The sequence below is a fragment of the Schistocerca americana genome, unplaced genomic scaffold, assembly GCF_021461395.2.
Source record: "Schistocerca americana isolate TAMUIC-IGC-003095 unplaced genomic scaffold, iqSchAmer2.1 HiC_scaffold_23, whole genome shotgun sequence".
NCBI lineage: Eukaryota > Metazoa > Arthropoda > Insecta > Orthoptera > Acrididae > Schistocerca > Schistocerca americana.
In genome coordinates, this window is record NW_025725939.1 from 4,643,016 (window position 1) to 4,715,104 (window position 72,089).

Genomic DNA, 72,089 nt, shown 5'->3' on the forward strand with positions numbered 1-72,089 from the left:
TTGAACCTCTCCTGTGAGTCTAGTATTAGATTCCGATGCTTCACTTCAGGTTTACTGTATATCTTGCACCTTCGTATTGACGATGAAACAGAAATTGCATCCGAATTTAATACAAAATGCACAATGCCGACTTAAGTACAAGAGGACTGACACTCTCACTTTCTATGATTTGAACCTCTCCTGTGTGTCCAGTTTTAGATTCCGATGCTTCACTTCAATATTACTGTATACCTTGCACCTTCTTATTGACGAGGAAACACAGAAATTGCATCCGAATTTAATACAAAAGGCACAATGCCGACTTAAGTACAAAAGGACTGACACTCTCACTTTATATGATTTGAACCTCTCCTGTGAGTCCAGTATTAGATTCCGATGCTTCACTTTAGGTTTTCTGTGTACCTTGCACATTCGTATTGACGATGAAACACAGAAATAGCATCCGAATTTAATACAAAAGGCACAATGCCGACATAAGTAGAAGAGGTCTGACACTCACACTTCCTACGATTTGAATCTCTCCTGTGAGTCCAGTTTTAGATTCTGATGCTTCACTTCAGGTTTACTGTATCCCTTGGACCTTCTTATTGGCGATAAAACACAGAGTTGGCATCTGAATTTAATACAAAAGGCACAATGCCGACTTAAGTACAAGAGGACTGACACTCTCAATTTCTATGATTGGAACCTCTCCTGTGAGTCCAGTTTTAGATTCCGATGCTTCACTTCAGGTATACTGTATCCCTTGGACCTTCTTATTGACGATGAAACACAGAAATTGCATCCGAATTTAATACAAAAGGCACAATGCCGACTTAAGTACAAGAGGACTGACACTCTCACTTTCTACGATTTGAACCTCTCCTCTGAATGCAGTTTTAGGTTCCGATGCTTTACTTCAGGTTTACTGTATACCTTGCACCTTTTTATTGACAATGAAACACAGAAATTGCATCCAAATTGAAAGCAAAAAGCACAATGCCGACTTAAGCTCAAGAGGACTGACACTCTCACTTTCTATGATTTGAACCTCTCCTGTGAGTCCAGTATTAGATTGCGATGCTTCACTTCAGGTTTACTGTATACCTTGCACTTTCTTATTGACGATTAAACACAGAAATTCCATCCGAATTTAATACAAAGGGCACAATGCCGACTTAAGTACAAGAGGACTGACACTCACACTTTCAACGATTTGAACCTCTCCTGTGAGTCCAGTTCTACATTCCGATGCTTCACTTCAGGTTTACTGTATACCTTGCACTCTCTTATTGACGATGAAATACAGAAATAGCATCCGAATTTAATACAGAAGGCACAATGCCGACGTAAGTACAAGCGGACTGACACTCTCACTTTCTATGATATGAACCTCTCCTGTGAGTCCAGTTTTAGATTCCGATTCTTCACTTTAGGATTACTGTATACCTTGAACCTTCTTCTTGACAATGAAACACAGAAACTGCATCCGAATTTAATACAAAAGGCACAATGCCGACTTAAGTACAAGAGCACTGACACTCTCACTTTCTGCGATTTGAACCTCTCCTGTGAGTCCAGTTTTTGATTCCGATGCTTCACTTCTAGATTACTTTATACCTTGCACCTTCTTATTGACGATGAAACACAGATATTGCATCCGAATTTAATACAAAAGGTACAATGCCGACTTAAGTACAAGAGGACTGAAACTCTCACTTTCTATGATTTGAACCTCTCCTGTGAGTCCAGTTTTAGATTCCGATGCTTCACTACAAGATTACAGTATACCTTGCACCTTCTTATTGACGATGAAACACAGAAATTGCATCCGAATTTAATTCCAAAGGCACAATGCCCACTTAAGTACAAGAGGACTGACACTCTCACTTTCTACGATTTGTACCTGTCCTGTGAGTCCAGTATTAGATTTCTATGCTTCACTTCAGGTTTACTGTATCCCTTGGACCTTCTTATTGACGATGAAACACAGAGTTTGCATCCGAATTTAATACAAAAGGCACAATGCCGACTTCAGTACAAGAGGACTGACACTCTAACTTTCTATGATTTGAACCTCTCCAGTGAGTCCAGTTTTAGATTCCGATGCTTCACTTCAGGTTTACTGTATACCTTGCACCTTCTTATTGACGATGAAACACAGAAATTGCATTAGAATTTAATACAAAAGGCACAATGCCGACTTAAGTACAAGAGGACTGACACTCCCATTTCTATGATTTGAGCCTCTCCTGTGAGCCCAGTTTTAGATTCCGATGCTTCACTTCAGGTTTACTGTATACCTTGCATCTTCTTATTGACGAAGAAACATAGAAACTGCAACGGAATTTAATACAAAAGGCACAATGCCGACTTAAGTACAAGAGGACTGACACTCTGACTTTCAACGATTTGAACCTCTCCTGTGAGTCCAGTTCTAGATTCCGATGCTTCACTTCAGGTTTGCTGTATACCTTGCACCTTCTTATTGACGATGAAACACAGAAATTGCATCCGAATCTAATACCAAGGGCACAATGCCGACTTAAGTACAAGAGGACTGACACTCTCCCTTACTATGATTTGAACCTCTCCTGTGAGTCCAGTTTTAGATTCCGATGCTTCACTTCAAGAATACTGTATACCTTGCACCTTCATATTGACGATGAAACACAGAAATTGCATCCGAATTTAATGCAAAAGGAACAACGCCGATAAGTACAAAAGGAATGACGCTCTCACTTTCTACGATTTGAACCTCTCCTGTGAGTCCAGTTTTGATTCCGATGCTTCACTTCAAGATTACTGTATACCTTGCACCTACTTATTGACAATGAAACACAGAAATCGCATCCGAATTTAATACAAAAGGCACAATGCCGACTTAAGTACAGGAGGACTGACACTCTCACTTTCTACGATTTGTACCTCTCCTGTGAGTCCAGTATTAGATTTCTATGCTTCACTTCAGGTTTACTGTATCCCTTGGACCTTCTTATTGACGATGAAACACAGAGTTTGCATCCGAATTTAATACAAAAGGCACAATGCCGTCTTCTGTACAAGAGGACTGACAATCTAACTTTCTATGATTTGAACCTCTCCAGTGAGTCCAGTTTTAGATTCCGATGCTTCACTTCAGGTATACTGTATCCCTTGGACCTTCTTATTGACGATGGAACACAGAAATTGCATCTGAATTTAATACAAAAGGCACAATGCCGACTTAAGTACAAGAGGGCTGACACTCTCACTTTCTGCGATTTGTACCTCTCCTGTGAGTCCTGTTTTAGCTTCCGATGCTTCACTTCAGGTTTACTGTATACCTTGCACCTTCTTATTGACGATGAAACACAGAAATTGCATTAGAATATAATACAAAAGGCACAATGCCGACTTAAGTACAAGAGGACTGACACTCCCATTTCTATGATTTGAGCCTCTCCTGTGAGCCCAGTTTTAGATTCCGATGCTTCACTTCAGGTTTACTGTATACCTTGCATCTTCTTATTGACGAAGAAACACAGACACTGCAACGGAATTTAGTACAAAAGGCACAATGCCGACTTAAGTACAAGAGGACTGACACTCTCACTTTCAACGATTTGAACCTCTCCTGTGAGTCCAGTTCTAGATTCCGATGCTTCACTTTAGGTTTGCTGTATTCCTTGCACCTTCTTATTGACGATGAAACACAGAAATTGCATCCGAATCTAATACCAAGGGCACAATGCCGACTTAAGTACAAGAGGACTGACACTCTCCCTTACTATGACTTGAACCTCTCCTGTGAGTCTAGTATTAGATTCCGATGCTTCACTTCAGGTTTACTGTATATCTTGCGCCTTCGTATTGACGATGAAACAGAAATTGCATCCGAATTTAATACAAACTGCACAATGCCGACTTAAGTACAAGAGGACTGACACTCTCACTTTCTGTGATTTGAACCTCTCCTGTGTGTCCAGTTTTAGATTCCGATGCTTCACTTCAATATTACTGTATACCTTGCACCTTCTTATTGACGAGGAAACACAGAAATTCCATCCAAATTTAATACAAAAGGCACAATGCCGACTTAAGTACAAAAGGACTGACACTCTCACTTTATATGATTTGAACCTCTCCTGTGAGTCCAGTATTAGATTCCGATGCTTCACTTCAGGTTTTCTGTGTACCTTGCACATTCGTATTGACGATGAAACATAGAAATTGCATCCGTATTTAATACAAAAGGCACAATGCCGACATAAGTACAAGAGGACTGACACTCACACTTTCTATGATTTGAATCTCTCCTGTGACTCCAGTTTTAGATTCCGACGCTTCACTTCAGGTTTACTGTATCCCTTGGACCTTCTTATTGGCGATAAAACACAGAGTTGGCATCTGAATTTAATACAAAAGGCACAATGCCGACTTAAGTACAAGAGGACTGACACTCTCATTTTCGATGATTGGAACCTCTCCTGTGAGTCCAGTTTTAGATTCCGATGCTTCACTTCAGGTATACTGTATCCCTTGGACCTTCTTATTGACGATGAAACACAGAAATTGCATCCGAATTTAATACAAAAGGCACAATGCCGACTTAAGTACGAGAGGACTGACACTCTCACCTTCTACGATTTGAACCTCTCCTCTGAATCCAGTTTTAGGTTCCGATGCTTTACTTCAGGTTTACTGTATACCTTGCACCTTTTTATTGACAATGAAACACAGAAATTGCATCCAAATTGAAAGCAAAAGGCACAATGTCGACTTAAGCACAAGAGGACTGACACTCTCACTTTCTATGATTTGAACCTCTCCTGTGAGTCCAGTATTAGATTGCGATGCTTCACTTCAGGTTTACTGTATACCTTGCACTTTCTTATTGACGATTAAACACAGAAATTGCATCCGAATTTAATACAAAAGGCACAATGCCGACTTAAGTCCAAGAGGACTGACACTCACACTTTCAACGATTTGAACCTCTCCTGTGAGTCCAGTTCTACATTCCGATCCTTCACTTCAGGTTTACTGTATACCTTGCACCCTCTTATTGACGATGAAACACAGAAATAGCATCCGAATTTAATACAGAAGGCACAATGCCGACATAAGTAGAAGAGGACTGACACTCTCACTTTCTATGATATGAGCCTCTCCTGTGAGTCCAGTTTTAGATTCTGATTCTTCACTTTAGGATTACTGTATACCTAGAACCTTCTTCTTGACGATGAAACACAGAAACTGCATCCGAATTTAATACAAAAGGCACAATGCCGACTTAAGTACAAGAGCACTGACACTCTCACTTTCTGCGATTTGAACCTCTCCTGTGAGTCCAGTTTTTTATTCCAATGCTTCACTTCTAGATTACTTTATACCTTGCACCTTCTTATTGACGATGAAACACAGATATTGCATCCGAATTTAATACAAAAGGTACAATGCCGACTTAAGTACAAGAGGACTGAAACTCTCACTTTCTATGATTTGAACCTCTCCTGTGAGTCCAGTTTTAGATTCCGATGCTCCACTACAAGATTACAGTATACCTTGCACCTTCTTATTGACGATGAAACACAGAAATTGCATCCGAATTTAATTCCAAAGGCACAATGCCCACTTAAGTACAAGAGGACTGACACTCTCACATTCTACGATTTGTACCTCTCCTGTGAGTCCAGTATTAGATTTCTATGCTTCACTTCAGGTTTACTGTATCCCTTGGACCTTCTTATTGACGATGAAACACAGAGTTTGCATCCGAATTTAATACAAAAGGCACAATGCCGACTTCAGTACAAGAGGACTGACACTCTAACTTTCTATGATTTGAACCTCTCCAGTGAGTCCAGTTTTAGATTCCGATGCTTCACTTCAGGTATACTGTATCCCTTGGACCTTCTTATTGACGATGAAACACAGAAATTGCATCCGAATTTAATACAAAAGGAACAATGCCGACTTAAGTACAAGAGGACTGACACTCTCACTTTCTACGATTTGAACCTCTCCTGTGAGTCCTGGTTTAGTTTCCGATGCTTCACTTCAGGTTTACTGTATACCTTGCACCTTCTTATTGACGATGAAACACAGAAATTGCATTAGAATTTAATACAAAAGGCACAATGCCGACTTAAGTACAAGAGGACTGACACTCCCATTTCTATGATTTGAGCCTCTCCTGTGAGCCCAGTTTTAGATTCCGATGCTTCACTTCAGGTTTACTGTATACCTTGCATCTTCTTATTGACGAAGAAACATAGAAACTGCAACGGAACTTAATACAAAAGGCACAATGCCGACTTAAGTACAAGAGGACTGACACTCTCACTTTCAACGATTTGAACCTCTCCTGTGAGTCCAGTTCTAGATTCCGATGCTTCACTTCAGGTTTGCTGTACACCTTGCACCTTCTTATTGACGATGAAACACAGAAATTGCATCCGAATCTAATACCAAGGGCACAATGCCGACTTAAGTACAAGAGGACTGACACTCTCCCTTACTATGATTTGAACCTCTCCTGTGAGTCCAGTTTTAGATTCCGATGCTTTACTTCAGGATTACTGTATACCTTGCACCTTCTTCTTGACGATGAAACACAGAAATTGCATCCGAATTTAATAAAAAAGGCACAATGCCGACTTAAGTACAGGAGGACTGACACTCTCACTTTCTACGATTTGTACCTCTCCTGTGAGTCCAGTATTAGATTTCTATGCTTCACTTCAGGTTTACTGTATCCCTTGGACCTTCTTATTGACGATGAAACACAGAGTTTGCATCCGAATTTTATACAAAAGGCACAATGCCGACTTCTGTACAAGAGGACTGACAATCTAACTTTCTATGATTTGAACCTCTCCAGTGAGTCCAGTTTTAGATTCCGACGCTTCACTTCAGGTATACTGTATCCCTTGGACCTTCTTATTGACGATGGAACACAGAAATTGCATCTGAATTTAATACAAAAGGCACAATGCCGACTTAAGTACAAGAGGGCTGACACTCTCACTTTCTACGATTTGTACCTCTCCTGTGAGTCCTGTTTTAGCTTCCGATGCTTCACTTCAGGTTTACTGTATACCTTGCACCTTCTTATTGACGATGAAACACAGAAATTGCATTAGAATTTAATACAAAAGGCACAATGCCGACTTAAGTACAAGAGGACTGACACTCCCATTTCTATGATTTGAGCCTCTCCTGTGAGCCCAGTTTTAGATTCCGATGCTTCACTTCAGGTTTACTGTATACCTTGCATCTTCTTATTGACGAAGAAACACAGAAACTGCAACGGAATTTAGTACAAAAGGCACAATGCCGACTTAAGTACAAGAGGACTGACACTCTCACTTTCAACGATTTGAACCTCTCCTGTGAGTCCAGTTCTAGATTCCGATGCTTCACTTGAGGTTTGCTGTATTCCTTGCACCTTCTTATTGACGATGAAACACAGAAATTGCATCCGAATCTAATACCAAGGGCACAATGCCGACTTAAGTACAAGAGGACTGACACTCTCCCTTACTATGACTTGAACCTCTCCTGTGAGTCTAGTATTAGATTCCGATGCTTCACTTCAGGTTTACTGTATATCTTGCGCCTTCGTATTGACGATGAAACAGAAATTGCATCCGAATTTAATACAAAATGCACAATGCCGACTTAAGTACAAGAGGACTGACACTCTCACTTTCTGTGATTTGAACCTCTCCTGTGTGTCCAGTTTTAGATTCCGATGCTTCACTTCAATATTACTGTATACCTTGCACCTTCTTATTGACGAGGAAACACAGAAATTGCATCCAAATTTAATACAAAAGGCACAATGCTGACTTAAGTACAAAAGGACTGACACTCTCACTTTATATGATTTGAACCTCTCCTGTGAGTCCAGTATTAGATTCCGATGCTTCACCTCAGGTTTTCTGTGTACCTTGCACATTCGTATTGACGATGAAACACAGAAATTGCATCCGTATTTAATACAAAAGGCACAATGCCGACATAAGTACAAGAGGACTGACACTCTCACTTTCTATGATTTGAATCTCTCCTGTGAGTCCAGTTTTAGATTCCGACGCTTCACTTCAGGTTTACTGTATCCCTTGGACCTTCTTATTGGCGATAAAACACAGAGTTGGCATCTGAATTTAATACAAAAGGCACAATGCCGACTTAAGTACAAGAGGACTGACACTCTCACTTTCGATGATTGGAACCTCTCCTGTGAGTCCAGTTTTAGATTCCGATGCTTCACTTCAGGTATACTGTATCCCTTGGACCTTCTTATTGACGATGAAACACAGAAATTGCATCCGAATTTAATACAAAAGGCACAATGCCGACTTAAGTACGAGAGGACTGACACTCTCACTTTCTACGATTTGAACCTCTCCTCTGAATCCAGTTTTAGGTTCCGATGCTTTTCTTCAGGTTTACTGTATACCTTGCACCTTTTTATTGACAATGAAACACAGAAATTGCATACAAATTGAAAGCAAAAGGCAAATTGTCGACTTAAGCACAAGAGGACTGACACTCTCACTTTCTATGATTTGAACCTCTCCTGTGAGTCCAGTATTAGATTGCGATGCTTCACTTCAGGTTTACTGTATACCTTGCACTTTCTTATTGACGATTAAACACAGAAATTGCATCCGAATTTAATACAAAAGGCACAATGCCGACTTAAGTCCAAGAGGACTGACACTCACACTTTCAACGATTTGAACCTCTCCTGTGAGTCCAGTTCTACATTCCGATCCTTCACTTCAGGTTTACTGTATACCTTGCACCCTCTTATTGACGATGAAACACAGAAATAGCATCCGAATTTAATACAGAATGCACAATGCCGACTTAAGTAGAAGAGGACTGACACTCTCACTTTCTATGATATGAGCCTCTCCTGTGAGTCCAGTTTTAGATTCTGATTCTTCACTTTAGGATTACTGTATACCTTGAACATTCTTCTTGACGATGAAACACAGAAACTGCATCCGAATTTAATACAAAAGGCACAATGCCGACTTAAGTACAAGAGCACTGACACTCTCACTTTCTGCGATTTGAACCTCTCCTGTGAGTCCAGTTTTTGATTCCAATGCTTCACTTCTAGATTACTTTATACCTTGCACCATCTTATTGACGATGAAACACAGATATTGCATCCGAATTTAATACAAAAGGTACAATGCCGACTTAAGTACAAGAGGACTGAAACTCTCACTCTCTATGATTTGAACCTCTCCTGTGAGTCCAGTTTTAGATTCCGATGCTTCACTACAAGATTACAGTATACATTGCACCTTCTTATTGACGATGAAACACAGAAATTGCATCCGAATTTAATTCCAAAGGCACAATGCCCACTTAAGTACAAGAGGACTGACACTCTCACATTCTACGATTTGTACCTCTCCTGTGAGTCCAGTATTAGATTTCTATGCTTCACTTCAGGTTTACTGTATCCCTTGGACCTTCTTATTGACGATGAAACACAGAGTTTGCATCCGAATTTAATACAAAAGGCACAATGCCGACTTCAGTACAAGAGGACTGACACTCTAACTTTCTATGATTTGAACCTCTCCAGTGAGTCCAGTTTTAGATTCCGATGCTTCACTTCAGGTATACTGTATCCCTTGGACCTTCTTATTGACGATGAAACACAGAAATTGCATCCGAATTTAATACAAAAGGAACAATGCCGACTTAAGTACAAGAGGACTGACACTCTCACTTTCTACGATTTGAACCTCTCCTGTGAGTCCTGTTTTAGTTTCCGAGGCTTCACTTCAGGTTTACTGTATACCTTGCACCTTCTTATTGACGATGAAACACAGAAATTGCATTAGAATTTAATACAAAAGGCACAATGCCGACTTAAGTACAAGAGGACTGACACTCCCATTTCTATGATTTGAGCCTCTCCTGTGAGCCCAGTTTTAAATTCCGATGCTTCACTTCAGGTTTACTGTATACCTTGCATCTTCTTATTGACGAAGAAACATAGAAACTGCAACGGAATTTAATACAAAAGGCACAATGCCGACTTAAGTACAAGAGGACTTACACTCTCACTTTCAACGATTTGAACCTCTCCTGTGAGTCCAGTTCTAGATTCCGATGCTTCACTTCAGGTTTGCTGTATACCTTGCACCTTCTTATTGACGATGAAACACAGAAATTGCATCCGAATCTAATACCAAGGGCACAATGCCGACTTAAGTACAAGAGGACTGACACTCTCCCTTACTATGATTTGAACCTCTCCTGTGAGTCCAGTTTTAGATTCCGATGCTTTACTTCAGGATTACTGTATACCTTGCACCTTCGTCTTGACGATGAAACACAGAAATTGCATCCGAATTTAATAAAAAAGGCACAATGCCGACTTAAGTACATGAGCACTGACACTCTCACTTTCTACGATTTGGACCGCTCCTGTGAGTCCAGTTTTAGATTCCGATGCTTCACTTCAAGAATACTGTATACCTTGCACCTTCATATTGACGATGAAACACAGAAATTGCATCCGAATTTAATGCAAAAGGAACAATGCCGATAAGTACAAAAGGAATGACACTCTCACCTTCTACGATTTGAACCTCTCCTGTGAGTCCAGTTTTGATTCCGATGCTTCACTTCAAGATTACTGTATACCTTGCACCTACTTATTGACAATGAAACACAGAAATCGCATCCGAATTTAATACAAAAGGCACAATGCCGACTTAAGTACAGGAGGACTGACACTCTCACTTTCTACGTTTTGAACCTCTCCTGTGAGTCCAGTTTTAGATTCCGATGCTTGACTTCAGGTTTACTGTATACCTTGCACCTTCTTATTGACGATGAATCACAGAAATTACATCCGAATTTAATACAAAAGACACAATGCCGACATAAGTACAAGAGGACTGACACTCTCACTTTCTACGGTTTGAACCTCTGCTGTGAGTCTAGTTTTAGATTCCGATGCTTCTCTTCAGGTTTACTGTGTACCTTGCACCTTCTTATTGACGATGAAACACAGAAATTGCACCGAATTTAATACAAAAGGCACAATGCCGACTTCTGTACAAGAGGACTGTCACTCTAACTTTCTGTGTTGTGAACCTCTCCTGTGGGTCCAGTTTTAGATTCCGATGCTTGACTTCACGTTTACTGTATACCTTGCACCTTCTTATTGACGATGAAACACATAAATAGCATCCGAAATTAATACAAAAGGCACAATGCCGACTTAAGTACAAATGGACTGACACTCTCCCTTTCTATGTTTTGAACCTCTCCTGAGAGTACAGTTTTAGATTCCGATGCTTCACTTCAGGTTTACTGTATCCCTTGGACTTCTTCTTGACGATGAAACACAGAGATTGCATCCGAATTTAGTACAAAAAGCACGTTGCTGACTTAAGTACAAGAGGACTGACACTCTCACTTTCTACGATTTGAACCTCTCCTGTGAATCCAGTTTTAGATTCCGATGCTTCACTTCAGGTTTACTGTATACCTTGCACCTTCTTATTGACGATGAAACACAGAAATTACATCCGAATTTAATACAAAAGGCACAATGCCGACTTAAGTACAAAAGGACTGACACTCTCACTTTATATGATTTGAACCTCTCCTGTGAGTCCAGTATTAGATTCCGATGCTTCACTTCAGGTTTTCTGTGTACCTTGCACATTCGTATTGACGATGAAACACAGAAATTGCATCCGTATTTAATACAAAAGGCACAATGCCGACATAAGTACAAGAGGACTGACACTCACACTTTCTATGATTTGAATCTCTCCTGTGAGTCCAGTTTTAGATTCCGACGCTTCACTTCAGGTTTACTGTATCCCTTGGACCTTCTTATTGGCGATAAAACACAGAGTTGGCATCTGAATTTAATACAAAAGGCACAATGCCGACTTAAGTACAAGAGGACTGACACTCTCACTTTCGATGATTGGAACCTCTCCTAAGAGTCCAGTTTTAGATTCCGATGCTTCACTTCAGGTATACTGTATCCCTTGGACCTTCTTATTGACGATGAAACACAGAAATTGCATCCGAATTTAATACAAAAGGCACAATGCCGACTTAAGTACGAGAGGACTGACACTCTCACTTTCTACGATTTGAACCTCTCCTCTGAATCCAGTTTTAGGTTCCGATGCTTTACTTCAGGTTTACTGTATACCTTGCACCTTTTTATTGACAATGAAACACAGAAATTGCATCCAAATTGAAAGCAAAAGGCTCAATGTCGACTTAAGCACAAGAGGACTGACACTCTCACTTTCTATGATTTGAACCTCTCCTGTGAGTCCAGTATTAGATTGCGATGCTTCACTTCAGGTTTTCTGTATACCTTGCACTTTCTTATTGACGATTAAACACAGAAATTGCATCCGAATTTAATACAAAAGGCACAATGCCGACTTAAGTCCAAGAGGACTGACACTCACACTTTCAACGATTTGAACCTCTCCTGTGAGTCCAGTTCTACATTCCGATCCTTTACTTCAGGTTTACTGTATACCTTGCACCCTCTTATTGACGATGAAACACAGAAATAGCATCCGAATTTAATACAGAAGGCACAATGCCGACTTAAGTAGAAGAGGACTGACACTCTCACTTTCTATGATATGAGTCTCTCCTGTGAGTCCAGTTTTAGATTCTGATTCTTCACTTTAGGATTACTGTATACCTTGAACCTTCTTCTTGACGATGTAACACAGAAACTGCATCCGAATTTAATACAAAAGGCACAATGCCGACTTAAGTACAAGAGCACTGACACTCTCACTTTCTGCGATTTGAACCTCTCCTGTGAGTCCAGTTTTTGATTCCAATGCTTCACTTCTAGATTACTTTATACCTTGCACCTTCTTATTGACGATGAAACACAGATATTGCATCCGAATTTAATACAAAAGGTACAATGCCGACTTAAGTACAAGAGGACTGAAACTCTCACTTTCTATGATTTGAACCTCTCCTGTGAGTCCAGTTTTAGATTCCGATGCTTCACTACAAGATTACAGTATACCTTGCACCTTCTTATTGACGATGAAACACAGAAATTGCATCCGAATTTAATTCCAAAGGCACAATGCCCACTTAAGTACAAGAGGACTGACACTCTCACATTCTACGATTTGTACCTCTCCTGTGAGTCCAGTATTAGATTTCTATGCTTCACTTCAGGTTTACTGTATCCCTTGGACCTTCTTATTGACGATGAAACACAGAGTTTGCATCCGAATTTAATACAAAAGGCACAATGCCGACTTCAGTACAAGAGGACTGACACTCTAACTTTCTATGATTTGAACCTCCCCAGTGAGTCCAGTTTTAGATTCCGATGCTTCACTTCAGGTATACTGTATCCCTTGGACCTTCTTATTGACGATGAAACACAGAAATTGCATCCGAATTTAATACAAAAGGAACAATGCCGACTTAAGTACAAGAGGACTGACACTCTCACTTTCTACGATTTGAACCTCTCCTGTGAGTCCTGTTTTAGTTTCCGAGGCTTCACTTCAGGTTTACTGTATACCTTGCACCTTCTTATTGACGATGAAACACAGAAATTGCATTAGAATTTAATACAAAAGGCACAATGCCGACTTAAGTACAAGAGGACTGACACTCCCATTTCTATGATTTGAGCCTCTCCTGTGAGCCCACTTTTAGATTCCGATGCTTCACTTCAGGTTTACTGTATACCTTGCATCTTCTTATTGACGAAGAAACATAGAAACTGCAACGGAATTTAATACAAAAGGCACAATGCCGACTTAAGTACAAGAGGACTTACACTCTCACTTTCAACGATTTGAACCTCTCCTGTGAGTCCAGTTCTAGATTCCGATGCTTCACTTCAGGTTTGCTGTATACCTTGCACCTTCTTATTGACGATGAAACACAGAAATTGCATCCGAATCTAATACCAAGGGCACAATGCCGACTTAAGTACAAGAGGACTGACACTCTCCCTTACTATGATTTGAACCTCTCCTGTGAGTCCAGTTTTAGATTCCGATGCTTTACTTCAGGATTACTGTATACCTTGCACCTTCTTCTTGACGATGAAACACAGAAATTGCATCCGAATTTAATACAAAAGGCACAATGCCGACTTAAGTACAAGAGCACTGACACTCTCACTTTCTGCGATTTGAACCTCTCCTGTGAGTCCAGTTTTTGATTCCAATGCTTCACTTCTAGATTACTTTATACCTTGCACCATCTTATTGACGATGAAACACAGATATTGCATCCGAATTTAATACAAAAGGTACAATGCCGACTTAAGTACAAGAGGACTGAAACTCTCACTCTCTATGATTTGAACCTCTCCTGTGAGTCCAGTTTTAGATTCCGATGCTTCACTACAAGATTACAGTATACATTGCACCTTCTTATTGACGATGAAACACAGAAATTGCATCCGAATTTAATTCCAAAGGCACAATGCCCACTTAAGTACAAGAGGACTGACGCTCTCACATTCTACGATTTGTACCTCTCCTGTGAGTCCAGTATTAGATTTCTATGCTTCACTTCAGGTTTACTGTATCCCTTGGACCTTCTTATTGACGATGAAACACAGAGTTTGCATCCGAATTTAATACAAAAGGCACAATGCCGACTTCAGTACAAGAGGACTGACACTCTAACTTTCTATGATTTGAACCTCTCCAGTGAGTCCAGTTTTAGATTCCGATGCTTCACTTCAGGTATACTGTATCCCTTGGACCTTCTTATTGACGATGAAACACAGAAATTGCATCCGAATTTAATACAAAAGGAACAATGCCGACTTAAGTACAAGAGGACTGACACTCTCACTTTCTACGATTTGAACCTCTCCTGTGAGTCCTGTTTTAGTTTCCGAGGCTTCACTTCAGGTTTACTGTATACCTTGCACCTTCTTATTGACGATGAAACACAGAAATTGCATTAGAATTTAATACAAAAGGCACAATGCCGACTTAAGTACAAGAGGACTGACACTCCCATTTCTATGATTTGAGCCTCTCCTGTGAGCCCAGTTTTAAATTCCGATGCTTCACTTCAGGTTTACTGTATACCTTGCATCTTCTTATTGACGAAGAAACATAGAAACTGCAACGGAATTTAATACAAAAGGCACAATGCCGACTTAAGTACAAGAGGACTTACACTCTCACTTTCAACGATTTGAACCTCTCCTGTGAGTCCAGTTCTAGATTCCGATGCTTCACTTCAGGTTTGCCGTATACCTTGCACCTTCTTATTGACGATGAAACACAGAAATTGCATCCGAATCTAATACCAAGGGCACAATGCCGACTTAAGTACAAGAGGACTGACACTCTCCCTTACTATGATTTGAACCTCTCCTGTGAGTCCAGTTTTAGATTCCGATGCTTTACTTCAGGATTACTGTATACCTTGCACCTTCGTCTTGACGATGAAACACAGAAATTGCATCCGAATTTAATAAAAAAGGCACAATGCCGACTTAAGTACATGAGCACTGACACTCTCACTTTCTACGATTTGGACCGCTCCTGTGAGTCCAGTTTTAGATTCCGATGCTTCACTTCAAGAATACTGTATACCTTGCACCTTCATATTGACGATGAAACACAGAAATTGCATCCGAATTTAATGCAAAAGGAACAATGCCGATAAGTACAAAAGGAATGACACTCTCACCTTCTACGATTTGAACCTCTCCTGTGAGTCCAGTTTTGATTCCGATGCTTCACTTCAAGATTACTGTATACCTTGCACCTACTTATTGACAATGAAACACAGAAATCGCATCCGAATTTAATACAAAAGGCACAATGCCGACTTAAGTACAGGAGGACTGACACTCTCACTTTCTACGTTTTGAATATCTCCTGTGAGTCCAGTTTTAGATTCCGATGCTTGACTTCAGGTTTACTGTATACCTTGCACCTTCTTATTGACGATGAATCACAGAAATTACATCCGAATTTAATACAAAAGACACAATGCCGACATAAGTACAAGAGGACTGACACTCTCACTTTCTACGGTTTGAACCTCTGCTGTGAGTCTAGTTTTAGATTCCGATGCTTCTCTTCAGGTTTACTGTGTACCTTGCACCTTCTTATTGACGATGAAACACAGAAATTGCACCGAATTTAATACAAAAGGCACAATGCCGACTTCAGTACAAGAGGACTGTCACTCTAACTTTCTGTGTTGTGAACCTCTCCTGTGGGTCCAGTTTTAGATTCCGATGCTTGACTTCACGTTTACTGTATACCTTGCACCTTCTTATTGACGATGAAACACATAAATAGCATCCGAAATTAATACAAAAGGCACAATGCCGACTTAAGTACAAGGGGACTGACACTCTCCCTTTCTATGTTTTGAACCTCTCCTGAGAGTACAGTTTTAGATTCCGATGCTTCACTTCAGGTTTACTGTATCCCTTGGACTTCTTCTTGACGATGAAACACAGAGATTGCATCCGAATTTAGTACAAAAAGCACGTTGCTGACTTAAGTACAAGAGGACTGACACTCTCACTTTCTACGATTTGAACCTCTCCTGTGAGTCCAGTTTTAGATTCCGATGCTTCACTTCAGGTTTACTGTATACCTTGCACCTTCTTATTGACGATGAAACACAGAAATTACATCCGAATTTAATACAAAAGGCACAATGCCGACTTAAGTACAAAAGGACTGACACTCTCACTTTATATGATTTGAACCTCTCCTGTGAGTCCAGTATTAGATTCCGATGCTTCACTTCAGGTTTTCTGTGTACCTTGCACATTCGTATTGACGATGAAACACAGAAATTGCATCCGTATTTAATACAAAAGGCACAATGCCGACATAAGTACAAGAAGACTGACACTCACACTTTCTATGATTTGAATCTCTCCTGTGAGTCCAGTTTTAGATTCCGACGCTTCACTTCAGGTTTACTGTATCCCTTGGACCTTCTTATTGGCGATAAAACACAGAGTTGGCATCTGAATTTAATACAAAAGGCACAATGCCGACTTAAGTACAAGAGGACTGACACTCTCACTTTCGATGATTGGAACCTCTCCTAAGAGTCCAGTTTTAGATTCCGATGCTTCACTTCAGGTATACTGTATCCCTTGGACCTTCTTATTGACGATGAAACACAGAAATTGCATCCGAATTTAATACAAAAGGCAAAATGCCGACTTAAGTACGAGAGGACTGACACTCTCACTTTCTACGATTTGAACCTCTCCTCTGAATCCAGTTTTAGGTTCCGATGCTTTACTTCAGGTTTACTGTATACCTTGCACCTTTTTATTGACAATGAAACACAGAAATTGCATCCAAATTGAAAGCAAAAGGCTCAATGTCGACTTAAGCACAAGAGGACTGACACTCTCACTTTCTATGATTTGAACCTCTCCTGTGAGTCCAGTATTAGATTGCGATGCTTCACTTCAGGTTTACTGTATACCTTGCACTTTCTTATTGACGATTAAACACAGAAATTGCATCCGAATTTAATACAAAAGGCACAATGCCGACTTAAGTCCAAGAGGACTGACACTCACACTTTCAACGATTTGAACCTCTCCTGTGAGTCCAGTTCTACATTCCGATCCTTTACTTCAGGTTTACTGTATACCTTGCACCCTCTTATTGACGATGAAACACAGAAATAGCATCCGAATTTAATACAGAAGGCACAATGCCGACTTAAGTAGAAGAGGACTGACACTCTCACTTTCTATGATATGAGTCTCTCCTGTGAGTCCAGTTTTAGATTCTGATTCTTCACTTTAGGATTACTGTATACCTTGAACCTTCTTCTTGACGATGTAACACAGAAACTGCATCCGAATTTAATACAAAAGGCACAATGCCGACTTAAGTACAAGAGCACTGACACTCTCACTTTCTGCGATTTGAACCTCTCCTGTGAGTCCAGTTTTTGATTCCAATGCTTCACTTCTAGATTACTTTATACCTTGCACCTTCTTATTGACGATGAAACACAGATATTGCATCCGAATTTAATACAAAAGGTACAATGCCGACTTAAGTACAAGAGGACTGAAACTCTCACTTTCTATGATTTGAACCTCTCCTGTGAGTCCAGTTTTAGATTCCGATGCTTCACTACAAGATTACAGTATACCTTGCACCTTCTTATTGACGATGAAACACAGAAATTGCATCCGAATTTAATTCCAAAGGCACAATGCCCACTTAAGTACAAGAGGACTGACACTCTCACATTCTACGATTTGTACCTCTCCTGTGAGTCCAGTATTAGATTTCTATGCTTCACTTCAGGTTTACTGTATCCCTTGGACCTTCTTATTGACGATGAAACACAGAGTTTGCATCCGAATTTAATACAAAAGGCACAATGCCGACTTCAGTACAAGAGGACTGACACTCTAACTTTCTATGATTTGAACCTCCCCAGTGAGTCCAGTTTTAGATTCCGATGCTTCACTTCAGGTATACTGTATCCCTTGGACCTTCTTATTGACGATGAAACACAGAAATTGCATCCGAATTTAATACAAAAGGAACAATGCCGACTTAAGTACAAGAGGACTGACACTCTCACTTTCTACGATTTGAACCTCTCCTGTGAGTCCTGTTTTAGTTTCCGAGGCTTCACTTCAGGTTTACTGTATACCTTGCACCTTCTTATTGACGATGAAACACAGAAATTGAATCCGAATTTAATAGAAAAGGCACAATGCCGACTTAAGTGCAAGAGGACTGACACTCACACTTTTAACGATTTGAACCTCTCCTGTGAGTCCAGTTCTACATTCCGATGCCTCACTTCAGGTTTACTGTATACCTTGCACCCTCTTATTGACGATGAAACACAGAAATAGCATCCGAATTTAATACAGAAGGCACAATGCCCACTTAAGTACAAGAGGACTGACACTCTCACTTTCTACGATTTGTACCTCTCCTGTGAGTCCAGTATTAGATTCCTATGCTTCACTTCAGGTTTACTGTATCCCTTGGACCTTCTTATTGACGATGAAACACAGAGTTTGCATCCGAATTTCGTACAAAAGGCACAATGCCGACTTAAGTACAAGAGGACTGACACTCTCGCTTTCTACGATTTGAACCTCTCCTGTGAGTCCTGTTTTAGTTTCCGATGCTTCACTTCAGGTTTACTTTATACCTTGCACCTTCTTATTGGCGATGAAACAAAGAAATTGCATTAGAATTTAATACAAAAGGCACAATGCCGACTTAAGTACAAGAGGACTGACACTCCCATTTCTATGATTTAAGAATCTCCTGTGAGCCCAGTTTTAGATTCCGATGCTTCACTTCAGGTTTACTGTATACCTTGCATCTTCTTATTGACGAAGAAACACAGAAACTGCAACAGAATTTAATACAAAAGGCACAATGCCGACTTAAGTACAAGAGGACTGACACTCTCACTTTCTACGTTTTGAACCTCTCCTGTGAGTCCAGTTTTAGATTCCGGTGCTTCACTTCAGGTTTACTGTATACCTTGCACCTTCGTATTGACGATGAATCACAGAAATTACATCCGAATTTAATACAAAAGACACAATACCGACTTAAGTACAAGAGGACTGACCCTCTCACTTTCTACGGTTTGAACCTCTGCTGTGAGTCCAGTTTTAGATTCCGATGCTTCTCTTCAGGTTTACTGTATACCTTGCACCTTCTTATTGACGATGAAACACAGAAATTGCATCCGAATTTAATACAAAAGGCACAATGCCGACTTAAGTACAAGAGGACTGACACACTCACTTTCTATGATTTGAACCTCTCCTGTGGGTCCAGTTTTAGATTCCGATGCTTGACTTCACGTTTACTGTATACCTTGCTCCTTCTTATTGACGATGAAACACATAAATAGCATCCGAAATTAATACAAAAGGCACAATGCCGACTTAAGTACAAGAGGACTGACACTCTCACCCTCTACGATTTGAACCTCTCCTGTGAGTCCAGTTTTAGATTCCGATGCTTCACTTCAGGTTTACTGTATCCCTTGGACCTTCTTATTGTCGATGAAACATAGAGTTTGCATCCGAATTTAATACAAGAGGCACTAATCCGCTTTATGTACAAGCGGACAGACACTCTAACTTTCTAGGATTTGAACCTCTCCTGTGAGTCCAGTTTTAGATTCCGATGGTTCACTTCAGGTATACTGTATCCCTTGGACCTTCTTATTGACGATGAAACACATAAATAGCATCCGAAAATAATACAAAAGGCACAATGCCGACTTAAGTACAAGAGGACTGACACTCCCACTTTCTACGATTTGAACCTCTCCTGTGAGTCTAGTTTTAGATTCCGATGCTTCACTTCAGGTTTACTGTATACCTTGCACCTTCTTATTGACGATGAAACACAGAAATTACATCCGAATTTAATACAAAAGGCATAATGCCGACTTACGTACACTAGGATTGACACTCTCACTTTCTACGTTTTGAACCTCTCCTGTGAGTCCTGTTTTAGATTCCGATGCTTCACTTCAGGTTTACTGTATACCTTGCACATTCTTATTGACGAAGAAACCCAGAAATTGCCTCCGAATGTAATACAAAAGGCACAATTCCGACTTAAGTACAAGAGGACTGACACTCTCATTTTCTACGATTTGAACCTCTCCTGTGAGTCCAGTTTTAGATTACGATGCTTCACTTTAGGTTTACTGTATACCTTGCACCTTCTTATTGACGATGAAACGCAGAAATTGCATCCGAATTTAATACAAAAGGCAATTTGCCGACTTAAGTACAAGAGGACTGACACTCCCACTTTCTATGATTTGAACCTCTCCTGTGGGTCCAGTTTTAGATTCCGATGCTTCACTTCAGGTTTACTGTATCCCTTGGAACTTCTTATTGACTATGAAACACAGAGGTTGCATCCGAATTTTGTACAAAAGGCACAATGCTGACTTAAGTACAAGGGGACTGACACTCTCACTTTCTATGATTTGAACCTCTCCTGTGAGTCCAGTTTTAGATTCCGATGCTTCACTTCCGGTATACTGTATCCCTTGAACCTTCTGATTGACGATGAAACACATAGTTTGCATCCGAATTTAATACAAAAGGCACAATGCCGACTTAAGTACAAGAGGACTGACACTCTAACTTGCTATGATTTGAACCTCTCCTGTGAGACCAGTTTTAGATTCCGATGCTTCACTTCAGGTTTACTGTATCCCTTGGACCTTCTTATTGACGATGAAACACGGAAATTGCATCCGAATTTAATAAAAAAGGCACAATGCCGACCTAAGTACAAGAGGACTGACACTCTCACTTTCTATGATTTGAACCTCTCATGTGAGTCCAGTACAAGATTACGATGCTACACATCAGGCTTACTGTATACCTTGTACCTTCTTATTGACGAAGAAACACAGATATTGCATCCGAATTAAATACAAAAAGCACTATGCCGACTTAAGTACAAGTTGACCGACACTCCCACTTTCTACGATTTGAACCTCTCCTGTGAGTCCAGTTATAGATTCCGATGGTTCACTTCAAGATAACTGTATACCTTGCACCCACTTATTGACGATGAAACACAGATATTGCATCCGAATTTAATAAAAAAGGCACAATGCCGACCTAAGTACAAGAGGACTGACACTCTCACTTTCTATGATTTGAACCTCTCCTGTGAGTACATTTTTAGATTCCGATGCTTCACTTCAGGTTTACTATATCCCTTGGACCGTCTTATTGATGATGAAACACATAGTTTGCATCCGAATTTAGTACGAAAGGCACAATGCTGACTTAAGTACAACTGGACTGACACTCTCACTTTCTATGATTTGAACCTCTCCTGTGAGTCCAGTTTTAGATTCCGATGCTTCACTTCAGGTTAACTGTATCCCTTGGACCTTCTGATTGACGATGAAACACATAGTTTGCATCCGAATTTAATACAAAAGGCACAATGCTGACTTAAGTACAAGTGGACTGACACTCTCACTATCTACGATTTTAACCTCTCCTGTGAGTCCAGTTTTAGGTTCCGATCCTTCACTTCAGGTTTACTGTATACCTTGCACCTTCTTACTGACGATGAAACACAGAAATTGCATCCGAATTTAATACAAAAGGCACAATGCTGACCTAAGTACAAGAGGACTTACACTCTCACTTTCTATGATTTGAACCTCTCCTGTGGGTCCAGTTTTAGATTCCAAAGCTTCACTTCAGGTTTACTGTATCCCTTGGTACTTCTTATTGACTATGAAACAAAGAGGTTGCATCCGAATTTAGTACAAAAGGCACAATGCTGACTTAAGTACAAGGGGACTGACACTCTCACTTTCTATTATTTGAACCTCTAATGTATGTCCAGTTTTAGATTCCGCTGCTTCACTTCCGGTTTACTATATCCCTTGAACCTTCTGATTGACGATGAAACACATAGTTTGCATCCGAATTTAATACAAAAGGCACAATGCCGACTTAAGTACAAGAGGACTGACACTCTAACTTTCTATGATTTGAACCTCTCCTGTGAGACCAGTTTTAGATTCCGATGCTTCACTTCAGGTTTACTGTACCCCTTGGACCTTCTTATTGACGATGAAACACAGAAATTGCATCCGAATTTAATAGGAAAGGCACAATGCCGACTTAAGTACAAGAGGACTGACACTCACACTTTTAACGATTTGAACCTCTCCTGTGAGTCCAGTTCTACATTCCGATGCCTCACTTCAGGTTTACTGTATACCTTGCACCCTTTTATTGACGATGAAACACAGAAATAGCATCCGAATTTAATACAGAAGGCACAATGCCGACTTAAGTTGAAGAGGACTGACACTCTCACTTTCTATGATATGAACCTCTCCTGTGAGCCAGTTTTAGATTCCTATTCATCACATTAGGATTACTGTATACCTTGAACCTTCTTCTTGACGATGAAACACAGAAACTGCATCCGAATTTAATACAAAAGGCACAATGCCTACTTAAGTACAAGAGCACTGACACTCTCACTTTCTACGATTTGAACCTCTCCTGTGAGTGCAGTTTTTGATTCCGATGCTTCACTTCAAGATTACTGTATACCTTGCACCTTCTTATTGACGATGAAACACAGAAATTGAATCCGAATTTAATAGAAAAGGCACAATGCCGACTTAAGTGCAAGAGGACTGACACTCACACTTTTAACGATTTGAACCTCTCCTGTGAGTCCAGTTCTACATTCCGATGCCTCACTTCAGGTTTACTGTATACCTTGCACCCTCTTATTGACGATGAAACACAGAAATAGCATCCGAATTTAATACAGAAGGCACAATGCCCACTTAAGTACAAGAGGACTGACACTCTCACTTTCTACGATTTGTACCTCTCCTGTGAGTCCAGTATTAGATTCCTATGCTTCACTTCAGGTTTACTGTATCCCTTGGACCTTCTTATTGACGATGAAACACAGAGTTTGCATCCGAATTTCGTACAAAAGGCACAATGCCGACTTAAGTACAAGAGGACTGACACTCTCGCTTTCTACGATTTGAACCTCTCCTGTGAGTCCTGTTTTAGTTTCCGATGCTTCACTTCAGGTTTACTTTATACCTTGCACCTTCTTATTGGCGATGAAACAAAGAAATTGCATTAGAATTTAATACAAAAGGCACAATGCCGACTTAAGTACAAGAGGACTGACACTCCCATTTCTATGATTTAAGCCTCTCCTGTGAGCCCAGTTTTAGATTCCGATGCTTCACTTCAGGTTTACTGTATACCTTGCATCTTCTTATTGACGAAGAAACACAGAAACTGCAACAGAATTTAATACAAAAGGCACAATGCCGACTTAAGTACAAGAGGACTGACACTCTCACTTTCTACGTTTTGAACCTCTCCTGTGAGTCCAGTTTTAGATTCCGGTGCTTAACTTCAGGTTTACTGTATACCTTGCACCTTCGTATTGACGATGAATCACAGAAATTACATCCGAATTTAATACAAAAGACACAATACCGACTTAAGTACAAGAGGACTGACCCTCTCACTTTCTACGGTTTGAACCTCTGCTGTGAGTCCAGTTTTAGATTCCGATGCTTCTCTTCAGGTTTACTGTATACCTTGCACCTTCTTATTGACGATGAAACACAGAAATTGCATCCGAATTTAATACAAAAGGCACAATGCCGACTTAAGTACAAGAGGACTGACACACTCACTTTCTATGATTTGAACCTCTCCTGTGGGTCCAGTTTTAGATTCCGATGCTTGACTTCACGTTTACTGTATACCTTGCTCCTTCTTATTGACGATGAAACACATAAATAGCATCCGAAATTAATACAAAAGGCACAATGCCGACTTAAGTACAAGAGGACTGACACTCTCACCCTCTACGATTTGATCCTCTCCTGTGAGTCCAGTTTTAGATTCCGATGCTTCACTTCAGGTTTACTGTATCCCTTGGACCTTCTTATTGTCGATGAAACATAGAGTTTGCATCCGAATTTAATACAAGAGGCACTAATCCGCTTTATGTACAAGCGGACAGACACTCTAACTTTCTAGGATTTGAACCTCTCCTGTGAGTCCAGTTTTAGATTCCGATGGTTCACTTCAGGTATACTGTATCCCTTGGACCTTCTTATTGACGATGAAACACATAAATAGCATCCGAAAATAATACAAAAGGCACAATGCCGACTTAAGTACAAGAGGACTGACACTCCCACTTTCTACGATTTGAACCTCTCCTGTGAGTCTAGTTTTAGATTCCGATGCTTCACTTCAGGTTTACTGTATACCTTGCACCTTCTTATTAACGATGAAACACAGAAATTACATCCGAATTTAATACAAAAGGCATAATGCCGACTTACGTACACTAGGATTGACACTCTCACTTTCTACGTTTTGAACCTCTCCTGTGAGTCCTGTTTTAGATTCCGATGCTTCACTTCAGGTTTACTGTATACCTTGCACATTCTTATTGACGAAGAAACCCAGAAATTGCCTCCGAATTTAATACAAAAGGCACAATGCCGACTTAAGTACAAGAGGACTGACACTCTCATTTTCTACGATTTGAACCTCTCCTGTGAGTCCAGTTTTAGATTACGATGCTTCACTTTAGGTTTACTGTATACCTTGCACCTTCTTATTGACGATGAAACGCAGAAATTGCATCCGAATTTAATACAAAAGGCACAATGCCGACTTAAGTACAAGAGGACTGACACTCCCACTTTCTATGATTTGAACCTCTCCTGTGGGTCCAGTTTTAGATTCCGATGCTTCACTTCAGGTTTACTGTATCCCTTGGAACTTCTTATTGACTATGAAACACAGAGGTTGCATCCGAATTTTGTACAAAAGGCACAATGCTGACTTAAGTACAAGGGGACTGACACTCTCACTTTCTATGATTTGAACCTCTCCTGTGAGTCCAGTTTTAGATTCCGATGCTTCACTTCCGGTATACTGTATCCCTTGAACCTTCTGATTGACGATGAAACACATAGTTTGCATCCGAATTTAATACAAAAGACACAATGCCGACTTAAGTACAAGAGGACTGACACTCTAACTTGCTATGATTTGAACCTCTCCTGTGAGACCAGTTTTAGATTCCGATGCTTCACTTCAGGTTTACTGTATCCCTTGGACCTTCTTATTGACGATGAAACACGGAAATTGCATCCGAATTTAATAAAAAAGGCACAATGCCGACCTAAGTACAAGAGGACTGACACTCTCACTTTCTATGATTTGAACCTCTCATGTGAGTCCAGTACAAGATTCCGATGCTACACATCAGGCTTACTGTATACCTTGTACCTTCTTATTGACGAAGAAACACAGATATTGCATCCGAATTAAATACAAAAAGCACTATGCCGACTTAAGTACAAGTTGACCGACACTCCCACTTTCTACGATTTGAACCTCTCCTGTGAGTCCAGTTTTAGATTCCGATGGTTCACTTCAAGATAACTGTATACCTTGCACCCACTTATTGACGATGAAACACAGATATTGCATCCGAATTTAATAAAAAAGGCACAATGCCGACCTAAGTACAAGAGGACTGACACTCTCACTTTCTATGATTTGAACCTCTCCTGTGAGTACATTTTTAGATTCCGATGCTTCACTTCAGGTTTACTATATCCCTTGGACCGTCTTATTGATGATGAAACACATAGTTTGCATCCGAATTTAGTACGAAAGGCACAATGCTGACTTAAGTACAACTGGACTGACACTCTCACTTTCTATGATTTGAACCTCTCCTGTGAGTCCAGTTTTAGATTCCGATGCTTCACTTCAGGTTAACTGTATCCCTTGGACCTTCTGATTGACGATGAAACACATAGTTTGCATCCGAATTTAATACAAAAGGCACAATGCTGACTTAAGTACAAGTGGACTGACACTCTCACTATCTACGATTTTAACCTCTCCTGTGAGTCCAGTTTTAGGTTCCGATCCTTCACTTCAGGTTTACTGTATACCTTGCACCTTCTTACTGACGATGAAACACAGAAATTGCATCCGAATTTAATACAAAAGGCACAATGCTGACCTAAGTACAAGAGGACTTACACTCTCACTTTCTATGATTTGAACCTCTCCTGTGGGTCCAGTTTTAGATTCCAAAGCTTCACTTCAGGTTTACTGTATCCCTTGGTACTTCTTATTGACTATGAAACAAAGAGGTTGCATCCGAATTTAGTACAAAAGGCACAATGCTGACTTAAGTACAAGGGGACTGACACTCTCACTTTCAATTATTTGAACCTCTAATGTATGTCCAGTTTTAGATTCCGCTGCTTCACTTCCGGTTTACTATATTCCTTGAACCTTCTGATTGACGATGAAACACATAGTTTGCATCCGAATTTAATACAAAAGGCACAATGATGACTTAAGTACAAGAGGACTGACACTCTAACTTTCTATGATTTGAACCTCTCCTGTGAGACCAGTTTTAGATTCCGATGCTTCACTTCAGGTTTACTGTACCCCTTGGACCTTCTTATTGACGATGAAACACAGAAATTGCATCCGAATTTAATACAAAAGGGAACAATGCCGACTCAAGTAAAAGTGGACTGACACTCTCACTTTCTATGATTTGTATCTCTCATGTGAGTCCAGTACAAGATTCCGATGCTACACTTCAGGTTTACTGTATACCTTGCACCTTCGTATTGACGATGAAACACAGAAATTGCTTCCAAATTTAATACAAAATGCACAATGCCGACTCAAGTACAAGAGGACTGACACTCTCACTTTCTGTGATTTGAACCTCTCCTGTGTGTCCAGTTTTAGATTCCGATGCTTTACTTCAATATTAATGTATACCTTGCACCTTCTTATTGACAAGGAAACACAGAAATTGCATCCGAATTTAATAAAAAAGGCACAATGCCGACTTAAGTACAAAAGGACTGACACTCTCACTTTATATGATTTGAACCTCTCCTGTGAGTCCAGTATTAGATTCCGATGCTTCACTTCAAGTTTACTGTATACCTTGCACATTCGTATTGACGATGAAACACAGAAATTGCATCCGAATTTAATACAAAAGGCACAATGCCGACTTAAGTACAAGAGGACTGACACTCACACTTTCTATGATTTGAACCTCTCCTGTGAGTCCAGTTTTAGATTCTGATGCTTCACTTCAGGTATACTGTATCCCTTGGACCTTCTTATTGACGATGAAACACAGAAATTGCATCCGAATTTAATACAAAAAGCACAATGCCGACTTAAGTACAAGAGGACTGACACTCTCACTTTCTACGATTTGAACCTCTCCTGTGAGTCCAGTTTTAGGTTCCGATGCTTTACTTCAGGTTTACTGTATACCTTGCACCTTTTTATTGACAATGAAACACAGAAATTGCATCCAAATTGAAAGCAAAAGGCACAATGCCGACTTAAGTACAAGAAGACTGACACTCTCACTTTCTATGATTTGAACCTCTCCTGTGAGTCCAGTTTTAGATTCCGATGCTTCACTTCCGGTTTACTGTATCCCTTGAACCTTCTGATTGACGATGAAACACATAGTTTGCATCCGAATTTAATACAAAAGGCACAATGCCGACTTAAGTACAAGAGGACTGACACTCTAACTTGCTATGATTTGAACTTCTCCTGTGAGACCAGTTTTAGATTCCGATGCTTCACTTCAGGTTTACTGTATCCCTTGGACCTTCTTATTGACGATGAAACACAGAAATTGCATCCGATTTTAATAAAAAAGGCACAATGCCGACCTAAGTACAAGAGGACTGACACTCTCACTTTCTATGATTTGAACCTCTCATGTGAGTCCAGTACAAGATTCCGTTGCTACACATCAGGCTTACTGTATACCTTGTACCTTCTTATTGACGAAGAAACACAGATATTGCATCCGAATTAAATACAAAAAGCACTATGCCGACTTAAGTACAAGTTGACCGACACTCCCACTTTCTACGATTTGATCCTCTCCTGTGAGTCCAGTTTTAGATTCCGATGGTTCACTTCAAGATAACTGTATACCTTGCACCTACTTATTGACGATGAAACACAGATATTGCATCCGAATTTAATAAAAAAGGCACAATGCCGACCTAAGTACAAGAGGACTGACACTCTCACTTTCTATGATTTGAACCTCTCCTGTGAGTACATTTTTAGATTCCGATGCTTCACTTCAAGTTTACTATATCCCTTGGACCGTCTTATTGACGATGAAACACATAGTTTGCATCCGAATTTAGTACGAAAGGCACAATGCTGACTTAAGTACAACTGGACTGACACTCTCACTTTCTATGATTTGAACCTCTCCTGTGGGTCCAGTTTTAGATTCCGATGCTTCACTTCAGGTTAACTGTATCCCTTGGACCTTCTGATTGACGATGAAACACATAGTTTGCATCCGAATTTAATACAAAAGGCACAGTGCTGACTTAAGTACAAGTGGACTGACACTCTCACTATCTACGATTTTAACCTCTCCTGTGAGTCCAGTTTTAGGTTCCGATCCTTCACTTCAGGTTTACTGTATACCTTGCACCTTCTTACTGACGATGAAACACAGAAATTGCATCCGAATTTAATACAAAAGGCACAATGCTGACCTAAGTACAAGAGGACTGACACTCTCACTTTCTATGATTTGAACCTCTCCTGTGGGTCCAGTTTTAGATTCCAATGCTTCACTTCAGGTTTACTGTATCCCTTGGTACTTCTTATTGACTATGAAACACAGAGGTTGCATCCGAATTTAGTACAAAAGGCACAATGCTGACTTAAGTACAAGGGGACTGACACTCTCACTTTCTATAATTTGAACCTCTAATGTAAGTCCAGTTTTAGATTCCGCTGCTTCACTTCCGGTTTACTATATCCCTTGAACCTTCTGATTGACGATGAAACACATAGTTTGCATCCGAATTTAATACAAAAGGCACAATGCCGACTTAAGTACAAGACTACTGACACTCTAACTTTCTATGATTTGAACCTCACCTGTGAGACCAGTTTTAGATTCCGATGCTTCACTTCAGGTTTACTGTACCCCTTGGACCTTCTTATTGACGATGAAACACAGAAATTGCATCCGAATTTAATACAAAAGGGAACAATGCCGACTCAAGTAAAAGTGGACTGACACTCTCACTTTCAATGATTTGTATCTCTCATGTGAGTCCAGTACAAGATTCCGATGCTACACTTCAGGTTTACTGTATACCTTGCACCTTCGTATTGACGATGAAACACAGAAATTGCATCCAAATTTAATACAAAATGCACAATGCCGACTCAAGTACAAGAGGACTGACACTCTCACTTTCTGTGAATTGAACATCTCCTGTGTGTCCAGTTTTAGATTCCGATGCTTTACGTCAATATTACTGTATACCTTGCACCTTCTTATTGACAAGGAAACACAGAAATTGCATCCGAATTTAATAAAAAAGGCACAATGCCGACTTAAGTACAAAAGGACTGACACTCTCACTTTATATGATTTGAACCTCTCCTGTGAGTCCAGTATTAGATTCCGATGCTTCACTTCAAGTTTATGGTGTACCTTGCACATTCGTATTGACGATGAAACACAGAAATTGCATCCGAATTTAATACAAAAGGCACAATGCCGACTTAAGTACAAGACGACTGACACTCACACTTTCTATGATTTGAATCTCTCCTGTGAGTCCAGTTTTAGATTCCGATGCTTCACTTCAGGTTTACTGTATCCCTTGGACCTTCTTATTGGCGATAAAACACTGAGTTGGCATCTGAATTTAATACAAAGGGCACAATGGCGACTTAAGTACAAGAGGACTCACACTCTCACTTTCTATGATTTGAACCTCTCCTGTGAGTCCAGTTTTAGATTCCGATGCTTCACTTCAGGTATACTGTATCCCTTGGAGCTTCTTATTGACGATGAAACACAGAAATTGCATCCGAATTTAATACAAAAAGCACAATGCCGACTTAAGTACAAGAGGACTGACACTCTCACTTTCTACGATTTGAACCTCTCCTGTGAGTCCAGTTTTAGGTTCCGATGCTTTACTTCAGGTTTACTGTGTACCTTGCACCTTTTTATTGACAATGAAACACAGAAATTGCATCCAAATTGAAAGCAAAAGGCACAATGCCGACTTAAGTACAAGAAGACTGACACTCTCACTTTCTATGATTTGAACCTCTCTTGTGAGTCCAGTATTAGAATGCGATGCTTCACTTCAGGTATACTGTATCCCTTGGACCTTCTTATTGACGAGGAAACACAGAAATTGCATCCGAATTTAATACAAAAGGCACAATGCCGACTTAAGTACAAGAGGACTGACTTTCCCATTTCTATGATTTGAGCGTCTCCCGTGAGTCCAGTTTTAGATTCCGATGCATCACTTCAGGTTTACTGTATACCTTGCATCTTCTTACTGACGAAGAAACACAGAAACTGCAACGGAATTTAATACAAAAGGCACAATGCCGACTTAAGTACAAAAGGACTGACACTCTCACTTTCTACGATTTGAACCTCTCCTGTGAGTCCAGTTTTGATTCCGATGCTTCACTTCAAGATTACTGTATACCTTGCACCTACTTATTGACGATGAAACACAGAAATCGCATCCGAATTTAATACAAAAGGCACAATGCCGACTTAAGTACAAGAGGACTGACACTCTCACTTTCTACGTTTTGAACCTCTCCTGTGAGTCCAGTTTTAGATTCCGATGCTTCACTTCAGGTTTACTGTATACCTTGCACCTTCTTATTGACGATGAATCACAGAAATTACATCCCAATTTAATACAAAAGACACACTGCCGACTTAAGTACAAGTGGACTGACACTCTCACTTTCTACGGTTTGAACCTCTGCTGTGAGTCCAGTTTTAGATCCCGATGCTTCTCTTCAGGTTTACTGTATACCTTGCACCTTCTTATTGACGATGAAACACAGAAATTGGATCCGAATTTAATACAAAAGGCACAATGCCGACTTAAGTAAAAGGGGACTGACACTCTTACTTTCTGTCATTTGAACCTCTCCTGTGGGTACAATTTTAGATTCCGATGCTTGACTTCACGTTTACTGTATACCTTACACCTTCTTATTGACGATGAAACACATAAATAGCATACGAAAATAATACAAAAGGTACAATGCCAACTTAAGTACAAGAGGACTGACACTCTCACTCTCTACGATTTGAACCTCTCGTGTGAGTCCAGTTTTAGATTCCGATGCTTCACTTCAGGTTTACTGTATCCCTTGGACCTCCTTATTGTCGATGAAACATAGAGTATGCATCCGAATTGAATACAAAAGGCACAAATCCGACTTATGTACAAGCGGACTGACACTCTTACTTTCTACGATTTGAACCTCTCCTGTGAGTCCAGTTTTAGATTCCGATGATTCACTTCAGGTATACTGTATCCCTTGGACCGTCTTATTAACGATGAAACACATAGTTTGCATCCGAATTTAGTACAAAAGGCACAATGCTGACTTAAGTACACCTGGACTGACACTCTCACTTTCTATGATTTGAACCTCTCCTGTGAGTCCAGTATTAGATTCCGATGCTTCATTTCAGGTTAACTGTATTCCTTGGCCCTTCTGATTGACGATGAAACACATAGTTTGCATCCGAATTTAATACAAAGGGCACAATGCTGACTTAAGTACAAGAGGACTGACACTCTAACTTTCTATGATTTGAACCTCTCCTGTGGGTCCAGTTTTAGATTCCGAAGCTTCACTTCAGGTTTACTGTATCCCTTGGACCTTCTTATTGACGATGAAACACAGAAATTGTATCCGAATTTAATACAAAAAGTACAATGCCGACTTAGGTACAAGTGGACTGACACTCTCACTATCTACGATTTGAACCCCTCCTGTGAGTCCAGTTTTAGATTCCGATCCTTCACTTCAGGTTTACTGTATACCTTGCAACTTCTTACTGACGATGAAACACAGAAATTGCACCCGAATTTAATACAAAAGGCACAATGCTGACCTAAGTACAAGAGGACTGACACTCCCACTTTCTATGATTTGAACCCCTCCTGCGGGTCCAGTTTTAGATTCCGATGCTTCACTTCAGGTTTAGTGTATCCCTTGGAACTTCTTATTGACTATGAAACACAGAGGTTGCATCCGAATTTAGTAAAAAAGGCACAATGCTGACTTAAGTACAAGGGGACTGACACTCTCACTTTCTATGATTTGAACCTCTCCTGTGAGTCCAGTTTTAGATTCCGATGCTTCACTTCCGGTTTACTGTATCCCTTGAACCTTCTGATTGACGATGAAACACATAGTTTGCATCCGAATTTAATACAAAAGGCACAATGCCGACTTAAGTAAAAGAGGACTGACACTCTCACTTTCTATGATTTGTATCTCTCATGTGAGTCCAGTACAAGATTCCGATGCTACACTTGAGGTTTACAGTATACCTTGCACCTTCTTATTGACGAAGAAACACAGATATTGCATCCGAATTTAATACAAAAAGCACAATGCCGACTTAAGTACAAGTGGACTGACACTCCCACTTTCTACGATTTGAACCTCTCCTGTGAGTCCAGTTTTAGATTCCGATGGTTCACTTCAAGATAACTGTATACCTTGCACCTACTTAATGACGATGAAACACAGATATTGCATCCGAATTTAATAAAAAAGGCACAATGCCGACCTAAGTACAGGTGGACTGACACTCTCACTTTCTATGATTTGAACTTCTCCTGTGGGTACAGTTTTAGATTCCGATGCTTCACTTCAGGTTAACCGTATCCCTTGGACCTTCTGATTGACGATGAAACACATAGTTTGCATCCGAATTTAATACAAAAGGCACAATGCTGACTTAAGTACAAGAGTACTGACACTCTAACTTTCTATGATTTGAACCTCTCCTGTAAGTCCAGTTTTAGAATCCGATGCTTCACTTCAGGCTTACTGTATCCCTTGGACCTTCTTATTGACGATGAAACACAGAAATAGTATCCGAATATAATACAAAAAGTACAATGCCGACTTAGGTACTAGTGGACTGACACTCTCACTATCTACGATTTGAACCTCTCCTGTGAGTCCAGTTTTAGATTCCGATCCTCCACTTCAGGTTTACTGTATACCTTGCACCTTCTTACTGACGATGAAACACAGAAATTGCATCCGAATTTAATGCAAAAGGCACAATGCCGACCTAAGTACAAGAGGACTGACACTCTCACTTTCTATGATTTGAACCTCTCCTGTGAGTCCAGTTTTAGATTCCGATGCTTCACTTCAAGATTACTGTATACCTTGCACCTTGCTATTGACGATGAAACACAGAAATTGCATCCGAATTTAATACAAAAGGCACAATGCCGACTTAAGTAAAAGAGGACTGACACGCTCACTTTCTACGATTTGAACCCCTCCTGTGAGTCCAGTTTTAGATTCCGATGCTTCACTTGAAGATTACTGTATGCCTTGCACCTTCTTATTGACGATGAAACACAGAAATTGCATCCAAATTTAATACAAAAGGCACAATGCCGATTTAAGTACAAGCGGACTGACACTCTCACTTTTCTACGATTTGAACCTCACTTGTGAGTCCTGTTTTAGATTCCGATGCTACACTTCAGCTTTACTGTATACCTTGCACCTTCTTATTGACGATGAAACACAGAAATTGCATCCGAATTTAATTCAAAAAGCACAATGCCGACTTAAGTACAAGTGGACTACCACTCTCACTATCTACGATTTGAACCTCTCCTGTGAGTCCAGTTTTAGATTCCGATCCTTCACTTCAGGTTTACTGTATACCTTGCACCTTGTTATTGACGGTGAAACACAGAAATTGCATCCGAATCTAATACAAAAGGCACAATGCCGACTTAAGTACAATAGGACTGACACTCTCACCTTGTACATTTTGAACCTCTCCTGTGAGTCCAGTTTTAGATTCCGATGCTTCACTTCTAGATAACTGTATACTTTGCACCTTGTTATTGGCGATGAAACACAGAAATTGCATCCGAATTTAATACAAAAGGCACAATGCCGATTTAAGTACAAAAGGACTGACACTCTCAATTTCTACGATATGAACCTCTCCTGTGAGTCCAGTTTTAGATTCCGATGCTTCACTTCAAGATTACTGTATACCTTGCACCTACTTATTGACGATGAAACACAGAAATTGCATCCGAATTTAATACAAAAGACACAATGCCGACTTAAGTACAAGAGGACTGACACTCTAACTTTCTATGATTTGAACCTCTCCTGTGGGTACAGTTTTAGATTCCGATGCTTCACTTCAGGTTTACAGCATCCCTTGGACCTTCTTATTGACGATGAAACACAGAGATTGCATCCGAATTTAGTACAAAAGGCACAATGCTTACATAAGTACAAGGGGACTGACACTCTCACTTTCTATGATTTGAATCTCTCCTGTGAGTCCAGTTTTAGATTCCGATGCTACACTTCAGGTTCACTGTATACCTTGCTCCTTCTTATTGACGATGAAACACAGAAATTGCATCTGAAATTAATACAAAAGGCACAATGCCGACTTAAGAACAAGTGGACTGACACTCTCACTTTATACGATTTGAACCTCTCCTGTGGGTCCAGTTTTAGATTCCGATCCTTCACTTGAGGTTTACTGTATACCTTGCACCTTCTTATTGACGATGAAACACAGAAATTGCATCCGAATCTAATACAAAAGGCACAATCCCAACTTAAGTACAAGAGGACTGGCACTCTCACATTCTACGACTTGAACCTCTCCTGTGAGTCCAGTTTTAGATTCCGATGCTATACTTCAGGATTACTGTATACCTTGCACCTTCTTATTGACGATGAAACACAGAAATTGCATCCGAATTTAATACACAAGGCACAATGCCGACTTAAATACAAGAGGGCTGACACTCCCACTTTCTATGATTTGAACCTCTCCTGTGGGTCCAGTATTAGATTCCGATGCTTCACTTCAGGTTTTCTGTATACCTTGCACCTTCTTATTGACGATGAAACACAGAAATTGCATCCGAATCTAATACAAAAGGCACAATGCAGACTTAAGTACAATAGGACTGACACTCTCACCTTCTACGTTTTGAACCCCTCCTGTGAGTTTAGTTTTAGATTCCGATGCTTCACTTCTAGATTACTGTATACCTTGCACCTTCTTATTGACGATGAAACACAGAAATTGCATCCGAATTTAATACAAAAGGCACAATGCCGATTTAAGTACAAAAGGACTGACACTCTCACTTTCTACGATTTGAACCTCTCCGGTGAGTCCAGTTTTAGATTCCGATGCTTCACGTCAAGATTACTGTATACCTTGCACCTACTTATTGACGATGAAACACAGAAATTGCATCAGAATTTATTACAAAAGACACAATGCCGACCTAAGTACAAGAGGACTGACACTCTTACTTACTATGATTTGAACCTCTCCTGTGAGTACAGTTTTATATTCCGATGCTTCACATCAGGTTTACTGTATCCCTTGGACCTTCTTATTGACGATGAAACACAGAGATTGCATTCGAATTTGGTACAAAAGGCACAATGCTGACTTAAGTACAAGGGGACTGACACTCTCACTTTCTATGATTTGAACCTCTCCTGTGAGTCCAGTTTTAGATTCCGATGCTTCACTTCAGGTTTACTGTATCCCTTGGACCTTCTGATTGACGATGAAACACATAGTTCGCATCCGAATTTATACAAAAGGCACAATGTCGACATAAGTACAAGAGGACTGACACTCTAACTTTCTGTGATTTGAACCTCTCCTATGAGTCCAGTTTTAGATTCCGATGCTTCACTTCAGGTTTACTGTATCCCTTGGACCTTCTTATTGACGATGAAACACAGAAATTGCATCCGAATTTAATACAAAAGGCACAATGCCTACTTAAGTACAATAGGACTGACACTCTCACTTTCTGTGTTATGAACCTCTCCTGTGAGTCCAGTTTTAGATCCCGATGCTTCACTTCAGGTTTACTGTATAACTTGCACATTCTTATTGACGATGAAACACACGAATTGCATCCGAATTTAATTCAAAAGGCACAATGCCGACTTAAGTACAAGAGGACTGACACTCTCACTTTCTACGATTTGAACCTCTCCTTTGAGTCCAGTTTTAGATTCCGATGCTTCACTTCAGGTTTACTGTATACCTTGCACCTTCTTATTGACGATGAAACACAGAAATAGCATCCGAACTTAATACAAAAGGCACAATGCCGACTTAAGTACAATAGGACTGACACTCTCACTTTCTACGTTTTGAACCTCTCCTGTGAGTCCTGTTTTAGATTCCGATGCTTCACTTCACGTTTACTGTATACCTTGCACATTCTTATTGACGATGAAACGCAGGAATTGCATCCGAATTTAATACAAAAGGCACAATACCGACTTAAGTACAAGAGGACTGACACTCTCACTTTCAACGAATTGAACCTCAACTGTGAGTCCAGTTCTAGTTTCCGATTCTTCACTTCAGGTTTACTGTAAACCTTGCACCTTCTTATTGACGATCAAACACAGAAATTGTATCCGAATTTAATACAAAAGGCACAATGCCGACCTAAGTACAAGAGGACTGACACTCTCACTTTCTATGATTTGAAACTCTCCTGTGAGTCCAGTTTTAGATTCCGTTCCTTCACTTCAGGTTTACTGTATACCTTGCACCTTGTAATTGACGATGACACACAGAAATTGCATCCGAATCTAATACAAAAGGCTCAATGCAGACTTAAGTACAATTGGACTGACACTCTCACCTTCTACGTTTTGAACCTCTCCTGTGAGTCCAGTTTTAGATTCCGATGCTTTACTTCTTGATTACTGTATACCTTGCACCTTCTTATTGACGATGAAACACAGAAATTGCAATTGAATTTTATACAAAAGGCACAATGCCGACTTAAGTAAAAGAGGACTGACACTCTCACTTTCTGTGATTTGAATCTCTCCTGTGAGTCCAGTTTTAGATTCCGATGCTACACTTCAGATTTACTGTATACCTTGCACCTTCTTATTGACGATGAAACACAGAAATTGCATTCGAAATTAATACAAAAAGCACAATGCCGACATAAGTACAAGTGGACTGACACTCTCACTTTCTACGATTTGAACCTCTCCTGCGAGTCCAGTTTTAGATTCCGATCCTTCACTTCAGGTTTACTGTATACATTGCACCTTCTTATTGTCGATGAAACACAGAAATTGCATCCGAATCTAATACAAAAGGCACAATGCCGACTTAAGTACAAGAGGACTGACACTCTCATTTTCTACGATTTGAACCTCTCCTGTGAGTCCAGTTTTAAATTCCGATGCTTCACTTCAGGTTTACTGTATACCTTGCACCATCATATTGACGTTGAAACACAGAAATTGCATCCGAATCTAATACAAAAGGCACAATGCCGACTCAAGTACAATAGGACTGACACTCTCAGCTTCTACGTTTTGAACCTCTCCTGTGAGTCCAGTTTTAGATTCCGATGCTTCACTTCTAGATTACTGTGTACCTTGCACCATCTTATTGACGATGAAACACAGAAATTGCATCCGAATTTAATACAAATGGCACAATGCCGATATAAGTACAAAAGGACTGACACTCTCCCTTTCTACGATTTGAACCTCTCCTGTGAGTCCAGTTTTAGATTCCGATGCTTCACTTCAAGATTACTGTATACCTTGCACCTACTTAATGACGATGAAACACAGAAATTGCATCCGAATTTAATACAAAAGGCACAATGCCGACCTAAGTACAAGAGGACTGACACTCTTACTTTCTATGATTTGAACCTCTCCTGTGAGTACAGTTTTAGATTCCGATGCTTCACTTCAGGATTACTGTATCCCTTGGACCTTCGTATTGACGATGAAAAACAGCGATTGCATCCGAATTTAGTATAAAAGGCACAATGCTGACTTAAGTACAAGGGGACTGACACTCTCACTTTCTATGATTTGAACCTCTCCTGTGAGTCCAGTTTTAGATTCTGATGCTTCACTTCAGGTTTACTGTATCCCTTGGACCTTCTGATTGACGATGAAACACATAGTTCGCATCCGAATTTAATACAAAAGGTACAATGCCGACTTAAGTACAATAGGACTGACTCTCTCTTTTTCTACGTTTTGAACCTCTCCTGTGAGTCCTATTTTAGATTGCGATGCTTCACTTCAGGTTTACTGTATACCCTGACATTGTTATTGACGATGAAACACAGGAATTGCATCCGAATTTAATTCAAAAGGCACAATGCCGACTTAAGTACAAGAGGATTGACACTCTCACTTTCTACGATTTGAACCTCTCCTGTGAGTCCAGTTTTAGATTCTGATGCCTCACTTCAGGTTTACTGTATACCTTGCAGCTTCATATTGACGATGAAACACAGAAATTGCATCCGAATTTGATGCCGACTTAAGTACAAAAGGACTGACACTCTCACTTTCTATGATTTGATCCTCTCCTGTGGGTCCAGTTTTAGATTCCGATGCTTCACTTCAGGTTTACTGTATACCTTGCGCCCTCTTATTGACGATGAAACACATAAATAGCATCCGAATTTAATACAAAAGGCACAATGTTGACTTAAGTACAGGAGGACTGACACTCTCACTTTCTATGATTTGAACCTCTCCTGTGAGTGTAGTATTAGATTCCGATGCTTCACTTCAGGTGTACTGTATCCCTTAGACCTTCTTATTGACGATGAAACACAGAGATTGCATCCGAATTTAGTACAAAAGGCACAATGCTGAATTAAGTACAAGGGGACTGACACTCTGACTATCTATGATTTGAACCTCTCCTGTGAGTCCAGTTTTAGATTACGATGCTTCACTTCAGGTTTACTGTATCCCTTGGACCTTCTGATTGACGATGAGACACATAGTTTGCATCCGAATTTAATACAAAAGGCACAATGCCGACCTAAGTACAAGAGGACTGACACTCTCACTTTCTATGATTTGAATCTCTCCTGTGAGTCCAGTTTTAGATTCCGATGCTACAATTCAGGTTTACTGTATACCTTGCACCTTCTTATTGGCGATGAAACACAGAAATTGCATCCGAATCTAATACAAAGGGCACAATGCCGACTTAAGTAGAAGAGGACTGACACTCTCCCTTACTATGATTTGAACCTCTCCTGTGAGTCCAGTTTTAGATTCCGATGCTTTACGTCAGGATTACTGTATACCTTGGACCTTCAAATTGACGATGAAAAACAGAGATTGCATCCGAATTTAGTAAAGAAATCACAATGCTGACTTAAGTACAAGGGGACAGACACTCTCACATTCTATGATTTGAACCTCTCCTGTGAGTCCAGTTTTAGATTCCGATGCATCACGTCAGGTTTACTGTATCCCTTGGACCTTCTGATTGACGATGAAACACATAGTTCGCATCCCAATTTAATACAAAAGGCACAATGACGACTTATGTACAAGAGGACTGACACTCTAACTTTCTATGATTTGAATCTCTCCCGTGAGTCCAGTTTTAGATTCCGATGCTTCACTTCAGGTTTACTTTATATTTTGGACCTTCTTATTGACGACGATACACAGAAATTGCATCCGAATTTAATACAAAAGGCACAATGCCGACTTAAGTTAAGGAGGACTGACACTCTTACTTTCTATGATTTGAATCTCTCCTGTGAGTCCAGTTTTAGATTCCAATGCTACACTTCAGGTTTACTGTATACCTTGCACTTTCTTATTGACGATGAAACACAGATATTACATCCGAAATTAATACAAAGAGCACAATGCCGACTTAAGTTAAGGAGGACTGACACTCTCACTTTCTACGATTTGAACCTCTCCTGTGAGTCCAGTTTTAGATTCCGATCCATCACTTCAGGTTTAGTGTATACCTTGCACCTTCTTATTGACGATGAAACACAGAAATTGCATCCGAATCTAATACAAAAGGCATAATAACGACTTAAGTACAATGGGACTGACTCTCTCACTTTCTACGTTTTGAACCTCTCCTGTGAGTCCAGTTTCAGATTCCGATGCTTCACTTCAGGTTTACAGTATACCTTGACATTCTTATTGACGATGAAACACAGGAATTGCATCCGAATTTAATTCAAAAGGCACAATGCCGACTTAAGTACAAGAGGACTGACACTCTCACTTTCTACGATTTGCACCTCTCCTGTGAGTCCAGTTTTAGATTCCGATTTATCACTTCAGGTTTAGTGTATACCTTGCACCTTCATATTGACGATGAAACACAGAAATTGCATCCGAAATTAATACAAAAGGCACAATGCCGACTTAAGTACAAGAGGTCTGACACTCTCACTTTCTATGATTTGAACCTCTCCTGTGGGTCCAGTTTTAGATTCCGATGCTTCGCTTCAGGTTTACTGTATACCTTGCACCTTCTTATTGACGATGAAACACAGAAATAACACCCGAACTTAATACAAAAGGCACAATGCCGACTTAAGTACAGGAGGACTGACACTCTCACTTTCTGTGATTTGAATCTCTCCTGTGAGTTTAGTTTTAGATTCCGATGCTACACTTCAGGTTTACTGTATACCTTGCACCTTCTTATTGACGTTGAAACACAGAAATTGCATTCGAAATTAATACAAAAAGCACAATGCCGACTTAAGTACAAGTGAACTGACACTCTCACTTTCTACGATTGGAACCTCTCCTCTGAGTCCAGTTATAGATTCCGATCGTTCACTTCAGGTTTACTGTATACATTGCACCTTCTTATTGACGATGAAACACAGAAATTGCATCCGAATCTAATACAAAAGGCACAATGCCGACTTAAGTACAAGAGGACTGACACTCTCACTTTCTACGATTTGAACCTCTCCTGTGAGTCCAGTTTTAGATTCCGATGCTTCACTTCAGGTTTACTGTATACCTTGCACCTTCATATTGACGATGAAACACAGAAATTGCATCCGAATCTAATACAAATTGCACAATGCCGACTTAAGTACAATAGGACTGACACTCTCACCTTCTACGTTTTGAACCTCTCCTGTGAGTCCAGTTTTAGATTCCGATGCTTCACTTCAGGTTTACTGTATACCTTGCACATTCTTATTAACGATGAAACACAGGAATTGCATCCAAATTTAATTCAAAAGGCACAATGCCGACTTAAGTACAAGAGGACTGACACTCTCACTTTCTACGATTTGAACATCTCCTGTGAGACCAGTTTTAGATTCCGATGCTTCACTTCAGGTTTACTGTATACCTTGCACCTTCATATTGACGATGAAATACATTAATTGCATCCGAATTTAATACAAAAGACACAATGCCGGCATAAGTACAAGAGGACTGACACTCTCACTTTCTATGATTTGAACCTCCCCTGTGGGTCCAGTTTAAGATTCCGATGCTTCACTTCTGGTTTACTGTATACCTTGCACCTTCTTATTGACGATGAAACACAGAAATAGATCCGAATTTAATACAAAAGGCACAATGCCGACTTAAGTACAGGAGTACTGACACCCTCACTTTCTATGATTTGAACCTCTCCTGTGAGTACAGTTTTAGATTCCGATGCTTCACTTCAGGTTTACTGTATCCCTTGGATCAACTTATTGACGATGAAACACAGAGATAGCATCTGAATTTTAGTACAAAAGGCACATTGCTAACTTAAGTACAAGAGGTCTGATAATCCCACTTTCTATGATTTGAACCTCTCCTGTGAGTCCAGTTTTAGATTCCGATGCTTCACTTAAGGTATACTGTATCCCTTGGACCTTCTTATTGACGATGAAACACATAGTTTGCATTCGAATTTAATACAAAAGGCACAATGCTGACTTAAGTACAAGAGGACTGACACTCTAAATATCTGTGATTTGAACTTCTCCTGTGAGTCCAGTTTTAGATTCCGATCCCTCACTTCAGGTTTAGTGTATACCTTGCACCTTCTAATTGTCGATAAATCACAGAAATTGCATCCGAATCTAATACAAAAGGCCCAATGCCGACTTATGTACAATAGGACTGACACTCTAACCTTCTACGTTTTGAACCTCTCCTGTGAGTCCAGTTTTAGATTCCGATGCTTCACTTCTAGATTACTGTATACCTTGCACATTCTTATTGACGATGAAACACAGAAATTGCATCCGAATTAAATACAAAAGGCACAATGCCGATTTACGTAAAAAAGGACTGACACTCTCACTTTCTACGATTCGAACCTCTCCAGCGAGTCCAGTTTTAGATTCCGATGCTTCACTTCAAGATTACTGAATACCTTGCACCTACTTATTGACGATGAAACACAGAAATTGCATCCGAATTTAATACAAAAGACACAATGCCGACCTAAGTACAAGAGGACTGACACTCTTACTTTCTATGATTTGAACCTCTCCTGTGAGTCCAGTTTTAGATTCCGATGCTTCACTTCAGGTTTACTGTATCCCTTGGACCTTCTTATTGACGATGAAACACAGAAATTGCATCCGAATTTAATACAAAAGGCACAATGCCGACTTACGTAAAAGAGGACTGACACTCTCACCTACTGTGATTTGAATCTCTCCTGTGAGTCCAGTTTTAGATTCCGATGCTACACTTCAGGTTTACTGTATACCTTGCACCTTCTTATTGACGATGAAACACAGAAATTGCATTCGAAATTAATACAAAAAGCACAATGCCGACTTAAGTACAAGTGGACTGACACTCTCACTTTCTACGATTTGAACCTCTCCTGTGAGTCCAGTTTTGATTCCGATCCTTCACTTCAGGTTTACTGTATACATTGCACCTTCTTATTGACGATGAAACACAGAAATTGCATCCGAATCTAATAAGAAAGGCACAATGCCGACTTAAGTACAAGAGGACTGACACTCTCACATTCTACGATTTGAACCTCTCCTGTGAGTCCAGTTTTAGATTCCGATGCTTCACATCAGGTTTACTGTATACCTTGCACCTTCATATTGACGATGAAACACAGAAATTGCATACGAATCTAATACAAAAGGCACAATGCCGACTTAAGTACAATAGCACTGACACTCCCGCCTTCTACGTTTTGAACCTCTCCTGTGAGTCCAGTTTTATATTCCGATGCTTCACTTCTAGATTACTGTATACCTTGCACCTTCATATTGACGATGAAACACAGAAATTGCATCCGAATATAATTCAAAAGGCACAATGCCGATTTAGGTACAAAAGGACTGACACTCTCACTTTCTACGATTTGAACCTCTCCTGTGAGTCCAGTTTTAGATTCCGATGCTTCACCTCAAGATTACTGTATACCTTGCACCTACTTATTGACGATGAAACACAGAAATTGCATCCGAATGTAATACAAAAGACACAATGCCGACCTAAGTACAAGAGGACTGACACTCTTACTTTCTATGATTTCAAACTATCCTGTGAGTACAGTTTTAGATTCCGATGCTTCACTTCAGGTTTACTGTATCCCTTGGACCTTCTTATTGACGATGAAACACAGAGATTGCATCCGAATTTAGCACAAAAGGCACAATGCTGACTTAAGTACAAGGGTGCTGACACTCTCACTTTCTATGATTTGGACCTCTCCTGTGAGTCCAGTTTTAGATTCCGATGCTTCACTTCAGGTAAACTGTATCCCTTGGACCTTCTGATTGACGATGAAACACAGAAATTGCATCCGAATGTATTACTAAAGGCACAATGCCGACTTAAGTAAAAGAGGACTGACGCTCTCACTTTCTATGATTTGAATCTCTCATGTGAGTCAAGTTTTAGATTCCGATGCTTCACTTCAGATATACTGTACACCTTGCACCTTCTTATTGACGATGAAACACAGAAATTGCATCCGAATGTAATACAAAAGGCACAATGCCGACTTAAGTAAAAGAGGACTGACACTCTCACTTTCTATGATTTGAATCTCTCATGTGAGTCAAGTTTTAGATTCCGATGCTTCACTTCAGATTTACTGTATACCTTGCACCTTCTTATTCACGATGAAACACAGAAATTGCATCCGAAATTAATACAAAAAGCACAATGCTGACTTAAGTACAAGTGGACTGACCGTCTCACTTTCTACGATATGAACCTCTCCTGTGAGACCAGTTTTAGATTCCGATGCTTCAATTCAGGTTTACTGTATACCTTGCACCTTCTTATTGACGATGAAACACAGAAATTGCATCCGAATCTAATACAAAAGGCACAATGCCGACATCAGTACAATAGGACTGACTTTCTCACATTCTACGTTTTGAATCTCTCCTGTGAGTCCAGTTTTAGAATCCTATGCTTCACTTCAGGTTTACTGTATACCTTGCACTTTCTTATTGACGATGAAACACAGAAATTGTATCCGAATTTAATACAAAAGGCACAAATCCGACCTAAGTACAAGAGGACTGACACTCTTACTTTCTATGATTTGAACCTCTCCTGTGAGTCCAGTTTTAGATTCCGATGCTTCACTTCAGGTTTACTGTATACCTTGCACCATCTAATTGACGATGAAACACAGAAATTGCATCCGAATCTAATACAAAAGGCACAATGCCGACATAAGTAAAGGAGGACTGACACTCTCAGTTTCTGTGATTTGAATCTCTCCTGTGAGTCAGGTTTTAGATTCCGATCCTTCACTTCAGGTTTACTGTATACATTGCACCTTCTTATTGACGATGAAACACAGAAATTTCATCCGAATCTCATACAAAAGGCAGAATGCCGACTTAAGTACAAGAGGACTGACACTCTCACTTTCTACGATTTGAACCTCTCCTGTGAGTCCAGTTTTAGATTCCGATGCTTCACTTCAGGTTTACTGTATACCTTGCACCTTCATATTGACGATGAAACACAGAAATTCCATCCGAATCTAATACAAAAGGCACAATGCCGACTTAAGTACAATAGGACTGACACTCTCACCTTCTACGTTTTGAACCCCTCCTGTGAGCCCAGTTTTAGATTCCGTTGCTTCACTTCAGGTTTACTGTATACCTTGCACATTCTTATTAACGATGAATTACAGGAATTGCATCCAAATTTAATTCAAAAGGCACAATGCCGACTTAAGTACAAGAGGACTGACACTCTCACTTTCTACGATTTGAACATCTACTGTGAGACCAGTTTTAGATTCCGATGCTTCACTTCAGGTTTACTGTATACCTTGCACCTTCATATTGACGATGAAATACAGAAATTGCATCCGAATTTAATACAAAAGGCACAATGCCGGCATAAGTACAAGAGGACTGACACTCTCACTTTCTATGATTTGAACCTCCCCTGTGGGTCCAATTTTAGATTCCGATGCTTCACTTCTGGTTTACTGTATACCTTGCACCTTCTTATTGACGATGAAACACAGAAATAGCATCCGAATTTAATACAAAAGGCACAATGCCGACTTAAGTACAGGAGGACTGACACCCTCACTTTCTATGATTTGAACCTCTCCTGTGAGTACAGTTGTAGATTCCGATGCTTCACTTCAGGTTTACTGTATCCCTTGCTCCTTCTTATTGACGATGAAACACAGAAATAGCATCCGAATTTAATACAAAAGGCACAATGCCGACTTAAGTACAGGAGGACTGACACTCTCACTTTCTATGATTTGAACCTCTCCTGTGAGTACAGTTTTAGATTCCGATGCTTCACTTCAGGTTTACTGGATACCTTGCACCATCATATTGACGATGAAACACAGAAATAGCATCCGAATCTAATACAAAAGGCACAATGCCGACTTAAGTACAATAGGACTGACACTCTCACCTTCTACGTTTTGAACCTCTCCTGTGAGCCCAGTTTTAGATTCCGTTGCTTCACTTCAGGTTTACTGTATACATTGCACCTTCTTATTGACGATGAAACACAGAAATTACATCCGAATCTCATACAAAAGGCAGAATGCCGACTTAAGTACAAGAGGCCTGACACTCTCACTTTCTACGATTTGAACCTCTCCTGTGAGTCCAGTTTTAGATTCCGATGCTTCACTTCAGGTTTACTGTATACCTTGAACCTTCATATTGACGATGAAACACAGAAATTCCATCCGAATCTAATACAAAAGGCACAATGCCGACTTAAGTACAATAGGACTGACACTCTCACCTGCTACGTTTTGAACCTCTCCTGTGAGCCCAGTTTTAGATTCCGTTGCTTCACTTCAGGTTTACTGTATACCTTGCACATTCTTATTAACGATGAATTACAGGAATTGCATCCAAATTTAATTCAAAAGGCACAATGCCGACTTAAGTACAAGAGGACTGACACTCTCACTTTCTACGATTTGAACATCTACTGTGAAACCAGTTTTAGATTCCGATGCTTCACTTCAGGTTTACTGTATACGTTGCACCTTCATATTGACGATGAAATACAGAAATTGCATCCGAATTTAATACAAAATGCACAATGCCGGCATAAGTACAAAAGGACTGACACTCTCACTTTCTATGATTTGAACCTCCCCTGTGGGTCCAATTTTAGATTCCGATGCTTCACTTCTGGTTTACTGTATACCTTGCACCTTCTTATTGACGATGAAACACAGAAATAGCATCCGAATTTAATACAAAAGGCACAATGCCGACTTAAGTACAGGAGGACTGACACCCTCACTTTCTATGATTTGAACCTCTCCTGTGAGTACAGTTGTAGATTCCGATGCTTCACTTCAGGTTTACTGTATCCCTTGCACCTTCTTATTGACGATGAAACACAGAAATAGCATCCGAATTTAATACAAAAGGCACAATGCCGACTTAAGTACAGGAGGACTGACACTCTCGCTTTCTATGATTTGAACCTCTCCAGTGAGTACAGTTTTAGATTCCGATGCTTCACTTCAGGTTTACTGTATACCTTGCACCTTCATATTGACGATGAAACACAGAAATAGCATCCGAATCTAATACAAAAGGCACAATGCCGACTTAAGTACAATAGGACTGACACTCTCACCTTCTTTGTTTTGAACCTCTCCTGTGAGCCCAGTTTTAGATTCCGTTGCTTCACTTCAGGTTTACTGTATACCTTGCACATTCTTATTAACGATGAATTACAGGAATTGCATCCAAATTTAATTCAAAAGGCACAATGCCGACTTAAGTACAAGAGGACTGACACTCTCACTTTCTACGATTTGAACATCTACTGTGAGACCAGTTTTAGATTCCGATGCTTCACTTCAGGTTTACTGTATACCTTGCACCTTCATATTGACGATGAAATACAGAAATTGCATCCGAATTTAATACAAAAGGCACAATGCCGGCATAAGTACAAGAGGACTGACACTCTCACTTTCTATGATTTGAACCTCCCCTGTGGCTCCAATTTTAGATTCCGATGCTTCACTTCTGGTTTACTGTATACCTTGCACCTTCTTATTGACGATAAAACACAGAAATTGCATCCGAATCTAATACAAAAGGCATAATGGCGACTTAAGTACAATGGGACTGACTCTCTCACTTTCTACGTTTTGAACCTCTCCTGTGAGTCCAGTTTCAGATTCCGATGCTTCACTTCAGGTTTACAGTATACCTTGACATTCTTATTGACGATGAAACACAGGAATTGCATCCGAATTTAATTCAAAAGGCACAATGCCGACTTAAGTACAAGAGGACTGACACTCTCACTTTCTACGATTTGCACCTCTCCTGTGAGTCCAGTTTTAGATTCCGATCCATCACTTCAGGTTTAGTGTATACCTTGCACCTTCATATTGACGATGAAACACAGAAATTGCATCCGAAATTAATACAAAAGGCACAATGCCGACTTAAGTACAAGAGGTCTGACACTCTCACTTTCTATGATTTGAACCTCTCCTGTGGGTCCAGTTTTAGATTCCGATGCTTCGCTTTAGGTTTACTGTATACCTTGCACCTTCTTATTGACGATGAAACACAGAAATACCATCCGAACTCAATACAAAAGGCACAATGCCGACTTAAGTACAGGAGGACTGACACTCTCACTTTCTGTGATTTGAATCTCTCCTGTGAGTTTAGTTTTAGATTCCGATGCTACACTTCAGGTTTACTGTATACCTTGCACCTTCTTATTGACAATGAAACACAGAAATTGCATTCGAAATTAATACAAAAAGCACACTGCCGACTTAAGTACAAGTGAACTGACACTCTCACTTTCTACGATTTGAACCTCTCCTCTGAGTCCAGTTATAGATTCCGATCCTTCACTTCAGGTTTACTGTATACATTGCACCTTCTTATTGACGATGAAACACAGAAATTGCATCCGAATGTAATACAAAAGCCACAATGCCGACTTAAGTACAAGAGGACTGACACTCTCGCTTTCTTCGATTTGAACCTCTCCTGTGAGTCCAGTTTTAGATTCCGATGCTTCACTTCAGGTTTACTGTATACCTTGCACCTTCATATTGACGATGAAACACAGAAATTGCATCCGAATCTAATACAAATTGCACAATGCCGACTTAAGTACAATAGGACTGACACTCTCACCTTCTACGTTTTGAACCTCTCCTGTGAGTCCAGTTTTAGATTCCGATGCTTCACTTCAGGTTTACTGTATACCTTGCACATTCTTATTAAAGATGAAACACAGGAATTGCATCCAAATTTAATTCAAAAGGCACAATGCCGACTTAAGTACAAGAGGACTGACACTCTCACTTTCTACGATTTGAACATCTCCTGTGAGACCAGTTTTAGATTCCGATGCTTCACTTCAGGTTTACTGTATACCTTGCACCTTCATATTGACGATGAAATACATTAATTGCATCCGAATTTAATACAAAAGTCACAATGCCGGCATAAGTACAAGAGGACTGACACTCTCACTTTCTATGATTTGAACCTCCCCTGTGGGTCCAGTTTTAGATTCCGATGCTTCACTTCTGGTTTACTGTATACCTTGCACCTTCTTATTGACGATGAAACACAGAAATAGCATCCGAATTTAATACAAAAGGCACAATGCCGACTTAAGTACAGGAGTACTGACACCCTCACTTTCTATGATTTGAACCTCTCCTGTGAGTACAGTTTTAGATTCCGATGCTTCACTTCAGGTTTACTGTATCCCTTGGATCAACTTATTGACGATGAAACACAGAGATAGCATCTGAATTTAGCACAAAAGGCACATTGCTGACTTAAGTACAAGAGGTCTGATACTCCCACTTTCTATGATTTGAACCTCTCCTGTGAGTCCAGTTTTAGATTCCGATGCTTCACTTAAAATATACTGTATCCCTTGGACCTTCTTATTGACGATGAAACACATAGTTTGCATCCGAATTTAATACAAAAGGCACAATGCTGACTTAAGTACAAGAGAACTGACACTCTAAATATCTGTGATTTGAACTTCTCCTGTGAGTCCAGTTTTAGATTCCGATCCCTCACTTCAGGTTTAGTGTATACCTTGCACCTTCTAATTGTCGATGAATCACAGAAATTGCATCCGAATCTAATACAAAAGGCCCAATGCCGACTTATGTACAATAGGACTGACACTCTCACCTTCTACGTTTTGAACCTCTCCTGTGAGTCCAGTTTTAGATTCCAAAGCTTCACTTCTAGATTACTGTATACCTTGCACGTTCTTATTGACGATGAAACACAGAAATTGCATCCGAATTAAATACAAAAGGCACAATGCCGATTTACGTAAAAAAGGACTGACACTCTCACTTTCTACGATTTGAACCTCTCCTGCGAGTCCAGTTTTAGATTCCGATGCTTCACTTCAAGATTACTGAATACCTTGCACCTACTTATTGACGATGAAACACAGAAATTGCATCCGAATTTAATACAAAAGACACAATGCCGACCTAAGTACAAGAGGACTGACACTCTTACTTTCTATGATTTGAACCTCTCCTGTGAGTCCAGTTTTAGATTCCGATGCTTCACTTCAGGTTTACTGTATCCCTTGGACCTTCTTATTGACGATGAAACCCAGAAATTGCATCCGAATTTAATACAAAAGTCACAATGCCGACTTACGTAAAAGAGGACTGACACTCTCACCTACTGTGATTTGAATCTCTCCTGTGAGTCCAGTTTTAGATTCCGATGCTACACTTCAGGTTTACTGTATACCTTGCACCTTCTTATTGACGATGAAACACAGAAATTGCATTCGAAATTAATACAAAAAGCACAATGCCGACTTAAGTACAAGTGGACTGACACTCTCACTTTCTACGATTTGAACCTCTCCTGTGAGTCCAGTTTTGATTCCGATCCTTCACTTCAGGTTTACTGTATACATTGCACCTTCTTATTGACGATGAAACACAGAAATTGCATCCGAATCTAATAAGAAAGGCACAATGCCGACTTAAGTACAAGAGGACTGACACTCTAACATTCTACGATTTGAACCTCTCCTGTGAGTCCAGTTTTAGATTCCGATGCTTCACATCAGGTTTACTGTATCCCTTGGACCTTCTTATTGACGATGAAACACAGAGATTGCATCCGAATTTAGCACAAAAGGCACAATGCTGACTTAAGTACAAGGGTGCTGACACTCTCACTTACTATGATTTGGACCTCTCCTGTGAGTCCAGTTTTAGATTCCGATGCTTCACTTCAGATTTACTGTATACCTTGCACCTTCTTATTGACGATGAAACACAGAAATTGCATCCGAATCTAATACAAAAGGCACAATGCCGACATCAGTACAATAGGCCTGACACTCTCACTTTCTACGTTTTGAATCTCTCCTGTGAGTCCAGTTTTAGATTCCGATGCTTCACTTCAGGTTTACTGTATACCTTGCACCTTCTTATTGACGATGAAACACAGAAATTGTATCCGAATTTAATACAAAAGGCACAAATCCGACCTAAGTACAAGAGGACTGACACTCTTACTTTCTATGATTTGAACCTCTCCTGTGAGTCCAGTTTTAGATTCCGATGCTTCACTTCAGGTTTACTGTATACCTTGCACCATCTAATTGACGATGAAACACAGATATTGCATCCGAATCTAATACAAAAAGCACAATGCTGACTTAAAACAAGTGGACTGACAGTCTCACTTTCTACGATATGAACCTCTCCTGTGAGACCAGTTTTAGATTCCGATGCTTCAATTCAGGTTTACTGTATACCTTGCACCTTCTTATTGACGATGAAACACAGAAATTGCATCCGAATCTAATACAAAAGGCACAATGCCGACATCAGTACAATAGGCCTGACACTCTCACTTTCTACGTTTTGAATCTCTCCTGTGAGTCCAGTTTTAGATTCCGATGCTTCACTTCAGGTTTACTGTATACCTTGCACCTTCTTATTGACGATGAAACACAGAAATTGTATCCGAATTTAATACAAAAGGCACAAATCCGACCTAAGTACAAGAGGACTGACACTCTTACTTTCTATGATTTGAACCTCTCCTGTGAGTCCAGTTTTAGAATCCGATGCTTCACTTCAGGTTTACTGTATACCTTGCACCATCTAATTGACGATGAAACACAGATATTGCATCCGAATCTAATACAAAAGGCACAATGCCGACATAAGTAAAGGAGGACTGACACTCTCACTTTCTGTGATTTGAATCTCTCCTGTGAGTCCAGTTTTAGATTCCGATCCCTCACTTCAGGTTTACTGTATACATTGCACCTTCTTATTGACGATGAAACACAGAAATTACATCCGAATCTCATACAAAAGGCAGAATGCCGACTTAAGTACAAGAGGACTGACACTCTCACTTTCTACGATTTGAACCTCTCCTGTGAGTCCAGTTTTAGATTCCGATGCTTCACTTCAGGTTTACTGTATACCTTGCACCTTCATATTGACGATGAAACACAGAAATTGCATCCGAATCTAATACAAAAGGCACAATGCCGACTTAAGTACAATAGGACTGACACTCTCACCTTCTACGTTTTGAACCTCTCCTGTGAGCCCAGTTTTAGATTCCGTTGCTTCACTTCAGGTTTACTGTATACCTTGCACATTCTTATTAACGATGAATTACAGGAATTGCATCCAAATTTAATTCAAAAGGCACAATGCCGACTTAAGTACAAGAGGACTGACACTCTCACTTTCTACGATTTGAACATCTACTGTGAGACCAGTTTTAGATTCCGATGCTTCACTTCAGGTTTACTGTATAACTTGCACCTTCATATTGACGATGAAATACAGAAATTGCATCCGAATTTAATACAAAAGGCACAATGCCGGCATAAGTACAAGAGGACTGACACTCTCACTTTCTATGATTTGAACCTCCCCTGTGGGTCCAATTTTAGATTCCGATGCTTCACTTCTGGTTTACTGTATACCTTGCACCTTCTTATTGACGATGAAACACAGAAATAGCATCCGAATTTAATACAAAAGGCACAATGCCGACTTAAGTACAGGAGGACTGACACCCTCACTTTCTATGATTTGAACCTCTCCTGTGAGTACAGTTGCAGATTCCGATGCTTCACTTCAGGTTTACTGTATCCCTTGGACCTTCTTATTGACGATGAAACACAGAGATAGCATCTGAATTTAGTACAAAAGGCACATTACTGACTTAAGTACAAGAGGTCTGACACTCCCACTTTCTATGATTTGAACCTCTCCTCTGAGTCCAGTTTGAGATTCCGATGCTTCACTTAAGGTATACTGTATCCCTTGGACCTTCTTATTGACGATGAAACACATAGTTTGCATCCGAATTTAATACAAAAGGCACAATGCCGACTTAAGTACAAGAGGACTGAAACTCTAAATATCTGTGATTTGAACTTCTCCTGTGAGTCCAGTTTTAGATTCCGATCCCTCACTTCAGGTTTAGTGTACACCTTGCACCTTCTAATTGTCGATGAATCACAGAAATTGCATCCGAATCTAATACAAAAGGCCCAATGCCGACTTATGTACAATAGGACTGACACTCTCACCTTCTACGTTTTGAACCTCTCCTGTGAGTCCAGTTTTAGATTCCGATGCTTCACTTCTAGATTACTGTATACCTTGCACATTCTTATTGACGATGAAACACAGAAATAGCATCCGAATTAAATACAAAAGGCACAATGCCGATTTAGGTACAAAAGGACTGACACTCTCACTTTCTACGATTTGAACCTCTCCTGCGAGTCCAGTTTTAGATTCCGATGCTTCACTTCAAGATTACTGAATACCTTGCACCTACTTATTGACGATGAAACACAGAAATTGCATCCGAATTTAATACAAAAGACACAATGCCGACCTAAGTACAAGAGGACTGACACTCTTACTTTCCATGATTTCAACCTATCCTGTGAGCCCAGTTTTAGATTCCGATGCTTCACTTCAGGTTTACTGTATCCCTTGGACCTTCTGATTGACGATGAAACAAATAGTTTGCATCAGAATTTAATACAAAAGGCACAATGCTGACTTAAGTACAAGGGAGCTGTCACTCTCACTTTCTATGATTTGAACCTCTCCTGTAAGTCCAGTTTTAGATTCCGATGCTTCACTTCAGGTGTACTGAATCCCTTGGACCTTCTTATTGACGATGAAACAGAGAGATTGCATCCGAATTTAGTACAAAAGGCACAATGCTGACTTAAGTACAAGGGGACTGACACTCTCACTATCTATGATTTGAACCTCTCCTGTGAGTCCAGTTATAGATTCCGATGCTTCCGTTCAGGTTTACTGTATCCCTTGGACCTTCTGATTTACGATGAAACAAATAGTTTGCATCCGAATTTAATACAAAAGGCACAATGCCGACCTAAGTACAAGAGGACTGACACTCTTACTTTCTATGATTTCAACATCTCCTGTGAGTACAGTTTTAGATTCCGATGCTTCACTTCAGGTTTACTGTATCCCTTGGACCTTCTTATTGACGATGAAACACAGAGATTGCATCCGAATTTAGTACAAAAGGCACAATGCTGACTTAAGTACAAGTGTACTGACACTCTCACTTTCTATGATTTGAACCTCTCCTGTGAGTCCAGTTTTAGATTCCGATGCTTCACTTCAGGTGTACTGTATCCCGTGGACCTTCTTATTGACGATGAAACAGAGAGATTGCATCCGAATGTAGTACAAAAGGCACAATGCTGACTTAAGTACAAGGGGACTGACACTCTCACTATCTATGATTTGAACCTCTCCTGTGAGTCCAGTTATAGATTCCGATGCTTCCGTTCAGGTTTACTGTATCCCTTGGACCTTCTGATTGACGATGAAACAAATAGTTTGCGTCCGAATTTAATACAAAAGGCACAATGCCGACCTAAGTACAAGAGGACTGACACTCTTACTTTCTATGATTCAACATCTCCTGTGAGTACAGTTTTAGATTCCGATGCTTCACTTCAGGTTTACTGTATCCCTTGGACCTTCTTATTGACGATGAAACACAGAGATTGCATCCGAATTTAGTACAAAAGGCACAATGCTGACTTAAGTACAAGGGTGCTGACACTCTCACTTTCTATGATTTGAACTTCTCCTGTGAGTCCAGTTTTAGATTCCGATGCTTCACTTCAGGTGTACTGTCTCCCTTGGACCTCCTTATTGACGATGAAACAGAAAGATTGCATCCGAATTTAGTACAAAAGGCACAATGCTGACTTAAGTACAAGGGGACTGACACTCTCACTATCTATGATTTGAACCTCTCCTGTGAGTCCAGTTATAGATTCCGATGCTTCCGTTCAGGTTTACTGTATCCCTTGGACCTTCTGATTGACGATGAAACAAATAGTTTGCATCCGAATTTAATACAAAAGGCACAATGCCGACTTAAGTACAAGAGGACTGACACTCTAACTTTCTATGATTTGAACCTCTTCCGTGAGTCCAGTTTTAGATTCCGATGATACATTTCAGGTTTACTGTATACCTTGCACCTTCTTATGGCGATGAAACACAGAAATTGCATCCGTATCTAATACAAAGGGCAAAATGCCGACCTAAGTACAATTGGACTGACACTCTCACTTTCTATGATTTGAACCTCTACTGTGAGTCCAGTTTTAGATTCCGATGCTTCATTTCAGGTTTACTGTATCCCTTGGACCTTCTTCTTGACGATGAAACACAGAAATTGCATCCGAATTTAATACAAAAGGCACAATGGCGACATAAGTACAAGAGGACTGACACTCTCACTTTCTATGATTTGAACCTCCCCTGTGGGTCCAATTTTAGATTCCGATGCTTCACTTCTGGTTTACTGTATACCTTGCACCTTCTTATTGACGATGAAACACAGAAATAGCATCCGAATTTAATACAAAAGGCACAATGCCGACTTAAGTACAGGAGGACTGACACCCTCACTTTCTATGATTTGAACCTCTCCTGTGAGTACAGTTGCAGATTCCGATGCTTCACTTCAGGTTTACTGTATCCCTTGGACCTTCTTATTGACGATGAAACACAGAGATAGCATCTGAATTTAGTACAAAAGGCACATTACTGACTTAAGTACAAGAGGTCTGACACTCCCACTTTCTATGATTTGAACCTCTCCTCTGAGTCCAGTTTGAGATTCCGATGCTTCACTTAAGGTATACTGTATCCCTTGGACCTTCTTATTGACGATGAAACACATAGTTTGCATCCGAATTTAATACAAAAGGCACAATGCCGACTTAAGTACAAGAGGACTGAAACTCTAAATATCTGTGATTTGAACTTCTCCTGTGAGTCCAGTTTTAGATTCCGATCCCTCACTTCAGGTTTAGTGTATACCTTGCACCTTCTAATTGTCGATGAATCACAGAAATTGCATCCGAATCTAATACAAAAGGCCCAATGCCGACTTATGTACAATAGGACTGACACTCTCACCTTCTACGTTTTGAACCTCTCCTGTGAGTCCAGTTTTAGATTCCGATGCTTCACTTCTAGATTACTGTATACCTTGCACATTCTTATTGACGATGAAACACAGAAATAGCATCCGAATTAAATACAAAAGGCACAATGCCGATTTAGGTACAAAAGGACTGACACTCTCACTTTCTACGATTTGAACCTCTCCTGCGAGTCCAGTTTTAGATTCCGATGCTTCACTTCAAGATTACTGAATACCTTGCACCTACTTATTGACGATGAAACACAGAAATTGCATCCGAATTTAATACAAAAGACACAATGCCGACCTAAGTACAAGAGGACTGACACTCTTACTTTCCATGATTTCAACCTATCCTGTGAGCCCAGTTTTAGATTCCGATGCTTCACTTCAGGTTTACTGTATCCCTTGGACCTTCTGATTGACGATGAAACAAATAGTTTGCATCAGAATTTAATACAAAAGGCACAATGCTGACTTAAGTACAAGGGAGCTGTCACTCTCACTTTCTATGATTTGAACCTCTCCTGTAAGTCCAGTTTTAGATTCCGATGCTTCACTTCAGGTGTACTGAATCCCTTGGACCTTCTTATTGACGATGAAACAGAGAGATTGCATCCGAATTTAGTACAAAAGGCACAATGCTGACTTAAGTACAAGGGGACTGACACTCTCACTATCTATGATTTGAACCTCTCCTGTGAGTCCAGTTATAGATTCCGATGCTTCCGTTCAGGTTTACTGTATCCCTTGGACCTTCTGATTTACGATGAAACAAATAGTTTGCATCCGAATTTAATACAAAAGGCACAATGCCGACCTAAGTACAAGAGGACTGACACTCTTACTTTCTATGATTTCAACATCTCCTGTGAGTACAGTTTTAGATTCCGATGCTTCACTTCAGGTTTACTGTATCCCTTGGACCTTCTTATTGACGATGAAACACAGAGATTGCATCCGAATTTAGTACAAAAGGCACAATGCTGACTTAAGTACAAGTGTACTGACACTCTCACTTTCTATGATTTGAACCTCTCCTGTGAGTCCAGTTTTAGATTCCGATGCTTCACTTCAGGTGTACTGTATCCCGTGGACCTTCTTATTGACGATGAAACAGAGAGATTGCATCCGAATGTAGTACAAAAGGCACAATGCTGACTTAAGTACAAGGGGACTGACACTCTCACTATCTATGATTTGAACCTCTCCTGTGAGTCCAGTTATAGATTCCGATGCTTCCGTTCAGGTTTACTGTATCCCTTGGACCTTCTGATTGACGATGAAACAAATAGTTTGCGTCCGAATTTAATACAAAAGGCACAATGCCGACCTAAGTACAAGAGGACTGACACTCTTACTTTCTATGATTCAACATCTCCTGTGAGTACAGTTTTAGATTCCGATGCTTCACTTCAGGTTTACTGTATCCCTTGGACCTTCTTATTGACGATGAAACACAGAGATTGCATCCGAATTTAGTACAAAAGGCACAATGCTGACTTAAGTACAAGGGTGCTGACACTCTCACTTTCTATGATTTGAACTTCTCCTGTGAGTCCAGTTTTAGATTCCGATGCTTCACTTCAGGTGTACTGTCTCCCTTGGACCTCCTTATTGACGATGAAACAGAAAGATTGCATCCGAATTTAGTACAAAAGGCACAATGCTGACTTAAGTACAAGGGGACTGACACTCTCACTATCTATGATTTGAACCTCTCCTGTGAGTCCAGTTATAGATTCCGATGCTTCCGTTCAGGTTTACTGTATCCCTTGGACCTTCTGATTGACGATGAAACAAATAGTTTGCATCCGAATTTAATACAAAAGGCACAATGCCGACTTAAGTACAAGAGGACTGACACTCTAACTTTCTATGATTTGAACCTCTTCCGTGAGTCCAGTTTTAGATTCCGATGATACATTTCAGGTTTACTGTATACCTTGCACCTTCTTATGGCGATGAAACACAGAAATTGCATCCGTATCTAATACAAAGGGCAAAATGCCGACCTAAGTACAATTGGACTGACACTCTCACTTTCTATGATTTGAACCTCTACTGTGAGTCCAGTTTTAGATTCCGATGCTTCATTTCAGGTTTACTGTATCCCTTGGACCTTCTTCTTGACGATGAAACACAGAAATTGCATCCGAATTTAATACAAAAGGCACAATGGCGACATAAGTAAAAGAGGACTGACACTCTCACTTTCTGAGATTTGAATCTCTCCTGTGAGTCCAGTTTTAGATTCCGATGCTACACTTCAGGTTTACTGTATACCTTGCACCTTCTTATTGACGATGAAACACAGAAATTGCATTCGAAATTAATACAAAAAGCGCAATGCCGACTTAAGTACAAGTGAACTGACACTCTCACTTTCCACGATTTAACCTCTCCTCTGAGTCCAGTTATAGATTCCGATCCTTCACTTCAGGTTTACTGTATACATTGCACCTTCTTATTGACGATGAAACACAGAAATTGCATCCGAATCTAATACAAAAGGCACAATGCCGACTTAAGTACAAGAGGACTGACACTCTCACTTTCTACGATTTGAACCTCTCCTGTGAGTCCAGTTTTAGATTCCGATGCTTCACTTCAGGTTTACTGTATACCTTGCACCTTCATATTCACGATGAAACACAGAAATTGCATCCGAATCTAATACAAATTGCACAATGCCGACTTAAGTACAATAGGACTGACACTCTCACCTTCTACGTTTTGAACCTCTCCTGTGAGTCCAGTTTTAGATTCCGATGCTTCATTTCAGGTTTACTGTATACCTTGCACCTTCATATTGACGATGAAACACAGAAATTGCATACGAATCTAATACAAAAGGCACAATGCCGACTTAAGTACAATAGCACTGACACTCTCACATTCTACGATTTGAACCTCTCCTGTGAGTCCAGTTTTAGATTCCGATGCTTCACATCAGGTTTACTGTATACCTTGCACCTTCATATTGACGATGAAACACAGAAACTGCATACGAATCTAATACAAAAGGCACAATGCCGACTTAAGTACAATAGCACTGACACTCCCGCCTTATACGTTTTGAACCTCTCCTGTGAGTCCAGTTTAAATTCCGATGCTTCACTTATAGATTACTGTATACCTTGCACCTTCATATTGACGATGAAACACAGAAATTGCATCCGAATTTAATACAAAAGGCACAATGCCGATTTAGGTACAAAAGGACTGACACTCTCACTTTCTACGATTTGAATCTCTCCTGTGAGTCCAGTTTTAGATTCCGATGCTTCACCTCAAGATTACTGTATACCTTGCACCTACTTATTGACGATGAAACACAGAAATTGCATCCGAATGTAATACAAAAGACACAATGCCGACCTAAGTACAAGAGGACTGACACTCTTACTTTCTATGAGTTCAACCTCTCCTGTGAGTACAGTTTTAGATTCCGATGCTTCACTTCAGGTTTACTGTATCCCTTGGACCTTCTTATTGACGATGAAACACAGAGATTGCATCCGAATTTAGTGCAAAAGGCACAATGCTGACTTAAGTACAAGGGTGCTGACACTCTCACTTTCTGTGATTTGGACCTCTCCTGTGAGTCCAGTTTTAGATTCCGATGCTTGACTTCAGGTGTACTGTATCCCTTGGACCTTCTGATTGACGATGAAACACAGAAATTGCTTCCGAATGTAATACAAAAGGCACAATGCCGACTTAAGTAAAAGAGGACTGACACTCTCACTTTCTATGATTTGAATGTCTCATGTGAGTCAAGTTTTAGATTCCGATGCTTCACTTCAGATTTACTGTATACCTTGCACCTTCTTATTGACGATGAAACACAGAAATTACATCCGAATGTAATACAAAAGGCACAATGCCGACTTAAGTAAAAGAGGACTGACACTCTCACTTTCTATGATTTGAATCTCTCATGTGAGTCAAGTTTTAGATTCCGATGCTTCACTTCAAATTTACTGTATACCTTGCACCTTCTTATTGACGATGAAACACAGAAATTGCATCCGAATTTAATACAAAATGCACAATGCTGACTTAAGTACAAGTGGACTGACAGTCTCACTTTCTACGATATGAACCTCTCCTGTGAGACCAGTTTTAGATTCCGATGCTTCAATTCAGGTTTACTGTATACCTTGCACCTTCTTATTGACGATGAAACACAGAAATTGCATACGAATCTAATACAAAATGCACAATGCCGACTTAAGTACAATAGCACTGACACTCTCACATTCTACGATTTTAACCTCTCCTGTGAGTCCAGTTTTAGATTCCGATGCTTCACATCAGGTTTACTGTATACCTTGCACCTTCATATTGACGCTGAAACACAGAAATTGCATACGAATCTAATACAAAAGGCACAATGCCGACTTAAGTACAATAGCACTGACACTCCCGCCTTCTACGTTTTGAACCTCTCCTGTGAGTCCAGTTTTATATTCCGATGCTTCACTTATAGATTACTGTATACCTTGCACCTTCATATTGACGATGAAACACAGAAATTGCATCCGAATTTAATACAAAAGGCACAATACCGATTTAGGTACAAAAGGACTGACACTCTCACTTTCTACGATTTGAATCTCTCCTGTGAGTCCAGTTTTAGATTCCGATGCTTCACCTCAAGATTACTGTATACCTTGCACCTACTTATTGACGATGAAACACAGAAATTGCATCCGAATGTAATACAAAAGACACAATGCCGACCTAAGTACAAGAGGACTGACACTCTTACTTTCTATGATTTCAACCTCTCCTGTGAGTACAGTTTTAGATTCCGATGCTTCACTTCAGGTTTACTGTATCCCTTGGACCTTCTTATTGACGATGAAACACAGAGATTGCATCCGAATTTAGTGCAAAAGGCACAATGCTGACTTAAGTAAAAGGGTGCTGACAATCTCACTTTCTGTGATTTGGACCTCTCCTGTGAGTCCAGTTTTAGATTCCGATGCTTCACTTCAGGTGTACTGTATCCCTTGGACCTTCTGATTGACGATGAAACACAGAAATTGCATCCGAATGTAATACAAAAGGCACAATGCCGACTTAAGTAAAAGAGGACTGACACTCTCACTTTCTATGATTTGAATCTCTCATGTGAGTCAAGTTTTAGATTCCGATGCTTCACTTCAGATTTACTGTATACCTTGCACCTTCTTATTGACGATGAAACACAGAAATTGCATCCGAATGTAATACAAAAGGCACAATGCCGACTTAAGTAAAAGAGGACTGACACTCTCACTTTCTATGATTTGAATCTCTAATGTGAGTCAAGTTTTAGATTCCGATGCTTCACATCAGATTTACTGTATACCTTGCACCTTCTTATTGACGATGAAACACAGAAATTGCATCCGAATTTAATACAAAATGCACAATGCTGACTTAAGTACAAGTGAACTGACAGTCTCACTTTCTACGATATGAACCTCTCCTGTGAGACCAGTTTTAGATTCCGATGCTTCAATTCAGGTTTACTGTATACCTTGCACCTTCTTATTGACGATGAAACACAGAAATTGCATCCGAATCTAATACAAAAGGCACAATGCCGACATCAGTACAATAGGACTGACACTCTCACTTTCTACGTTTTGAATCTTTCCTGTGAGTCCAGTTTTAGATTCCGATGCTTCACTTCAGGTTTACTGTATACCTTGCACCTTCTTATTGACGATGAAACACAGAAATTGTATCCGAATTTAATACAAAAGACACAAATCCGACCTAAGTACAAGAGGACTGACACTCTTACTTTCTATGATTTGAACCTCTCCTGTGAGTCCAGTTTTAGATTGCGATGCTTCACTTCAGGTTTACTGTATACCTTGCACCATCTAATTGACGATGAAACACAGAAATTGCATCCGAATCTAATACAAAAGGCACAATGCCGACATAAGTAAAGGAGGACTGACACTCTCACTTTCTGTGATTTGAATCTCTCCTGTGAGTCCAGTTTTAGATTCCGATGCTACACTTCAGGTTTACTGTATACCTTGCACCTTCTTATTGACGATGAAACACAGAAATAGCATCCGAATTTAATACAAAAGGCACAATGCCGACTTAAGTACAGGAGGACTGACACCCTCACTTTCTATGATTTGAACCTCTCCTGTGAGTACAGTTGTAGATTCCGATGCTTCACTTCAGGTTTACTGTATCCCTTGGACCTTCTTATTGACGATGAAACACAGAGATAGCATCTGAATTTAGTACAAAAGGCACATTGCTGACTTAAGTACAAGAGGTCTGACACTCCCACTTTCTATGATTTGAACCTCTCCTCTGAGTCCAGTTTTAGATTCCGATGCTTCACTTAAGGTATACTGTATCCCTTGGACCTTCTTATTGACGATGAAACACATAGTTTGCATCCGAATTTAATACAAAAGGCACAATGCCGACTTAAGTACAAGAGGACTGACAATCTAAATATCTGTGATTTGAACTTCTCCTGTGAGTCCAGTTTTAGATTCCGATCCCTCACTTCAGGTTTAGTGTATACCTTGCACCTTCTAATTGTCGATGAATCACAGAAATTGCATCCGAATCTAATACAAAAGGCCCAATGCCGTCTTATGTACAATAGGACTGACACTCTCACCTTCTACGTTTTGAACCTCTCCTGTGAGTCCAGTTTTAGATTCCGATGCTTCACTTCTTGATTACTGTATACCGTGCACATTCTTATTGACGATGAAACACAGAAATTGCATCCGAGTTAAATACAAAAGGCACAATGCCGATTTAAGTACAAAAGGACTGACACTCTCACTTTCTACGGTTTGAAACTCTCCTGCGAGTCCAGTTTTAGATTCCGATGCTTCACTTCAAGATTACTGTATACCTTGCACCTACTTATTGACGATGAAACACAGAAATTGCATCCGAATTTAATACAAAAGACACAATGCCAAACTAAGTACAAGAGGACTGACACTCTTACTTTCTATGATTTCAACCTCTCCTGTGAGTCCAGTTTTAGATTCCGATGCTTCACTTCAGGTTTACTGTATCCCTTGGACCTTCTGATTGACGATGAAACAAATAGTTTGCATCAGAATTTAATACAAAAGGCACAATGCTGACTTAAGTACAAGGGTGCTGACACTCTCACTTTCTATGATTTGAACCTCTCCTGTGAGTCCAGTTTTAGATTCCGATGCTTCACTTCAGGTGTACTGTATCCCTTGGACCTTCTTATTGACGATGAAACAGATTGCATCCGAATTTAGTACAAAAGGCACAATGCTGACTTAAGTACAAGGGGACTGACACTCTCACTATCTATGATTTGAACCTCTCCTGTGAGTCCAGTTATAGATTCCGATGCTTCCGTTCAGGTTTACTGTATCCCTTGGACCTTCTGATTGACGATGAAACAAATAGTTTGCATCCGAATATAATACAAAAGGCACAATGCCGACCTAAGTACAAGAGGACTGACACTCTTACTTTCTATGATTTCAACATCTCCTGTGAGTACAGTTTTAGATTCCGATGCTTCACTTCAGGTTTACTGTATCCCTTGGACCTTCTTATTGACGATGAAACACAGAGATTGCATCCGAATTTAGTACAAAAGGCACAATGCTGACTTAAGTACAAGGGTGCTGACACTCTCACTTTCTATGATTTGAACCTCTCCTGTGAGTCCAGTTTTAGATTCCGATGCTTCACTTCAGGTGTACTGTATCCCTTGGACCTTCTTATTGACGATGAAACAGAGAGATTGCATCCGAATTTAGTACAAAAGTCACAATGCTGACTTAAGTACAAGGGGACTGACACTCTCACTATCTATGATTTGAACCTCTCCTGTGAGTCCAGTTATAGATTCCGATGCTTCCGTTCGGATTTACTGTATCCCTTGGACCTTCTGATTGACGATGAAACAAATAGTTTGCATCCGAATTTAATACAAAAGGCACAATGCCGACTTAAGTACAAGAGGACTGACACTCTAACTTTCTATGATTTGAACCTCTTCCGTGAGTCCAGTTTTAGATTCCGATGCTACAATTCAGGTTTACTGTATACCTTGCACCTTCTTATGGCGATGAAACACAGAAATTGCATCCGTATCTAATACAAAGGGCAAAATGCCGACCTAAGTACAGTTGGACTGACACTCTCACTTTCTATGATTTGAACCTCTCCTGTGAGTCCAGTTTTAGATTCCGATGCTTCACTTCAGGTTTACTGTATCCCTTGGACCTTCTTATTGACGATGAAACACAGAAATTGCATCCGAATTTAATACAAAAGGCACAATGCCGACATAAGTAAAAGAGGACTGACACTCTCACTTTCTGTGATTTGAATCTCTCCTGTGAGTCCAGTTTTAGATTCCGATGCTACACTTCAGGTTTACTGTATACCTTGCACCTTCTTATTGACGATGAAACACAGAAATTGCATTCGAAATTAATACAAAAAGCACAATGCCGACTTAAGTACAAGTGAACTGACACTCTCACTTTCTACGATTTGAACCTCTCCTCTGAGTCCAGTTATAGATTCCGATCCTTCACTTCAGGTTTACTGTATACATTGCACCTTCTTATTGACGATGAAACACAGAAATTGCATCCGAATCTAATACAAAAGGCACAATGCCGACTTAAGTACAAGAGGACTGACACACTCACTTTCTACGATTTGAACCTCTCCTGTGAGTCCAGTTTTAGAGTCTGATGCTTCACTTCAGGTTTACTGTATACCTTGCACCTTCGTATTGACGATGAAACACAGAAATTGCATCCGAATCTAATACAAATTGCACAATGCCGGCTTAAGTACAATAGGACTGACACTCTCACCTTCTACGTTTTGAACCCCTCCTGTGAGTCCAGTTTTAGATTCCAATGCTTCACTTCAGGTTTACTGTATACCTTGCACATTCTTATTAACGATGAAACACAGGGATTGCATCCAAATTTAATTCAAAAGGCACAATGCCGACTTAAGTACAAGAGGACTGACAGTCTCACTTTCTACGATTTGAACATCTCCAGTGAGACCAGTTTTAGATTCCGATGCTTCATATCAGGTTTACTGTATACCTTGCACCTTCATATTGACGATGAAACACAGAAATTGCATACGAATCTAATACAAAAGGCCCAATGCCGACTTAAGTACAATAGCACTGACACTCCCGCCTTCTACGTTTTGAACCTCTCCTGTGAGTCCAGTTTTATATTCCGATGCTTCACTTCTAGATTACTGTATACCTTGCACCTTCATATTGACGATGAAACACAGAAATTGCATCCGAATTTAATACAAAAGGCACAATGCCGATTTAGGTACAAAAGGACTGACACTTTCACTTTCTACGATTTGAACCTCTCCTGTGAGTCCAGTTTTAGATTCCGATGCTTCACCTCAAGATTACTGTATACCTTGCACCTACTTATTGACGATGAAACACAGAAATTGCATCCGAATGTAATACAAAAGACACAATGCCGACCTAAGTACAAGAGGACTGACACTCTTACTTTCTATGATTTCAACCTCTCCTGTGAGTACAGTTTTAGATTCCGATGCTTCACTTCAGGTTTACTGTATCCCTTGGACCTTCTTATTGACGATGAAACACAGAGATTACATCCGAATTTAGTACAAAAGGCACAATGCTGACTTAAGTACAAGGGTGCTGACACTCTCACTTACTATGATTTGGACCTCTCCTGTGAGTCCAGTTTTAGATTCCGATGCTTCACTTCAGGTGTACTGTATCCCTTGGACCTTCTGACTGATGATGAAACACAGAAATTGCATCCGAATGTAATACAAAAGGCACAATGCCGACTTAAGTAAAAGAGGACTGACACTCTCACTTTCTATGATTTGAATCTCTCATGTGAGTCAAGTTTTAGATTCCGATGCTTCACTTCAGATTTACTGTATACCTTGCACCTTCTTATTGACGATGAAACACAGAAATTGCATCTGAATGTAATACAAAAGGCACAATGCCGACTTAAGTAAAAGAGGACTGACACTCTCACTTTCTATGATTTGAATCTCTCATGTGAGTCAAGTTTTAGATTCCGATGCTTCACTTCAGGTTTACTGTATACCTTGCACCTTCTTATTGACGATGAAACACAGAAATTGCATCCGCATTTAATACAAAAAGCACAATGCTGACTTAAGTACAAGTGGACTGACAGTCTCACTTTCTACGATATGAACCTCTCCTGTGAGACCAGTTTTAGATTCCGATGCTTCAATTCAGGTTTACTGTATACCTAGCACCTTCTTATTGACGATGAAACACAGAAATTGCATCCGAATCTAATACAAAAGGCACAATGCCGACATCAGTACAATAGGACTGACACTCTCACTTTCTACGTTTTGAACCTCTCCTGTGAGGCCAGTTTTAGATTCCGATGCTTCAATTCAGGTTTACTGTATACCTTGCACCATCTAATTGACAATGAAACACAGAAATTGCATCCGAATCTAATACAAAAGGCACAATGCCGACATAAGTAAGAGAGGACTGACACTCTCACTTTCTACGATTTGAACCTGTCCTGTGAGTCCAGTTTTAGATTACGATGCTTCACTTCAGGTTTACTGTATACCTTGCACCTTCATATTGACGATGAAACACAGAAATTGCATCCGAATCTAATACAAAAGGCACAATGCCGACTTAAGAACAAGAGGACTGACACTCTAAATATCTGTGATTTGAACTTCTCCTGTGAGTCCAGTTTTAGATTCCGATCCCTCACTTCAGGTTTAGTGTATACCTTGCACCTCCTAATTGTCGATGAATCACAGAAATTGCATCCGAATCTAATACAAAAGGCCCAATGCCGACTTATGTACAATAGGACTGACACTCTCACCTTCTACGTTTTGAACCTCTCCTGTGAGTCCAGTTTTAGATTCCGATGCTTAACTTCTAGATTACTGTATACCTTGCACATTCTTATTGACGATGAAACACAGAAATTGCATCCGAATTAAATACAAAAGGCACAATGCCGATTTAGGTACAAAAGGACTGACACTCTCACTTTCTACGATTTGAACCTCTCCTGTGAGTCCAGTTTTAGATTACGATGCTTCACTTCAGGTTTACTGTATACCTTGCACCTTCATATTGACGATGAAACACAGAAATTGCATCCGAATTTAATACAAAAGGCACAATGCCGACTTAAGTACAATAGGACTGACACTCTAACCTTCTACGTTTTGAACCTCTCCTGTGAGTCCAGTTTTAGATTCCGTTGCCTCACTTCAGGTTTACTGTATACCTTGCACATTCTTATTAACGATGAAACACAGGAATTGCATCCAAATTTAATTCAAAAGGCACAATGCCGACTTAAGTACAAGAGGACTGACACTCTCACTTTCTACGATTTGAACATCTCCTGTGAGACCAGTTTTAGATACCGATGCTTCACTTCTGGTTTACTGTATACCTTGCACCTTCTTATTGACGATGAAACACAGAAATAGCATCCAAATTTAATACAAAAGGCACAATGCCAACTTAAGTACAGGAGGACTGACACCCTCACTATTATGATTTGAACCTCTCCTGTGAGTACAGTTGTAGATTCCGATGCTTCACTTCAGGTTTACTGTATCCCTTGGACCTTCTCATTGACGATGAAACACAGAGATAGCATCTGAATTTAGTACAAAAGGCACAATGCCGACTTAAGTACAAGAGGACTGACACTCTAAATATCTGTGATTTGAACTTCTCCTGTGAGTCCAGTTTTAGATTCCGATCCCTCACTTCAGGTTTAGTGTTTACCTTGCACCTTCTAATTGTCGAAGAATCACAGAAATTGCATCCGAATCTAATACAAAAGGCCCAATGCCGACTTATGTACAATAGGACTGACACTCTCACCTTCTACGTTTTGAACCTCTCCTGTGAGTCCAGTTTTAGATTCCGATGCTTAACTTCTAGATTACTGTATACCTTGCACATTCTTATTGACGATGAAACACAGAAATTGCATCCGAATTAAATACAAAAGGCACAATGCCGATTTAGGTACAAAAGGACTGACACTCTCACTTTCTACGATTTGAACCTCTCCTGCGAGTCCAGTTTTAGATTCCGATGCTTCACTTCAAGATTACTGTATACCTTGCACCTACTTATAAACGATGAAACACAGAAATTGCATCCGAATTTAATACAAAGGACACAATGCCGACCTAAGTACAAGAGGACTGACACTCTTACTTTCTATGATTTCAACCTCCCCTGTGAGTCCAGTTTTAGATTCCGATGCTTCACTTCAGGTTTACTGTATCCCTTGGACCTTCTGATTGACGATGAAACAAATAGTTTGCATCAGAATGTAATACAAAAGGCACAATGCTGACTTAAGTACAAGGGTGCTGACACTCTCACTTTCTATAATTTGAACCTCTCCTGCGAGTCCAGTTTTAGATTCCGATGCTTCACTTCAGGTGTACTGTATCCCTTGGACCTTCTTATTGACGATGAAACAGAGAGATTGCATCCGAATTTAGTACAAAAGGCACAATGCTGACTTAAGTACAAGGGGACTGACACTCTCACTATCTATGATTTGAACCTCTCCTGTGAGTCTAGTTATAGATTCCGATGCTTCCATTCAGGTTTACTGTATCCCTAGGACCTTCTGATTGACGATGAAACAAATAGTTTGCACACGAATTTAATACAAAAGGCACAATGCCGACTTAAGTACAAGAGGACTGACCCTCTAAAATTCTGTGATTTGAACTTCTCCTGTGAGTCCAGTTTTAGATTCCGATCCTTCACTTCAGGTTTACTGTATCCCTTGGACCTTCTTATTGCCGATGAAACACAGAAATTGCATCCGAGCGTAATACAAAAGGCACAATGCCGACTTAAGTAAAAGAGGACTGACACTCTCACTTTCTACGTTCTGAACCTCTCCTGTGAGTCCAGTTTTAGATTCCGATGCTTCACTTCAGGTTTACTGTATACCTTGCACCTTCTTATTGACGATGAAACACAGAAATTGCATTAGAATTTAGTACAAAATGCACTTTGCGGACTAAAGTACAAGGGGACTGACACTCAAACTTTCTATGATTTGAACCTCTCCTGTGAGGCCAGTTTTAGATTCCGATGCTTCACTTCAGGATTACTGTATCCCTTGGACCGTCTGATTGACGGAGAAACACATAGTTTGCATCTGAATTTAATACAAAAGGCACAAGGCCGACTTAAGTACAAGAGGACTGACACTCTAACTTTCTATGATTTGAACCTCTCCTGTGAGTCCAGTTTTAGATTCCGATGCTTCACCTCAGGTTTACTGTATCCCTTGCACCTTCTTATTGCCGATGAAACACAGAAATTGCATCCGAATGTAATATAAAAGGCACAATGCCGACTTAAGTAAAAGAGGACTGACACTCTCACTTTCTATGATTTGAATCTCTCCTGTGTGTCAAGTTTGAGATTCCGATGCTTCACTTCAGATTTACTGTATACCCTACACCTTCTTATTGACATTGAAATACAGAAATAGCATCCGAATTTAATACAAAAGGCACAATGCGGACTTAAGTACAAGAGGACTGACACTCTCACTTTCTATGATTTGAACCTCTCCTGTTAGTACAGTTTTAGATTCCGATGCTTCACTTCAGGTTTACTGTATCCCTTGGACCTCCTTATTGACGATGAAACAGAGAGATTGCATCCGAATGTAGTACAAAAGGCACAATGCTGACTTAAGTACAAGGGGACTGACACTCTCACTATCTATGATTTGAACCTCTCCTGTGAGTCCAGTTTTAGATTCCGATGCTTCACTTCAGGTTTACTGTATCCCTTGGACCTTCTGATTGACGATGAAACAAATAGTTTGCATCAGAATTTAATACAAAAGGCACAATGCCGACTTAAGTACAAGTGGACTGACAGTCTAACTTTCTATGATTTGAACCTCTCCGGTGAGTCCAGTTTTAGATTCCGATGCTTCACTTCACGTTTACTGTATCCCTTGGACATTCTTATTGACGATGAAACACAGAAATTGCATCCGAATTTAATACAAAAGGCACAATGCCGACTTAGGTGAAGGAGGACTGACACTCTCACTTTCTATGATTTGAATCTCTCCTGTGAGTCCAGTTTTAGATTCCGATGCTACAATTCAGGTTTACTGTATACCTTGCACCTTCTTATTGGCGATGAAATACAGAAATTGCATTCGAATCTAATACAAAGGGCACAATGCCGACCCAAGTACAATTGGACTGACACACTCACTTTCTACGTTTTGAACCTCTCCTGTGAGTCCAGTTTTAGATTCCGATGCTTCACTTCAGGTTTACTGTATACCTTGCACCTTCTTATTGACGATGAAACACAGAAATTGAATCCGAATTTAATACAAAAGGCACAATGCCGACTTAAGAAAAGAGGACTGTCACACAAAATTTCTGTGATTTGAACTTCTCCTCTGAGTCCAGTTTTAGATTCCGATGCTTTACATCAGGTTTACTGTATCCCTTGGACCTTCTTATTGACGATGAAACACAGAAATTGCATCCGAGCGTAATACAAAAGGCATAATGCCGACTTAAGTAAAAGGGGACTGACACTCTCACTTTCTATGATTTGAATCTCTCCTGTGAGTCAAATTTTAGATTCCGATGCTTCACTTCAGGTTTACTGTATACCTTGCACCTTCTTATTGACGATGAAACACAGAAATTGCATCCGAATTTAGTACAAAATGCACTTTGCGGACTAAAGTACAAGGTGACTGACACTCAAACTTTCTATGATTTGAACCTCTCCTGTGAGTCCAGTTTTAGATTCCGATGCTTCACTTCAGGATTACTGTATCCCTTGGACCTTCTGATTGACGAAGAAACACGTAGTTTGCATCCGAATTTAATAGAAAAGGCACAAGGCCGACGTAAGTACAAGAGGACTGACACTCTAACTTTCTATGATTTGAACCTCTCCTGTGAGTCCAGTTTTAGATTCCGATGCTTCACCTCAGGTTTACTGTATCCCTTGGACCTTCTTATTGCCGATGAAACACAGAAATTGCATCCGAATGTAATATAAAAGGCACAATGCCGACTTAAGTAAAAGAGGACTGACACTCTCACTTTCTATGATTTGAATCTCTCCTGTGAGTCAAGTTTGAGATTCCGATGCTTCACTTCAGATTTACTGTATACCCTGCACCTTCTTATTGACGATGAAACACAGAAATTGCATCCGAATTTAATACAAAAAGCACAATGCCGACTTAAGTACAAGTGCACTGACAGTCTCACTTTCTACGATATGAACCTCTCCTGTGAGACCAGTTTCAGATTCCGATGCTTCACTTCATGTTTACTGTACACCTTGCACCTTCTTATTGACGATAAAACACAGAAATAGCATCCGAATCTAATACAAAAGGCACAATGCCGACTTCAGTTTAGTAGGACAGACACTCTAA